A 71,142-nucleotide genomic window follows, 5' to 3' on the forward strand; every position below is an offset into this window, starting at 1 on the left:
ATCTATCATCTAACAAATGCAGCTTTTATAGGTAATTTACTTGCTAGCTATGTATAGTAAGGGGGATTATTTTGTACAAAAATCAGGAAACACGTCATTCTGACATGACAATGCTCAACATGGTTTCTAATGGAAAAGTTGATAATGCCTCAAAACCATTAGAAAGCAAACAAAAAAGTAATTATACGATAAATAATTGTAGACATTCTGTAACAAAATTATTTAGAGATATAGTATGGAGTACTAGTATAGAAAGTAAATGGATAGAAAAAGAGGGGTGGGAGTGTGAGAGCCATTTGCGTGGTTGAAAAGGTAGTGATATAATTTCTAATGAATGGTTAGGTGAAGATGGATTAGTGAGAGAGTTTTGCAGTCAAGTTTATAGATGGAAATATGAATTTAATTTGTTTACAAAACTTATATAATGCTTGTAGTGGTTTTTTTTTTTTTATCACAGTTGTCTGTGTGTATAATGTAGTGTTTTATGGGTGTATTTTTGAATGACCAATATGTAATGGAATTTTAAAGCAATGTCTAAAATTTCACCGTTATAATTCATTTATTTGTTTAGTAATTAATTTCAAAATAAGTTTGGACTTAGGCTAGCATGGATTTTGAGAATTTAAAAGCTACATCATAATAACGCATTTAATGTTCTTAGAAAGTAGTTACATATGGTGCGTAGTTTGGCTAAGACACAGGCAGATAGTCACATTCACACACACACACACATATATATATATACATATTTGTCTTAGATATTAGATATTATAAACCAACATTACTATATCTAGATTTCTCCACTTAAAAGGCAACATGTTGTACTTGATGTTCTTCGTTTTAGCGCTTAAGATTTGAATAAAGAAGAAAGATAACTTAAAACTGCAAGGAACGATATGTTAAAAAAAAATTGTTTGACAATTAAACAATAATAATAATAAGGAAGGATGAGCAAAAAGGGATCTTGGATGGATTAAAATTTACAAACACTGAAGGAATTATATACCACATTAGATTTAGGAGAATGATGATAGAGTGTTGTTTGGGAAGATTACTCTAGTTCTATCAGGCTTTTTTTAAGCCATAAATACTGTACAAATGCATATATATATAGAGAGAGATGGGTGGTTTTGGTTCTTCTTCTTTGATTATTGATATGATTCTTTAAATGATATTTTTCATATAATATTCTTGCATCTCTTGTCAGAGATATCAGTGATGATTTTGTCGGGTCTTTTAAAAGAAGAGCATATTTGGTTTAGATTTGTAAATTTAATATATAAATAAATAGTTTTATTCTATGTATTGGAATAAATGCTAGATCCATCGTTCCTCCTGCCATCAAGAGGGTTTCTTCCGGTCTCGAGGTTGCTTGCCTAGTGGTAGGGCGTCAACACTAGAACCTGATCATAAAAGCATAAGAGGTAATATTAATATATAGCCAGAGGAAAGCATGCATTTGTATGTTTTTTTTAATATTAATTGGTAATGAATAGGATTTTAGAAATAGAGTTAGGTTTACATCACTTTATCCATTTCATCTTTAATGTTTTTCTTTGTGAGTTAGGCCACAAATTAAGTTTTTTTTTCCTTGGCATCAACAATGAAATTAATATTCCCCAACAAACTTGCTAAAAAACAAAAACAAATAATAATCTATGTTACACATATTCCCATAATATAGTATACATTAATTACAGATATATATTAATTTACTATTAAATTTAGTTGAAAGCATCTTAGAGATAAATTTAGGTTTTTTTAAAGCACAAATATCGAAATGTTCCAAAAACAACTGCTAAACAACAAAAACCTATCTAATCTAAAAAAAATAAATAAATAAGATAAACATAAATAGAGATTAAAAAAAACCTAATCTATGTCACACATGTTCCCATAAAATAGTATATGTTAATTACAAATATATATTAATTTACTATTAAATTTAATCAAATGCATCTTAAAGATAAATTTAGGTTTTTTAAAAGCACAAATATTGAAATGTTCTAAAAACAACATGCTAAACAACAAAAATCTATCTAATCTAATAAATAAATAAATAGAGATAAAAAAACCAATAATATACTACAACATTAGTTTCATCATAATAATTATATGCTTTGATTTGGTATTCAACTAATAATTCTATCATCTATTTTTATATTAAAGACATAATAACAAAGCTGCCAAATTTTGTATAATATACTATTGGTAGTGGTGGTGGTGGTGATAGTTGTGATAGTTTAGAACAACACTGGTAAATAAAGCATATTAAATGCTCAGTACATTGTTTTTATTAAAACATATTTACCTGTGGCTTTAAATATATATCCATTCCGGGAATTGCTCTTGCACTCTCCCCTCCGGCCTCATCTTCCCCGGAAAAAAATGACCTTTGCTAAAAAATAAAAAGAGAGTCAATTTCCATCACTTTACCAAAATAAGTAAATAAATAATAATTATTAACAAAAGTATATCACTAACTAAAATACCAAAATTTCATCAAAACATCAAAATTTCATCTAGAAATCCAACTCCAAATAAAACAAAATCTCATAAAAAGAAATTAAAAAAAAAACAAAATAAAAGGTAGAATAATTTTGATGAAGATTACTTACCCAAGACTGCGGATCAACATTCAGAGCTTTCAATCCCTCCACATCCATAATAACACCAGCAACACTAGCATTATTCACCTATACCGACAAAGTGTTCGACCAAATGGCTCAAAAAAAAACCAACAAACAAAAGGACCATAGCTCAGAGATCCGAGCAATTGACTAAGATATCAAGTTTCCCAAATTCTGCTCCTATGAAGTTAGCGAGGGCGGCAACGCTGTGATTATTAGAAGAGAGGACCAAATAACGGAGAGAATAAGGGAGAGGAAGAATATCATCGGTGAGTTGGTTGTGCTTGAGGTCAAGGCGGAGAAGGCGAGGGTCTGCATCCTTTCCATCGACGGCGCTGCCATGAGTGGCATCTTCCCCGGCAAAGCCCTTCCCATCTCAAAGGGAAATTAGGGTTCCAAAAGGAAAATTAGAAAACATGTCTTCATTGACCAAATTAAGGTTGAAAACAAAAAAATTTTGTTAAAAAAAAAACCTAACATTTGTGAAATCCAAAGAGAGGACCGCATAGAGAGAATCTCATAGCAATGTAGCTCTCCGGCCAACCGTTAACACTCTTCTTCTTCTCCTTCTTCCAAAAATCCAAGCTTTGAATGCGCGCGCGTGCACATACACACACACACAACGATCTTTCAATGTTCTCCAACCATGAAAATGAAGCGATGGTGTGGAGGTTCTCTTATCCTTTTCTTTGCTCTTATGCTCACTCTCAGCTGCACCCTCTTCCCTTCCACCATGAAAGCGCCACCTCTTTCCGCCGCTGCTGGGAAATTAGGGTTAAAAAAAACCAAACCCTAGTGACCAAATTTCGGTTGGAGAGGGTTTGAGAGATTATTAAGTCATTTACTATTTTTTTTTTGTACATCAATCCCAAAGGTCCAAATGGTGTTTGGAGAGGTTTTGAGGGACTATTAAGTAAGATTAACATATGTATATATATATATATATATATATCATTATCTATCTATATGTCTTACAAACCACAACTATTCCAATACAAACATTTGTTCACCTACCAAAAATAAACTTTAAAATTTTATATCATTTTATTTATTTATTAAAAATATGGACAAGCAACTTTTTATCATTACATCTCAACCATAAATTAAAAGAAAATTAAAATTTGATTTCTCACGTTGGAGTCAAGTGTCTTAATTATTAATCTATTACTACGGTTGCAAACTTGTAATTTTATTTTATTTTTTACATAAATGTTACTCTTACTAATTTTCTTTATCACATTTCTAATATATAGACAAATGTATTTTGGAGTTTTTCATCATCCCCAATCAGAAAAATGACCATATTGATATGTGACATCACAAAAAACAAACATTCATTAAGACATAGCAACCAATTTCTATTTCATTCTCTTTTTTTGTTTTTCCACTCTTTAATTAGTTCAATAGATTAGGTTTGGGTCCTTATCTTTTTATTTGGATTCACTATTAAAATGAAAGGATTCAAGATCAAGAAACGGCTGCTAAGGTGGTCCATTTTCAACATTAATAAATGAAAATATCATCCTAGTTATATTAATATTTTATATATTTCCTGTTTGTTTGGAGTTATAAGTATTGTAATTTTTTTTTAAAAAAAAATAATAATATAATTTTAATTAATTTATCTTTTCTAAAAATTTTAAAAGTTTTGATAATTATAAAAATGTCTTAGATTCTGAAGTCCTCCATTCCAATTGATGATAAGCTAAGGATGTGAGATATCAAAGAGCAAATGACAAGGACTTCAATGTTGTGGCAAGAAAAGGGATTTATTCTTCTCTTAGCTTTGATTTAATATGCCTAAGAAATACCATTCATAACCCTAATTAATATATTATTCTGCCTAAAATTAAAGTGGATGCTCTTCTTATCTTGAATCGCAAGCTTATATATGCAAGTATTAAGACTATTATTGTTTCATTTCCTTTCTTTTTTGCTTTAATAAGAAGATTTTTAATACCTTTTTGGTTTGACATCATTTATATTTTTTTTGTTCCTAGATAATATTTTCATCCAATATAGAATTCCATTATTTATTTTGATAAGTTCAAGGTAAACCACCTAAATAAAACAAGAAAAATAACAACCATGATAAACAAAATTTAGCAAGTAATTGAATTTTTAGTATTTTTAATTTTTTTTAAAAAATTATTTTTTATTCATATACTTCAAGATTCTTTTAATTAAAAGTTAAAAAATATTGATAATTATTTAACTTGAATTATTTTATATAACTTACAATGAGTCAAAGGGGTTTATTGGCACCGAACCTTTTGTAGAGAGTGTTTGTGTTCTGGCAGAGAGATATATTGAGGTAATAATTCTACGCGTATGCACGTTTTTGACACGTGACCAACTCATATTTTATAATAAAAAAATCATCTATTTAAAAACAAAGGACAAAAGATGGACCAAAAAACTCATTTTGTCACCTTACAAGATTGACACACTTGGGTTCAAATTTCAGCAATATTGTAACATAGCTAGCCACCATATGATCTCCATTGATCCATGCTCAAGCTTCACATGTTCTCCAATGGTGGGGTCCTAAGAACACAACCCAAGTGGTCACTATATGTGACACCTCACAATCGCAACTAGATAAACATGGCTCAACAAAAATATCACACAAATCTAATCATTCAAAGGTACAAATTTCAAGAATGATACATAAATTCACATTCCAATAAACATGTCTTGCATTGAAATTATTCGAAGACAAACCATGCGGAAGCTAATGGACCCAATTCTAGAGCCACCGCCGGTTACGCCATCACACGGTGGCGCACCGGGTGGCGGTGCTGAAGACGGGTTCGATACTAATATGGTCATCATCCTTGCTGCCTTACTTTGCGCACTTATCTGTGCTCTTGGGTTAAATTCGATAGTCCGGTGTGTACTCCGGTGCAGCGGGAGAACAGTAGAGGAGCCGCCGGAGGAGGCAGCCGGGAGGTTGGCGGGGACCGGGTTGAAGAAGAGGATGATTAGAAGGTTGCCGGTTTCGATGTATGGGGCTGGTGGAGGAATACGGTCGACGGAGTGTCCAATATGTCTCGGAGAATTTGCCGACGGTGAGAAAGTGAGGGTGTTGCCTAAGTGTAACCATGGCTTTCATATCCGGTGCATTGACACATGGTTAGTAGCACACTCTTCTTGTCCTACTTGCCGGAATTCACTTCTTGATCGGCCGGAGACGGCCGGAGGTGCGGCAGCGCCACCGCTGGAGGAAGGGGTCATGATGGTTGATGGTGATAGCTAGCTCCGGTTAGTTTGTATTTTCTTTATGTTCAATATTATTGTAGAATTGAACTTGGGAATTAGAACAAGCATTGAATTGAAACTTAAGTTAGATATTTTTTTTTTCTTTGTTTTTTTTTTCAGTATTTTTTTCTTATTCATATTGGAAGTATATACATTAGAAGAGTTTTAGAAGTAGAACAAAACTTAGGAAAATAATATTAATGAACTAACAAAAGCCATGAGGAGACAAACAATATAACTTGTCCTCTTCCAAATGGTTAGATAATTTCATAATTCAATGAGATGTCATTAGTCTTTTTGAACTAACAAAAGCCAAAAGCCAAAAGATAAAGGCCATTTATTCATTTGGTGTCATTTCAACTCTTTGCTTTATTCTCTATATATGTTTCTCTTAAATATATATACAATATAATATAATATCATTTGTTTCTACTTATGAACTTTAGAAGGCATGATAGAAAATTTTGAAGAGCATAAATGGGGCACTAAGAATCAAATGGAGTTTATGGACAAGGAATAGAATCCTTAGCTTCATCTTTATGTTGCAAGATGGCTCTCTCTTTCACTCTTGTGTAAAGTAATGTGGTGAAGCCCCACCATCAACAAGAGAAGCTCATTCAATTGAGTACACTCAAAATATCATCATTATAACAAAGCCTTTCAAGCCAATGCATGCCTTGTTAAGTTGGAACATCTTGTAGGGGAGTGTGGGAACCATATACTTAAATTCCATTAACATTTGTGGGACCTTTCGTGTGAACATTCATTTTTAGCTTGTTTTTTGTTTATGGTGATAAATAATTGATGTTTTGGTGTATTAGTGTTTTATAAATTAATATTAGTTTCATTTATGCCAAAACTTATCTGTTTAATTCAACCGGCGATGTTTGATGACGCATTTTTTTAATGAATGAGTATTGGTTTCATCATGTCAAATTATCAACTTTGATTAAGGAGGTGTTTGTTTGGTAGTATTTAAAACTCCTTGTAGTTGGAATTACAAAATTCCTTGAAGTAAGTTGTTTGGTTAGGTGGATTTAAAAAAGCAACTGGAGTTACAAATCCTCTTTAGTTGGATTTTGGTGGATTTGGAACTACATCCAAATTGGATGTAGTTCCAAATCCAGTATTTGGATTTTCAATTAAAATTATTTTTTAAAAAACTAGAATTTTGTTAGAATATAAACAAATAAAATTATATAATTAATTAATTTGATAAATGATTTTTTTGGTGGTTATATATATTAATTTAATACACATTATATTAATTATTTTAATAAATAATTAATATATGATATTTTATTATGATAAATTAAGTATATATTAATGATATTAATTACTCATAATATTAACTACACTATAATTATATTTTATAAAATATTAAATAAAATATAATTATAGTGTAATTAATATTAAAAATATAGTATATAATTGATATATTATAATATATTAATTATTTTAATAAATAATTAATATATTATATTTTATTATAATAAATTAAGTATATATTAATTATATTAATTATTCATAATATTTGAAATTTGAATTCATATTTACATAAAATAAACTATATATTTTATAATTTATATTAATTATTACATCAAACCAGTTTTCCAAATTTCAAATTTACAAATCCCTCCAACCAAACACAAAATTCTGTGATCCATCATTATAAATACATCAAACCAAACACTGGATTTGACTCTCCTGAATTTTCAAATACAAGGATTTGTAAATACAAATCCACTGCATTTTCAACTACATCCAACCAAACGCCCCATAAAAGTATAACAAGTTTCAAGAGCATTCATTTTTTATTAGGTTTTGTTTCTAGTGATAAATAATTAGCGTTTCGGTATATTATGGTTTTATAAATTAACATTAGCTTTATTTATGTAAAAAAATTATCTGTTTAATTCAACCAATGATGTTAGATGAAGTATTTTTTAATGAGCAGGTAACATTATCGAATTATTTACTAATAAGGAAGTATTGATTTTGTCATATCAAAGTATCTCTTTTGACCAAAATTATAAGGAATTTCAAATTTGATTTTTTAAATCGACAAGTTATATTTAAAAAAAAAAACTTGTCAAAGGTAACTTAGACTAGTGCCACCCGGTCATTTACACATGAGTAACACAAGGGGTCAAATATGCACACGCAAAGGGTGAGGACGGTGGAATACCATATCCTGACACATAACTTATTCACTTTGTCAAATATATATATATATATATATAACCCTTTTATTATTTTATTTTTTGAAAAATAATAAATGAGTTGTGTATGCTACATACATAGGTAAAAATGTAAAACCATATTTTATAACTATAAAAAGTTTAAATACTTTAGTTTAATAAGCACAAATATCATAAGAATAAAAATTAAAAAAAAAAATCCTACATTTTAAGGATTGATATATATTCCTTAAAAAATAAAATAATGCCATTAAAGCTACATCACTAAATCCTCACTTCCTCTATCTCCAATTTTCTTTTCCGCCTCTAATGAGTTAGTTAATTATTATCATTGATGATTTTTCTTATTTTGATTATAATAAATTAAAAGGACCACTTGAAAAATTATTTTTTACAAAAAAATTTAACAGAATTTTTTACATTGCAAGAGTTTTTTTTTTCATTTTTAATAATTAGGTTATTTTTAAAAATATTACATGATATGACCCATCTGCAAAAACACAGCAAACATTAATAATAATAAATAAATAATACGTTAATACAAATCTATTTTAAATTTTCATTAGTAAATCCTCCTCCTATTTTGTTCACATCTATATCTAATTTAAACGTGTGAATTATTATTTAAAAAAATAGTCATTGAAAAATATGAAAGAGAGTTTTTTTTTAATAAAATTCCTTGAATTTGTAAACTATGAACTGAGAATAAAAAATTTCATCTATCACCTTGAAAAAAATACACTTTTTTTTTATCACTATCAACACATATAATGCCTCCATGAAAGTAATAAATAAATAAGTAAAAATAACAAAAGAACATGTAAGAAAGAAAGAAGGATATATAACAGATATTATAATTGAATAATCATAGCCCATTCAATATGAGTTTAAAAATTAAAACATATAAAAAGAGTTTATTAAGCTGTACTCATCTCTAATCCTTCTCCCAATGACTCATTTTCCTATTGAATCCTCTAGAAACAAATGAGAAATGGCTAGATAATTCAAACTCCTATCATGGATCATCACTCTTGTACAGAATAGTATTATCTTCATAGATAAATTTAATTGAAATATTCCTTAGTTTATGCTTCGAAGCTCACAAGTCAAAGCAATGGTTCCGTTGGGCATTGTGGATTGATAATTAGTCAATATTTCATGCAAGCAACCACAATTAAACCATATAAACGAGAGAAGAGGTATAAAAAAATGTTTACCCAATTCGGTTCAACAATAACTTACATCTGAAAGGTCAAGCTCAGATATAAATCCACTAAAAGAGAAGAACAAATATGGGTACAAATCTCTCACCTATCATCACCATGAATTATAAGTAGTCTCTCTCTTGATTGCTTGATGCTCACTCTCTCGCTCACACTCTTGATTCTCTCTCATTGTAACCACCCTAAATCTTCATAGCAAGGGTTTATAGACATCTCCACATCCCGAAAAATAGGGTCTCCTTTTTTTAGAATCCTCGCGATTACTTAAACTTAGATGCCTTCTAAATTTAGTCATTGCAACTCCAATAGCAACTGAGCTTGCAATGTGACTCTCCTGTTGACTTTCACTGAGTTTCAGCTTCTATTGCATTGTAAACTTAAGACGCCTTCAACTCTCCTAGTTGTTTCTAAGTCGAACACCGTTGAATCCTCTCGATCTTGACCTGCCAACAACTAGTCAAACTCTTTATAGTCTTGTTAGCAGTACTCTTTCAAGAGTCGTACCTCACCATTATGTAACTTCTCCATTACCAAAGATAATTTCCAAAAATCTCAAAAATCTTATATAGAACTTGATTTCCAAATCACCCAAGTTTAACCTTCATAATCTTCTAGTTACCAAACTTTATCTTCTATTCATCTAAGTTTGATTCTTCACAATCATTTATTCAATATTTTTTTTTCCAAAGATAGCTCATACTTCCATAGTCTGTAACCCAAAATATTTTTGTCACATCATCCAATGTCATATCATCATGATTGCCACATCACCTCGTGCCACGTTAGCATGAACTCCAACAGGCTCTAATAGGCTATGTGTGTCAAATGACCACACACACTCATCCTATTGCGACACCTCAACCATGCATTGAGAGAGAGTCAAACCATCGACCTCCTACATGGGAGTCAACTGCTTTAACTACTTAGCTATTGTGACAATGACGATAAACAAACTCAAATGTGACTATCTCTATCTCTATACAAATGGATTAATTCAAATTTGATTATTTTTCATAAAATATAAATGTAACCAATCGGAGTTGTTCTAAGTCATAAATACTTGAGTCACTTATCCAAGTGATTTCAAATTTAAAATCGAAGAGGTCTACACACAATACTCCCCCCCCCCCGGAATTATATGAGAGCACGTGATTCATAGAAGAGATGGGATTCTGTGGAACAGGGATACCACGTCAGTTGGTATCTCCATCCAATAGAAATTTTCCACATCAGTTTTTATTTTTGAATTTTTAAAAATCTCATCCAACTCATATATTTTGTTATAACCCCATCCACAATAACCCATGACACATCAGCATAATTAACTAATCTCATCACCATGAGCATGATGAGTGCTCTCCTCTTCCCTAATTCTCACGCCTGCCTCCTCCTCCCATGCGACATTGGCCTCAACACCGCCATCCATCTCCATTCTGCCGGCCTCCATTCCTTCTCCATGAAGCCTCTGATGCCGTCAATGCTTTGCGTTTTTTGGGGAATTTTAATATATTGTTTCTACAGCATAATAGTTTCTACAGGGTTAGGTTTGTTGTATTTATCATAGTTCCTTTATTTTTTCTCATGATGTAAAGGGCTACTTGTATACTAATGGACAAAAAATTATGAGTTGTATTTTGGCTACTAGCTTCTACATACCAATTAGGTCATATTAAAAAAACTTCACATACCGTCATCATGCCAGAAAAATTCATCAACTCAACAAACTCGACATGAAGAGACACACACAACCTGACAAATCTTTAAAAGGAGGTGAATTAATCAAATGATCTTTTATTCATCACTGTTCATAAAGTTTGTAATATGGATACAAATTTGACATACAAGATTTTAATTTTAATTTCATTTGTTTTGAAGTTCCACATGATTAGGCCACAAAACTTGCAACTGACTGTCTCATTGCAAGGTGCAAAGGTCTTACCCTCTTATCATTTCCAACATTCATAAAAGGTACCTTGCAATTCAACATCATCAAAGAAAAAGGGATTAACACAAAATTCAAGATTTAAATGGTTCTTCAATCCTCACTATCTCAATCAATTAGGAGCATAAATTGCTTTGAAATTAACTCTTATAAAGAATCAGTAACATGACTGTAGTTAAAATGACTTTCACATAATCCAAATACCATAATAAGAAGTATAATGCAAACAAGTCCTCTAAGGTAGTGAATCAAACATAAAGATCTACTACAAACCAAATATACCAGATCAAACTCCCATCAACTAAAATGATAACACACAGATATAGAAATAACAAAACGTTGAAAATTGAAACATACATACATCAGAAATAGGAACAACAAAAATTTGAAAATTGAAACATACATACATTAGCACCAGCCCTGGAGAATATTAGGCAAGTAGATGTCCTTGCCATTCATTGCAGCCAATATCAATGAAGTCTAAAACAAACAAAACCAATGAAATTACTTCTTTATGTATAACAAACTTGAAAAAATAATAGAATAAAAAAAAAGTCAAATTTTTAGGTAGATATTAGACTTGTTTATGGAGGCCCAACAAGTTAAAATTTTTAGGTTAGTCTAAAATCATCTAAAGGACCTAAATAACACCAAAGAAAAAAAAAACAAAAACAATATATTAAATTCCCCAAAAAAAACTGAGGAAGAAATATTAAAATAAAAGCAATTGAAAATAAAAATAATATATTAAAATTCTCCAAAAAAAAAAACGCAGAACATTGATGGTGTTGGAGGCTTCACGGAGAAGGAATGGAGGCCGGCGAAATGAAGATGGATGGTGGCGTTGAAGCCTACAAGGCCGGTGTCAATGACCACCACAAAGTGGTGGTTGTGGTTGGGGTTGGGGTTGGGGTTGGGGTGAAAAGGCAGCAAAACATGGGAGGAGACATGCGTGAGGGTTAGGGAAGAGGAGAGTGCTCATCATGCTCATGATGATGAGATTAATTAATTATGCTGATGTGTCATGGGTTATTGTGGATGGGGTTATAATAAAATATATGAGTTAGATGATTTTTTAAAAATTTAAAAATTAAAACTGATGTGGCAAATTTTAATTAGATGGTATACCAGCTGACATGTATCCCTATTTCATAGAATCCCGTCTCTTCATAGAAAACTAGTGGGTTAAGGGCCGATACTGCGATACATACAACAAAAATACTTGTTTTATGTATTAATATTTAATTTGTAAAATCTAAAATTAAATCAATGTCACCCAAAAGATTCCAATCAAAATTATACAAGAGGCAATTCAATAATGTACAAAGGCATGAAACATATGTTGTAAGCCACAAAATTGTTATTTAATTATCTTTTTGTTTTTTTTTTGTTTAATCTCAATATTTGTTTTATTTAATCTTATAAAAAAAAATATTGAAAAAAAAAAGAGAAAATTACTGGTTACCCCTCAAAAATTTCAAAACTTCTCAAACAGCCCATATGAGTTTTGAATACCTCAGACAACCCTTCTTTTATTGTTTCACTTCTTTTTTGCCCCTGCATTATGAAATTCCATTATTGCCCTTAAACCTTTTTGCATACATTTTTTTCATTCTTTTTGCATTCTTTTTTGCATGTACTCATTTCTTAAACATAGAGCTCATTTCTTTAAACAAAAACTTCATTTCTTAAACAGAAAACTCATTTCTTAAACAGAAACCTCATTTTGTTAAACAGAAAACTCATTTTTTAAACAGAAACATTGATATTTAAACAGAAAAACCAATATTTACGTGACAAATTAATCCTGGGTATAAAAACCAATCAGTCTTGGCCACTCGTACATATTTAAATAGAAACAACGATATTTAAGCACTTTTTTAAACGTAAACGCAATATATTAAACAGAAACATTGATAGTTAAACAAAGACAACCAAGCATAAAGACGGCCGTTTTTTATTATATGGAGATAACGATATTTACATTAAAAATTTAATAAGTTTGTGGAAAAGAATTTAGGTTAGCATGATTACATTATAACTACAAACAAATTTATAACTACAAACAAAAGAATTTAGGTTAGCATGAAGAGTAATACATGTACTCATTTCTTAAATAGAGAACTCATTTCTTAAACAGAGAACTCATTTCTTAAACAGAAAGCTTATTTTTTAAAACAGAAACCTCATTTCTTAAACAGAAATCTAACAGAAATCTCATTTCTTAAACAGAAAACTCATTTCTTAAACAAAACCCTCATTTTGTTAAACAGAAAACTCATTTTTTAAACAGAAACATTGATATTTAAACAGAAAAACCAATATTTACGTGACAAATTAATCCTGGGTATAAAAACCAATCAATCTTGGCCACTCGTACATATTTAAATAGAAACAACGATATTTAAGCACTTTTTTAAACGTAAACACAATATATTAAACAGAAACATCAATAGTTAAACAAAGACAACCAAGCATAAAAACAGTCGTTCTTTATTATATGGAGTTAACGATATTTACATTAAAAATTTAATAAGTTTGTGGAAAAAAATTTAGGTTAGCATGATTACATTATAACTACAAACAAAAGAATTTAGGTTAGCATGAAAAGTAATGCATGTACTCATTTCTTAAACATAAAACTTATTTTTTAAACAGAACCTCATATTTTAAATAGAAACCTCATATATTAAACATAACTCTCATGTTTTAAATAGAAACTCATTGCACCCCAAGGGCATTATAGTCAAACCCTGTCACACTTGCCACAACTTCCCACACAATTGACAATTTCGTTCAAAAAAATCCAAATTAACTCTATCAATCACTATTAGATGCTTGGGGGGTTTAAAAAATCATTGTATTCAAAAGGAATGGGTTTTTATGGATATTTAAATTTAAGGGGAGAATATGTGTATATTGCAAATTTTGGGAGTGTTTTTAGCAATTTTAAATAAAAAAAAAAGTTACTTCTTTTATATATATATATATATATATATTGTATGATTGAACTAATGATAGAGTTTGGAAAATTGGAAGTGGAGTTCTTCGTTGCAACGTGAGACACACCACCACCTCCAATTGAAGGCGGGCCCCACATGTGGCAATCAGAGAGATCAGAACCGTTGGTTCATCAGCGCGTGGTGATCGGACGGTTAAAATTCAGTCAAAGCACATCATATCAGCTCCCTCCCGACACTTTGACTCTACTTAACTTCTTGGAAACTAATTTTCCGTCTTTGACCGGGCTGTCACATCATACAAGAAACATATTCCTTGGCATCTCTTTTTTGCCCTCCCATTTTTCCTAATTTACAAAACAGTCCTTGCTTATTTTAAATTATAATAAATAGGTGTATAATTTTTTTTTATTTATATATTAATTTTTATTTTATAGAATAGAGAAAATTTTCTTTTAATCTATCTATTGATTGCATCAAGATCTACTTTTTGTGGTTACGAATTAGTTGTATGATCATGAAAAAGTTAATAAAATATTTTAATGGGTCAAATCCCTTGGAATTAATATTGCTTTGAACTCAAGTTAATTAGAGTAGAACATCCACGGCTCAATTATTTGGGAGTATTAAATTATTTGAAGACTTTTACAACATATTGATTATTTATAAATTAATAAAATAAAAAAGTAAATTAAATCTATTTAAAACTATTTATTTAAAATCCCCAAAATATAATCATTATTTCAAAATCATGAAAGAATATTTTATTCATTATTTTTAAACATTAATATTTTTATTAATAATACTTTTTTGTATTTAAATCAATGGTTCAAATAAAAATCACACATCTAATCATTTGCCAACAATTTTATATTTTATTGACACTATATCTTTTGTGTGTGAGATAAAACCGACGATGACGAACAAAATGAGACATGTGATAAAACAAAAAAAAATCAGACTCATTTATTACATGTGCTTGTTCACATAAAAAATCATATGATTTAATTTTTTTTTCCTAATAAATGTCATACTATATTTTTAATTATATCCAAATATTTATATTGATCTCTAAAAGAATAGAATAAAATTTTAATATCTAATTCAATAATTTTTATGAAAATATTCATTTTTCATCTTTTTATCAACTTCAATCAATTAAATATAATTCATACGATAAACTAATATAAAACTTTTTCAGAAACCAAAGTTCATAGTACGATGATATTGATCTCACTATGAAAAGTATTAGTGTGGAATATTTAAAAAGTTCTTAGTTCAAGTCTCATAGGAGGCAATGCAATGATGGTAATGGATTCTAGTTATTAGTATAAATTTGTAATCCTCACTTCACGTACCTGGTGAAAAACACATGGTTGGAAATTCAATTCCCACTTCATGCGTACTTTCCGACTGAGCTTCTCGTATTTATCAAACAAAATTTTTTTTATCAAAATCATAAGATATTTTAATAAATAGGTCATAACCAATCATTAACTCTGACATATTTCAGGTCATTTTATCACATTTAATTAACTGAATAATAATAATAATAATAATAATAGGTAATAAATTTTGGAAAAAAAAAAAAAGAAAAATAAAGGGTAGAATGGGAATTTAAATGTTGGGAAGGGGTAAAATGGTCAAAAGGACCCAAGAGGGAATATAAAAAAGGTTTGGCCTGCTTCGTAGTTTTCGCAATATCTCTCAGCTTTGACCAGTGTTGCTGGGTCTCCATCCATCATCATCATCTCTCTCTCTCTCTTTTTTCCTTTTTATTAATTTGTTCTTCTGATTTTTCTCATCCTTCCCTTTTACTTCTCTCTCTCTCTCTCTCTCTTGGGTGCCGAGCCGTCCGCTACTCCTCCCTCCCCGCCTCTCTCTGGCTGGAAGAACGCTGAAAGGGTTTCGAAGAGGTTTGGATTCATATTCTTTTCTTTGAGTTGGATTTCTTTTATATTTCGTTTTGAGTGTAGATTTGTGGAGTTTTGTCGGGGTTTAGTGGATTTATGTTGAGAATTGTGTGAAAGTTTGGATTTTGCTTGCGTTGTTTGCGAAAAGGTGGTCTTTTTGTGGACTTTGGGATCGTTTTGGGGTTCTCCTTAAAAAAAAAAAGGATGGTTTTGTTAGGGGTTTCCCCGCTCTTGTGTTTTTTATGAGATGTTATGCGGGAAAAATGTGATTTTTAGAGAAAAAAAAATTTTGGAAGGGGGTTAAGGTTTTGCTTGTTTAATCCATGTGGAGCTTGGTGGGATTTATCTTAGATTATTGCTTGTTATTCGGGATGTACAGAATTTGAGGATGGTGTTTGATTTGTGGAAATTGGCTGTTTCAGATTGGCATGGATTACTGGAGCTTAATCTAAAATATTCTCTTTTTTTCTGTAGATAAATTCATTTTTCCTGAGATTAATTGACATGATTGTTGCTTAGAAAGTATATTTACCTAAGGGTTATATGTGGAATGCCTAGAAATTAGAATTATAGATATGAGCAGTCAATGAAATTGTTTGATTCCTCTGTTATGTCTTTAACTTTTTTTAAATGAAGTTTCTCGTAGAGTTTGATGATAGGAAGAAAAAATTTATCTGAATGTTGGCAAATTTCCACTCTCTCAATAGGGATGCACTAATACACCAATATCATTTTTAGTTCTTCTTTGTGTTGACTAGAGCTATTAAATGTTTGTCTCATTATGTTTGCCTTCTTTGTTTAAGTCATCAAGATATCTATTGTAATTTGTGAATGAAGAGCATTTAGTTGGGAGCAGTTCTCGTAATTCTTCTGTAATTTCTACAAATTGAATGTTCTGTCATCAACATTTTGAATGAATTCATGATAAAACTCATTTTTTTATGTCCTTTTGATCATGTTCCTTACTTGTATTCTGTCTGCAGGGGAAATTCGGCTTTGTAAATATTGTCTCAATGGGCTGCTTCATTGTTTTGAGATGCAAGAAGAAGATATATGAACATTTTGTTGGTAGGAAATCTGTAAATGTGAAGGAGAAGAAGGATACCACTCTTCCTGATTCAAGGCTGCGTGAACCGTCACTTCAGTCTGCCCCGCCAAGCTTCAAATCTAGAGCCAAACCTATTCAGTCAGTGAATAACAGTAGAGCTCGTGCACTGTCAGCTCCTTCAAGTTTACATTTGGCAGACCAAGAAGCTTTTGCAGTGTTGGAAAGTTTGGAACAGGATGATCTTAAGAATAGAGGTGTGATTGCAAACCCTCTGCCTCTACCTCTTCCTTATCCCCACGGTTCTTCTAATTTCAAGAATGCGGGAAGTTTCAATGGTCGTGGCCCTATAGATACTTCTGGCCCATTGCCTCTGCCTCCGTTAGGGAGTGGTGTCCTTCGCAACTTCTCTTTTGATGAAATTTCAGCTGCTTGTCAGCATTTCTCTGTTGATAGATGTGTTTCGGAAAGTATTTCTTCTGCTGTTTACAAGGCTTCTTTTGGAGATGATTCTAGGAAGCTTGAAGCCACTGTGACTCGCCTACTTCCTTCTTCACAGGTAACGTGAACAATTACCGTAGTTACCTATGTTAATACCTTTCACAACTTTCACTTTGTTTAGAAGAAAACAAACCTTCTCAAGTGTTAACATGTCTGCCCACAATGTTATAAACCATTCTTAATTGCTCTTAGTTAGCACATATTAAATTCTAAAAACATCAGACTTAGCGCATTCTATATGGGGGAAATGTATTATGCGGGGAGAGTAGGTTAGACATTATGAAGGTGTGGCTAAATCTAAACAACATTTCTTTACCTTTACTTATAAATATTCTATGTGTCACAATTAATCTCATACCGGCTTTGCTTCTGGCCACGATGCCCTGTATCTTGTTCCCACCTTTTGAAGATTGGTTACTAATGAGCCTTTGTGCTGTAAGTTCTTGTTTAGGATATTGAATAGATCACTCTTCAAAGTGAGAACTGATCAAACATCTTTAATTTATAGGATTACATTTGTATATTATTCACGATTCCATTGTCTATTAATATGTATGTATAAACACTGAGATAATACATGAAAATTCTGATTTTAATTAACTTCTGAAACAACCATGGCTTATAATATTGCAGGGGTTAAAGGATTTTGTGAATGAGGTCAACACAATAGCATCACTGCAACATCCGCAATTGTGCAAGTTGCTTGGTTTCCATGCACGTGAGGGCTCTGAACATAGAATGTTGGTTTATGAGAGGCTCTATCATGGAAGTTTAGATCGTCTTCTTTATGGGAGATTTGAAGGTCCTTTCATTGATTGGTCTACACGGATGAAAGTAGCTCTTTGTGCCGCAAAAGGTCTTGTGTATCTGCATGAAGAAGGACCTTTTCAGGTAATTTCACTCAACATTTCTGATGTTCTTTTATCTCATTGAACTTGAGCAAATAAGTAAACCTTTTCTCGTTGAATTATAATAGTATGGAACATTGGTTTCTTGATATTTTCAATATGGTTTTCTACTATCAACATGAATGTTCTTAAGAAAGTTTGATATACTTGTGATTCTGTTGGAACATATATAGCACTTGTTCTTTCTATATCATGTCTGAATGCAATTTGAATTGCATGGATCTTTTCAATTTAGAGTTTCTTATGCATTAAAAATGTGAAATAGTTTGCATCCCTTTTCATGTAAGTTATAGTTCTGAAACTCTCTTTATTTAGACTTTTTTTTACCTTATCATTGTTTGTAATTTCCAGGCCATGTATAATGAATTCTCAACTGCAAACATACAAGTTGACAAAGATTTCAGTGCAAAGCTCTCAGGATATGGATGTGTCAGCTATAATCCAGACGTTGAGATCTCAAATTCATCTGTGGTAAGATCTCTAAATCAGCATGCTCAAGTAGAAAATGGCATTCATTAAGACCAGATCAGTGACTGATCTAATCAAATTATGAAATTGTCGTGAAAATTACTGATGATAATAGCAATGATTTGGTGAAATGTCAGTGAACATCATGTCTTTCTTTGAACAGGCTACTGGGAATCTATCTGTAGAGACATCCGAGAGAGTAATACTCACGCCCAAGAGTAATGTGTGGAGTTTTGGCATTGTTCTCCTTGAGTTGCTCACTGGCAGAAAGAACTATGACTCCCGCCACCCGAAAGAAGAGCGGAACATTGTCAAATGGAGCAGGCCTTTTCTTGCAGACGATTGCCGGTTAGCACTAATCATTGATTCCCGCATCAAAGCTCGAGTCCCCCAGAAAGCTGCACGAATTGTCACCGACATTGTTCTGAAATGTCTCCAGAAAGACCCTTCAGAAAGGCCAACAATGAGAGCCATTGTCGAATCTCTGAATAGCATTCAAGACATGAAATACCCATGCAGGTTCCCCCTGCAAGAACCATCAGCTGTAGCCGGAAAACCAATGATCAAATCCCCGAGCTTCAACAATATCACCTCTCCGGCACCACCACTGAACTTCTCATCTTCACCTCCATCAAAAATCCCACCATCAATATCATCACCGAGGTCCTCATCGGTGATGCTCCAGCCACTGCAACCTTGTTCATCAAGCAAGAAACTATCTCCGACACCCGCACAGCGATGGCCCGGCGTCGAGGGCTTTTGATTGTTTATACTATTTTTTTTTTTTTTACTTATAATTCTTAATATTCTTTTTGTTTCTTAAATGTGTGATTCAAAAGTGATATAGAATATAAGCAAGCTATGTTTCTTTTGCTCCTGCCAGTGAGCATTTAGGATGAGTATTTTGTGGATAGACATAAAGTTGCAAGTTTTCTTATGAATGTATATCATTTTTCTGTAAGCTAGACAGTTTCAGTTCCAAAGCAAGAGTACACATCCTTCATTTATGTTCAGGAGGAAAGAGATGTGTGATTGGGTTACAATTGAACTCCATACTGATACTATTGATAATCATGTATATTTATTGAGATATTAATCTTACTAAATGTAGATATTTTTATTTATTATTCTTTGCTAATTGAAAAGTCTAAGTTTGGTTGGTGATGTTTAGGTGGTTAAAAATTAAGGATTTCTGTTGGTTTTGACAAGTCAGCAACCATTAATTTCTCCTCCTTAGCAAAGTCCATTTCTAGATTTTGACAATAAAAACATAAAATAACTAGTCCTAAGTAATTAATTATGGTGATGGATTATGATCGTCTTCTGTGAGGTTATATATATACATATATAAGATCTTAAAACCTTAGTCACAATTTTGCCAAAAAAACCATTTTATTTAAGTGATTCTGGTTTAATTGATTAATTGATTCAAGTGGTTTTGATTTAAATGGTCAGCGGGATTAAAATTAAATTTATATTTTTGTTTTAAACAATAATTTTGTCATCACAAATTTTATAGGGCGTTAGGACCATGGAATTTCATGTTCATTTTCCAACGTAAATAATTAAATGCACACTAAAAATCAATGTTAAAAGTAAATTTAAAGTATTAAAAAAACCTTATTATTAAAACATCACTTATTATGTTCTAGTTAAATGTTCCACAAAATAACAAAAACGATGTTTTTCCAATCCATTTAAACATCATGGTAAAAAACCAAATATGTTAGAGCACTAGAATTTTTATTTTATCTTATTTATTTATTATAATTTTTTGCTATGACTAAAAAAAGGATTGAAAGACAAAATAGAACTCAAACAGAAAGAGAAATGCCAGCTTCTAGAGCTGCCTTTTTCAACCAGTTTGGTAAATCAAGGCCCCTAAAATAAAGAGCAAGATCCTTTCTTCTCCGCCCATGAAGAGCCAGATTGTCCGCGATGCCATTTCAATCCCTGTGAATAAACTTCAAATCAGTATTCAGCCAGCACTTAAGTTGGCACGCTCAACCTGCGGACCTCGGACATGACAACCGTCGCGATAACCTGAGGATGGATACCCCACCACTCTACCCTCAGGTCATTATAGTGCTGACAAAAAACCTAAAGTTAACAACATCAAACAACAAGTATAGAGTAGGGGAATTCAAAGATACGTAAGGGAAGTAACAACAACAACAACAACAACAATAGCAATACTTAGGCACAAGAGTTTAAAAAGTATTAAAATACACAATCATGCAGACAGAGTTTTCAACATACTAGTGGATTCAAGACTTTATACAACATGTTCATGACAAAAAAACAAACATACATGAAATAAGAATTGAACGAAGAAGAAAGGCTAGCAAATGCCAAGCACACCGCTTCACTGCAGCACTATTGCATACTAAAGCCTAGGAAGAAGAATGAGGAGTGAGTAACCTAGGTCACTCAGTGAATGGGTTAGCACAACTCTTAAAGAATATACCAAAATAAAATTGATATAAATTTCCAAAATAAGTTTTTACCAACAATACACACATTAGAACAATTCCAAATATATATAACAACATGTATAATACGAGTTTTCAAAATTCATAAAACATAATACACCGTCAAATCAAACTTGTGAGAGATTTTCCTCCTAAGATTGACAGCTGGGATTCGCTCCCTCATCACAGTCTAACATAGCACTACAAAAGATATGCAAGAAAAAAATATAAACTCTTTAAAATACCAAGTCCTCATCGAAACCCCAGAAGCAGTGATCTTTCGTTGTGGCCGCGGCTAAGTTCAGAGCTGTCAAAATACTCATGCCCTTGATGTTAATTCATCGGTCCACCATGTGGTGATCTCGGCTTCCCGATGAATATTCAATCAGAGCTCTACACTCCCACATGAACTGGATCATTAAGTCTGTCGGTCTTCTAGTCACCTCAATAGAATGCCCGTGAAACTCGCCTATGCAGTAGGATGTCACCAACCAAATAATACAAACATGCATCTCACAACGAGGAGTCCATAGACATGACAAAAATATCTGTCATTTCTACAAGGAAATTATGAATGCATAAGCATAACCAAAGTTTTGTAAAGCAAATTAATTCACAACTTACTAAACAAGTATCATCCTGAAAACCTTTCGTTTGAACAACAATATTTTGCAAGTAGGAAGTACCAATAATAAGTTTACTTCAAGACATTCAAAGCCCCAATTCAAGTATTAAAACTAAAGAAAACTTCAATCAAGCAATATTATATATATATATATATATGTGTGTGTGTGTGTGCATGTATCATTCTAATAGAATTATGCATAACAAGCCCACTCACAACTTTGACGATTAAATTTCCCAGACGTGCTAATGATCCTCCGCCAGCTCCTTGTCTCAAGCCAAGACTTCACCGCTTTGCCAAAACACAAACAAAAACATCAACAAGTATATTTAGAAAAATAAATCAAATAATTAAAGCCTAAGTTTGTCTAACAAACTATAAAAGAGTACTCCCAAAAATTGATCTGAAACTGGTCAAGCAAAATGACAATATAAACGATATTGTGTAAAAGGGGAAAATTACATATTGTTATGCTGTACATAGCTATAAATCACATTTTAAATTGTATACCGGTTACGTGTTACATCAACACTATACATGAAAATAAATAAAATTTGTAATCTTCAAAATGATTTAACAAAAATTAATAAAAAAGCATCTTAATGAACAAGGTTAAAGATTTGCAAAACACTTGAAAATGACTTGAGAGAACAACTATCCTCCAAATGGCAAGTGAAACACGAATAATGTACACATCTAACATGAGATTTATACACTGCCTACATGCAAAGAAACAACCAAGAATCATAGGAAACTCAGAAACATGAATCTTTCTCTATCTCATGAACATCCAAAAACAATGGAATATTAATTAGCATCCTCTTCTATATATATATATATATATATGTATAATTAATGATAGAAATATAGATCAATCTTTACAAGCTAGAGACCAAATAAGTTCATAATGGTAGAAGTAGAAGGAAACTCAGTGCTTGCTTTGATTATAGTATTCTCAGCTTCCATCATCTTGTTCTTCTACTACTACTACTGTTATTATTACCATATATATGAACACCATGGTAAGAATATTCCTCCGGGATCACTAGGTTTTCCGGTGATCGGAGAATCATGGAGCTTTGTTAAAGCTCAAAGGGAAGATAAAGGAAGTGAATGGATTGAGAAGAGGGTGGCCATGCATGGCACTGTCTTTAAGACCTCCCTTATGGGCTGCCCTACTGTCGTTGTCACCGGCCGAACCGGTAACAAGTTTGTGTTCTCCGCCGATGATGAGAGTCTTAGTGTTAAACAGCCTCCTTCCATTGCAATGCTCGTCGGAAAGTACAATGTTTTAGAACTCACAGGACCAAGGTAGTTAATGCTCATACATCCTTTATATTATCTATTTTTATGTGTACCATATATATATATATATATATATATATATATTAGAACAATTATGAACAGTGGGACTTTCAAATGTTTAGAGGTCAAGTTTTGCCATATGGATATGATGGTGATGGATCATGGTCGAATAGACTTACAACTCAAAATCCAATATCGCTATAGTATATGAGTTGGATAATCAATTCCCAGTTTATACATATCCTGATTAAATCCACTTGTAACATTTGTCAAAATAAATAAATAAAGAAAAATAATAATGGAGAATAGAGCATATGAATTTCATTTGCAATACTTTTGCATTCTCATTGTACTCTATTATTCTCTTCTATGTTAGAATAAAATTATACAAAATAACGTTTTTACATTTTCATATTTAATCAGTGATCAAAATGGACAAAAATTCAATATTATTTAGAGACCAATTATGATTAACTACTATAGAAGATGTTGCCTTATATATGTTAATTAATTTTCACTTAATTATCTTAAGGATTGTTAATGTTTCAATACAGATACAAGCATGTGAAGAGTGTAGTAATGAGGTTTTTGAAACCAGAAGCAATCCAAGAATACATAGATCCAATGAACAGTATAATGAAGAACACTCTCAACAGCCTGAAAGTAAAGGACAGTGTCCTAATTGTACCACTTATGAAGAGACTCACCTTCAACATCACATGCAGCCTCTTGTTTGGCCTGCATGATGAGCCAACAAACGATGCCTTATTTGAAGACTTCTCACACTTATTCAAAGGCCTCTGGTCGGTCCCTTTGAACCTCCCCGGCACTGCATTCCGACGAGCATTGCATGCGAGATCAAACATTGTCCAGAGAGTAACTCCCATCTTGAAAAGCAGAAGAAAGAAGATCATTGAGGAGGTTGTGAATGCCAATTCTGATATGTTATCTGGTTTGATAACTCGTTTAAGTGATGAGGAGATCATAGATAACTTTGTGGCCTTGATGGTTGCTAGTCATGATACTACTGCAATTCTCTTGACTTTGATGGTTTGGAAGTTGGCTAGAGATCCTCAGATTTATCAAAAAGTCTCTCAAGGTATATATTAACCTATATACATAAATACATACAGGCATATAGTTAATTTTTTTCACATGATATATATCTCATTATTAATCTAATTTATATAAATGTACTTGGTAATCTTTCATCAGAGCAAAGTGCAATCATAAAAGAAAGACAAGAAAAAACAAATGGGAAGCTTACATGGAGTGAAATACAAAAGATGAAGTACACTTGGAGGGTTGCACAAGAGATTATGAGAATGATTCCTCCAGTGTTTGGTAACTTTAGAAAAGCCATGAAAGATATCAACTTTGCAGGTTATGATATTCCCAAAGGTTGGCAGGTATGTATGTAAAAAAAATTAATACATATAGGTCTAATAAAACCAATGTGTGACTATTAATTAAGTTGAATATTTTAAGATTAATATTTTTCACTTGAAGGTATTTTGGGAAGTTACTCAAACTCATATGAACAATGGGATATTCGAAAATGCGACAAGTTTTGATCCTTCTCGATTTGAGAATTCATCAAGAAGTATTCAGACTTTCACTTACATTCCATTTGGAGCAGGATCAAGGATGTGCTTAGGCAATGAGTTTGCAAGAGTTGAAGCTCTGACAGTGATGCATCACTTAGTAACAAACTTTGAATGGTCTCAGCTGATACCTGATGAACCAATAACTAGAAATCCAATGCCTTATCCTTCCAAAGGTCTTCCAATCAAACTCAAAGTTAAAGAAACTTCAGACATGCTCTAGTTTAATTAGTCGAAGCTTTATCTTATTTTAAGGTTTGAAGTTCTTTGCTTTGAACCATGAATGTTTAAGTACCATCTATGTACTGTTGTTTTGTATTTCTGTTTGGTTGAGATAAACTTTTAGTTGTTGGAATTTGCTTTTAAGTGGAAAGTATGTAAATGAATATAATAATATTGAATTATTATGTAATTAATATATATTGAATTTGTGCCAAATAGTTCATACCCAAAAATCTTCTGCTCAGCTGATTTTATAATTAGTTTTCATTATAAATGAATATTTTTTGAGTTATGATTTAGGACAGAGCTCGAGCCGGTAGCCAATTCTGCCAAGCCATACTTGAATATTTCAAAACTTCACTCCGCTGGATTGGCTTGATTACAACTCGGTGCATAGTTTCTATATAATTATAACTTTTATATGAATCTTTATATAATTTTAAATAATGATCATACTAACTCTATATACAGAATTACGGACTTATAGATCATGTGCAAGAAAACAAGCATGACAAGAACTACATAATTAAGTATATATTCATAAATAATTAAGTGCTTTCCCATAAACAATTAATAATCAAACTCGAGTTTCCTCCATAAATGTACGTGCATAGAAAATTATGCAGTAAAGTTGAAGTGCTTGAGCCAATTCCGTTCACATGTTTCCAACTCAATCAAACCAAAAAAATCACAACATAAGCTTTTGGAAAGCGATTATATAACCATATGCACAATCATTAAGGTCATCACTATCATCAATACAATATATATAACATCTTAAATTGATTAAATGGTAAATGCTTGGGACATTTAAAAAATTAATTTTGAGTTCGAATTATATATATATTATAAGTTTATTCTTAATTATCATTATTGATGAGTTTTTTTTTAATTTATTTGGGATCACTTTTTCACGAGCTTGAATTTAAAAATGAAGTTATATTAAGTACATATTATAATTAAAAGAATAGTTCCCTCCTATATATATTTCTCCTACTTTATTTAATTCATATATAGGACTACTATCACAATTTTTTGTTAAATGTCATTTGTTATCACTTGCTTGTTGTATATATATATATATATATATATTGCTAGTTGTATATTTGAATATTTTAAGGGATCTAGCTAGAAATGACAATTAGCCCAGCTAGCATTAATTGACAATGAATTTAATATGGTTCACCTACTAATTAGAGTAATCAACTTGCTGTCAATTCTTTCCTGAATATTATTTCTTCTTGAATTCTTGTCTTTATACTCTTGTACATTAGCATGATAGGAATATCATCTACCCTTAGCTATCTAAATGTGATCCCATTTAGAATTTCACATGTATATTTAATTAATTATGATTAATATCATAATCCATGATCATTATTTTACTGCATCTTTAAATTAATGAATACATTGAATTGACTGAGTGTTTTAGGCTTTGAATCTAATTAATTAATTAACAAATTAGATTATGAAAGCCATCTCTCTCTGTTTCTCTTTCTCTCTTGTAATCTTAAAATGTAAATCTAAGGCAATCAATTAAGATGTAATTATTTTACAATATTCTTAGTGTATTAAGGAAATTCATTAACATGCGCTCATATTGTTTTTAGTATTTTATTGTATATATATCAAAACAAATATTAATTTCATGATCAATAAAATAATGAAATCAAAACCAAAATAATTTTAGTTTTTATTCCCATTAACTTCTAAAAATAAATATAAAAGAATTCAAATATTTAAAATTAATACACGATCTCATGCTCATGCATGTGTTTCAATACTATACTTCTTCACAGAGGAAAAGCATAAGGACTAGAAGGGAAGTCAGATGATCTCTTGACATTATAAGGACTCATGCCAACATTGTGACAAGGTGATCTCAATGGTGTTCCTACAGTTGGGCTTCTTGTCCTAGACATGTAGGACATTGAAGGTGTTCCCGGCATCCCCCCCGGCGTCATCATCGGACTCATTGGCCTCGATGCCATGCCGCTCCTCTCCGGCCTCCTTTCTCGGCCTCTCCTCGGCCCTTTCTCAGCCCATTTGAGCTCTTGCGACCTTACATTGTTAGGGTATTTCCAACAGTAACAGCCCATCTCTCCCGCCTTATGTATATACCTACCATGTATATATATGTACGTAGATTGTGGGTATTCTTAATGTATATCATACATATTATTTGGGCAAAATTAAAGCATAATTTTAATTATAGGATGAGAGATCAATGTATTTATTCAAATCCATATTTACAAAATATTAACCTGTGCATGTGAAACTATTAGTTATTCACTTACTAATACATCTTTTAACATGTACCAGCTGACCTATTTTAATTAGCCATATTATAATAAATTAATTAATTAATTAAATTAAATTCTCATGTTATGTTAAATGCAAATCAAATAAATGTATATATAACAAGTTTATCATGTTAATTATAGTATATATGAGACTTTAAATAATGTGTAAAATAATAAGGAATTAATGCATATGTGTTAATTAAGGAGATGAAAATCATGCCAAAAAGTTTAATTGCGAAAAACGAGTATGAGATATTCAAGTTTCTCTAGTTCGAAACTTGCTAAACACATTAATGGTAACGAATTCTCTAGTTATGTACGTGTTTAGGCTTGCAACACACGCAGCATGTCGCTCGGTGAGGCCGTGCAGGCTAGGCATGCCCCTTTGACGAGTATATTATTTTATGTGATCATGATAACTAAATAATGAAATTAATGATCAATGTGATCAATTTATGATAAAAATATAATTGATCATTTATGTTAGTTATACCTTTCACTGAATCTCCTTCCCAAGCACTCAATACACTTACGTCCTTCATGCATGTCTCCCATTCCTGTTAGAACACACTCTCTACAATACACCCTTCCACATACCTTCACATGAAAAAAAATTATTGCATAGATATTAACTGACTTCATAGCATGAAGAACTAAGTTAGTTATATATATATATATATATATACATATATATATTTGGGGTACTTACCAAGCAACGATGTCGAAAAATATAAATATATGTGTCACACATTGCGCAAATATTCGAATGAGGGATCCCTGGCCGCCTTCTCACACCGAGTTCATCGAAAGGTCTGTGCATCGGGCTATTCTCTACGACAACCATCAATGGCTTCGTCTTGTTTACACTATTTCTAGCCGATATTCTATAATTCATCTCATCTTCAATGTGTTGAAGATGTTCTCTAGTTCCTTCGAAGCCTTTGGAGAAATCTAAACTAGGTGACTTACTTAGTATCTCCTTATCTTCCCTAATGGGAGTCATCGCGTTTTTCCTCTCTGCAACTCCATTTTGTTGAAAGCTCGCAAGGTCTTTAAATGTAAGATCAGCGGAGTCATCTATGATCCCGCTATAAATTTCTTCGAGTTCCTGCCTTCCCTTTTCAGGGTTTAACCTTTCCCCCATTGAGAGAGTGATTAGGGTTTTGCTAATGAGTTTGTTTCAAAAAGAAGAAGAAGAAATTAAGGATAGAGTGATTAGGGTATTGCTAATGACTGTGTGTGCGGGTGTGTGTGTGTGTATAAATACTAATTAGAGGATTGGTAAGATATATGTATTGAGGTCATTGTTGAAATCCATTTACATAAAACTAAGAAAAGTTGGCAAAGTGATGAGTTGAATGGCTGGTGATTTAGTATTGAAAAGCTTGACATTGTCCGGAGCTTTCAAGGGACTCTTTCATGACCGGCCTAAGCTAAAGACAAGCATTTGGCCGGTCACATAAATTAACCATTTGATATATACATCTATATAATTTATAACCAACAACAAAAGAGTAATCATGTGACAAATGTCTTTGAAATGAAGAACTAGTTGTATATGTTCAAAGTTCATGTCTAGTTTGTGCTCCATTGTTGTGTAGACCATGAGAGTTTAAGGTCCTCAAACTTTGGAGCTTAGTAAAGTGCATGTGCATGCATTCCAATGATTTTTTTTTTTAAAAAAAAAATAGTCATAGGATTAAACTTTCACCCTCTGAGTAAGGAAAAAAATAAAATACCAATTTTTCTTATGGAACTTTTCTCTTTTTAATGATTATAATTATTATATAAAAATAGATTTGCATGGCTTGAACATTTCCTTTATTTTCATATATATGTGTGTCTGTGTGTGTGTGCGTGTGTGATTATTTTATATTATTATAAAATAATACATGATGCATTAATTCTATGTATATATTTATTTATATTGCCCTTATAATATTAACAGAATGTTTTGCATAGCAAATTAACTTATGTACAAAATATAATAAATTTAATTAAAAATATTATTGTATAATTTTAAAGCTCATCATAGAAAACCTAAGCTCTGAAAGACTTGCTAAAGGCCTTCAATCTCTTGCCATTATGTTGAAGACCGAACACCTGCCTCAAGAGCTTCTTAAGGGCTCTTGAAAACTTCGGCAACCTTCTCATCGCTGTGACATTCGATGGATTCATCGGCGGAGCTATAGAAATTTCTATCATGGCCAACCTCGACGGGCTTGGTTCCGAGAAGCTTCGCCGGAGCATGGCCTTGTTGAGCTGGTTTTCAATGATCTGCCGTTCATATTCATCGAACAGTGTGATTGGCTGATCACCAAAGCACACATGCAAGCTGTTTCTTGGCTTCTCCATTGGTTTAGGGTTAGGGTTAGGGTTCTTGAAGAAGAGAATGACTTTAATTAGTATCATACATAGGGAATGATCTCTTTACGAAAGAATGAGTTTAAAGGGAGACTTGACTTGTTATGGAGGCAAAGGCAAGCATAAGTTGGCCAGTCATGACATTGAAAATGATAATAGTTCCATATTGGTGGATTAAATAAATATTCGGTAAAAAATAATAATAGTCTCTTATCAGTTAATTAAATAATTAAATGTTTGGTACAAAATAAGAAGTGCATGAAGTGATATGTATGAGATTTTCTTTACATTAGTTTGATGTTCATCATCAATAGTTTGAAGAGTTTGATTAAAATTGGATTAATCAATTAAATTATTCAATGTCGACTTAATATTTATATGAGATTGAATCGATTCTATTTTGTTCACATAAATCATATTATTAAGAATGTGTATGTTTCAATGAAAACTAGACTAATTATTAACTCATTTTACTTAATACAATTGATTACACACTAATTTAAATTTGAATTGAATTACTCTATATATATATATATAATTTGGTTAAAACATTTAGAGATAAATCATATTATTTCTTGAAATACCTTTTTGGTTAACATCCCAGCTATTCACGGAATGTGAGAAGCAATCATCTACTTCCAAAAGAAAATAGAAGAATGTTTTGGAAGTAAAAATTCCCTAGGTATAATAGTACCTTGAGAACCAAGAAAATTCATAATTTGAATTATGTTGTTCAATTCTTTTGTCATATTCAATCAATTCAATTCTTTTTACTAGATTTATTTTTGTTAAATTTTTCTAAAGCGTAATTCATCATATTATTTGTTGATAAGCCTGAAAAAAATAAAATTATTAATTAAAACTAATTATAGAATAACTAGAATTGAAAAGCATGTAATTACCAGAATATATTGTATTTCTGAAGCTAAATACAAGATAAAAAAATTTGGGTCATGTTTTGAAAAAGAATTTTTAAAACTTTTCAAACATTATTTGAATGTAGTAGTATAATACACATTACTTTTAAAAATAGTAACATATATGCTATCAAATATTATAATTAAATTTTAAAAATCTAATGACGCACTTTTTATATGTCTATTGTTTGTCATATCAATTGATATCTCGGCTCCATCTTGACAACCAATTAAATAATAAAAATAATATATTAGATGGAATTAGTAAAATGATTCATTTCATTGGCTGAGGACTAAAATAAATATTTAAATATACTTTAAATACTTATTATGGATTTTAACATAAAACATTGAAATTTTAAAAAATATAATTTACAGTTATATACCTTATTGTTTATTTCAGTTCCATAGAAGTTTACTTGAAAGAAAGTAGTAGAGAAATCATTAGGTTGTATTTGTTTTGTAAAATTTGAAGTTACATTATCTTTTATTTGGTTTGAGATTCTAAAATTCCAAAATAAAACCAATTACTTCCATGGATGTATTTGGAATTACGCCCAAATTGGATGTAAGTCGAAATCCCGGGAGTTGAAAATCCTTAGATGATCTATATATATATATATATGTGTGTGTGTGTGTGTGTGTGTGTGTATACATACGCATACACATATATATACATATACATATATATTTACATAAACATACATAGGTAGTTTTACATATATATATATATATACACGCATACACACACATACACACATATACATATATTCATACATATGTATATATATATGTATATATATACACATATGTACATACACTTATACACATTTGCTTTTCAATTCTAAATTTACAAATCCTTCTAAATAAACATAAAATCTTATAATATAATAATTCTAGTTACATCCAACTAAATACAAGATTTGACTGTATTGTATTTTGAAAATAAAGTATTTCAAGTTTCATTATAACTGAAAAATACTGCATTTAGAATTATATCCAACCAAACTACAACTAAAATAAACTAACTTTTTCCCATTGCATATATTCATTTACTCCATTGCATGAAAGTAAGGGAACTTGCACTTGTCCAATTCAGCAATTCTTTAATTTTTATTTTTATTTTATTTTTTCAGTGTAGGAAGTGCTATATAAACCCACTTCCCTACTTTGAGATTTTTTTCATTTTTTGCAAAATAAACACTGGAATTACTATAACTTATATTAACTCTTCATTTTAGGCTATTTACCCCCGAGTAAAAATTTTTTATCAATCAAAACCGATATTTAGTGATAGTTGTTACATTTTGAGTTAAAAGGTTAAAAAAATTATACAGTACTCCTATTGTCAAAAGAACAATAATTTTTTCTTTGCTGAATGAAAAGTTAAGGCCTCAATTCCCTCTCACAATATTAGACTGCTTCTTACCGAGTAATGCCAGCTTATTAACTATTAAAACCAATATTTAGTGATATTTTTAATATTTTCAATTTAAAAATGAAAAAAAAAATTTATACCACTCCCGTGCATGTGTTAAGAAAATAGTAAACTTTTCCTTTGGCGAACGAAAGATAAAAGGCTCAACTCCCTCTCACAATAATTTTACACTATTTTTCCCAGAGTAAAATCCTCTTATCAATCAAAACTAATATTTAGTGATATTTGTTACATTTTGACTAAAAAAAAAAACATACAATGCTTCTATTGTTAGAAGAACAATAATTTTTCCTTTGCCAAATGAAAGGTTAAGAGCTCAACTCCCTCTAACAATATTAGACTGCTTCTTACCGAGTAATGTCCTGTTAACTATCAAAACCAATATTTAATAGTATTTTTTATGTTTTGAATTAAAAAGTTAAGAAAATTTATATTACTCCCATGTTTGAAGAATAGTAACTTTTTTATTTGACAAATGAAAGGTAAAAGACTCAACTCCCTATCACAATATTAGTTGAGATGAGTGGCTTGTCCATTTAAAAAAAAAATCAAATCATAAATGATACATATTTTAGGGAAAAAAGTTTTAATTTAAACAACTCTAAAAAAAACCATTTTGATTTGCAACTATAAGTTGTCTATTCCATTACATTAAACCTTGATAATATTTAAGTGCTACACTGATATATATATATATATTTAAAGCTGATGTATTACGCAGAACATGATCATGTGAACTTTTATTTTTCATGCTTCCCAACCAAGCAAAGTTGTGATGCATCCCTGTAAAGATTGTCTACCACTTTTTTTCCTCCCTTTTTTTCTTTTTGCCTTGATTTCAAAAAGCATGTGTTGACATTAGATTGATATATAATTTGAGCTATATCTAAAACAATTTTATTTTATTTTGTGTTACCAAAATAAATTTTAATATTAAAATGGAAGACATCTTAATTTTCTCTTATGTGAGAGTTGAACTAGTTTTATATGTTTTAAATATAACAATCTTTGTTTTGAGGATAATAGCAAAAATGTTCTGTTGGTATTATACATTTAGTCCAAAATGTTTTTATTCCATAAAACTGTACACTAATTCTATGATAAGATTTTAATTGATGGAAAAAATAGAAATATATCGCTATTTTAATTTTTATATTTTGAATTATAATTTTATTTCTTAATTGAGATGTCAAAGTTCCGCTTCATATTTCAAACAAAACGCGTCAAATTTACATAAATAAAAGTAAAATCTAAGAAAATAAAGACATTTATTTCAATTTTAGTTATTGGGTCTCCATTTAATTTTTTTTATTTCTAGATTTAAAGTTTGTTGGAGTATTTCAAACTTGAATATAACATATCTTAAAAAACTTTTATAATTAGTTTGTTCATGTTACAATCTGTAACCAAAATTTTATTTGGCTTGACCTAATAAAAAATTTGCAGTAAGACTTATATAATTTTTTAATTATGTGAAAATTTTTAAAAATTTATAGTAATAACTGAACGTATTTATGGAATTTAGATAATCAAACTATAATTATAGAGTAGGCCATAGTTTAGACTGAATCCAAAGCCAATACATATTTTAGGGTTTTATTATGATGAAATAATTTTGACAAACTGAGTTATATTTACATTTCAATATTATAGAATTATTTTCTCCTTCTTTTCTCTCCCTATAGATTTTCCTCCTAATTTTAGGTTTTTCATATAAATTTGAATTTTTTTTTTTTTACTTATTATCATTTGTTATTTCTTTCATATTCGAACACCTACTTTTAATCGAGGGAGCTAAACAAAAACAAAAACAAAAATTATTAATCTACCTAAAAATTTAAATAAATCCTATCAAACATAAAAATGATAACCTTGTATAGGTATATTCAAAAAAGGTTTGGACTTCCATCAAACCATTCCAAAACCCTAAAACCCCCCACCACCATTAGTGGGTCAAAGTTAGTGGAGGAGCAGTGATGCTTGTCTTCTTTTGAGAGTTAAGCATATTTCTCCTTCCTCATTGCTCCAAACCTACATTGTTCCCTAACATATATACATCACTCATAGATGTTGCTTTATATGTATATTTCAAAGTATATACATAGTGTGAGGATGATATCGTTTTGTCTCTAAATAAAGTAGTACTAAGTTTCTATTGTAATGGAGTGATGTCTCAACTCATCATCAAACAAAGCAGCTCTGCAACTCTCTTTTTTCCCCCTCTTTTTCACTTCTTTTCATTCTTCTTTACTTTTACTTTAGATCATGCATCATCCTTTTTTTTTTTTCACTCCTTCAATGGCAACTTCCTTTTTTAAATATATATATATATATATATAATGTCCATGGTGTTTCATAGAAAAAGAGTTTCTCATCATTGGGATGTTAGGGTTAGGGTTAGGGTTGTAAAGACCCCACACTCAAGCAAAATGTTTGTAAAAAGCACATCAGATTTTCAAACCTAGATAAGTAGATTTATTTATTTGTTTATTTATTGCATAAATAAGGATACCCCCTAGCTAATTTTGCATTGTTTCCCTTATAAAATTTTTATTGCATATATAATCTTGAAATAGTATTTTTGTAAAAAAAATAAAAAAATCTTTGTTTTAGACTTTTAATTCATCTACGTTAATTATATTCATCCATTTTCAAAATCCTTCTATTCGATCAGATAAATTACTAATTTTTTGTATAAAGATTTTTTAGCTGCACTCTGTTTCTTAAAAAAAAAAATTTGATATTTTCATTCACTATTTTATTTGATCATATAATTTTGAACTTTTTTAACTGTGAAAGTCCTTTGCTTAAATTGGGCAAAAAAAAAACACAAAAAAAAATAGGGACCTATATGTAATTTAAGTGCTTGACTAAAAGGGTAAATCAGTAAATGTCTCTGTTCAAAATGTAGGGAGCATCTTCAATTTCAGAAAATAATCAGGAACAAAGTGCCAAAGCTACCTTTTGACATGTTCTGTAGCACAATGAGCTAGTGCCATTCTTTATTCCCACAAACATCTACTTTCATTGATGGACTCATGTGACTGCCAGGTCTTTATCATTTCAGTTCCTCCATCTCTTTAGCTCTCAACCATATCTCCATTAATGGCCTCAAGCTCAAGGATTAAACAAAAACACTCACTCTTTCTTTGCTCTGCTCTTCATGTGGTGGAACTGGAATCTCACTTCCAACTGAACCCATGCATGTATTGATAAATGAGCCATTGATATTAATTAAATTAAACAAAAAAACCAAGTTGCATGGCATTGATCTTGTTAAACAACTCACAAAAAGACAGAATTAGTTGGGACACTGTGCTGAAAGGACAGACACTCTCTTCATTTGATCAGAATTAAAGTCAATGAAGTAAAAACTCCAATTTTCAGATTCTGAAGTTTAATCAGAAATTTGAGTTTTACTCCATTGAACAAACAAACATTGAACTAAAGAAAACATTGGAACAATCTCTCTACTTTCTCGATCTCTTGTTTCTTCTTCTCTTCTATTGTCTAAATTTGATTTAGTTCGTCGTCTCCGGGACTGTCTAGAGTTTCCTGAGGGCATCTGATTAGCTCAAGTATGTTCACAACTTCGCTCATGTCGGGCCGGCTTGATGGCACTTGAGAAGTACAGATTAGACCGAGTTTTATCACTGGGACGGCTTCTTCTGGCGGGAATTTCCCGTGAAGCCTCCCATCAACGCATTCCTCGACACAGCCTCCCTCTAATGCACCTCTCACAACATCACATAGCACCACCACATCATCCTCCATGTACTCCACCGGCCTCTTCCCTGTCACAATTTCCAGCACAAGCACTCCAAAACCAAACACATCACACTTCTCTGTGATCTTCACTGTTTTGCAAGCAAATTCCGGTGCCATGTAACCGAGTGCGCTTTGAATTTTGCTGCTCAAGACATATCGATCGAGCATTGGTAACAGCTTCGCTAATCCATAATCTGCAACCTTCGCTTCCCCTGTGCCATCAAGCAGGACATTGCTTGATTTTAGATTGTAATGGATGACATTGTGGCGATGAAGGTACGCAAGACTCCTTGCAATGCCAAGAATTATATCAAACCTTTCTTGCCATGAAAGAGGGTTCATTGGGGAAGTTTCATGGAGGTGTTTGTATAAACTGCCACCAGACACATATTCATAAATCAGCAGCTGCAGAGATGGAGTCCAGTAATAGCCTTCAAGAGTGACAAGATTATCGTGCCTCATCTTCCCAAGTTTCTTAACCTCCCGCTCGAAATCTTCTTGAGATTTTACAAGGCTCGAGACGGTGAGTTTCTTGATTGCCACAGGCCTACCATCACGAAGCATGGTTTTATAGACGGCACCAAATCCACCTCGCCCCAGCTCACAATCTTTGTTGAGGATCGCATGAGCTCCAGAACTGAAGTCAGGATCCTCACCGGAGAACATGACAAGCTTCCCAGAATTGGCATCAGTGCTGGGTGACTGGCTGTAGTAGCCATCAGAAAGAGTAAGAGCAGCAGCAGAGCGCGATGCAGAAGTAGATCGAACTCGAAGGTTAAGGACAGTAATGGTGATAACACCGAGCGCAATCAGCGCAGCAGCTCCTATAGCAATGAGTGCAGAGATGCTTAGGATGATTTTCTTGTGCGCGAGGTTCTCAGGGGACAATGCAGAGTCCGGTGAGGCATTGGAAGACGAGGAATTGGGATTGAGGACAATTGGCTTTGGAAGGACACCAGGGCAAGAGATGTTAACTACAGCACCGCAGAGGCCAGGATTGCCGGACACTGAAGAGGGAGGGATGGTGTTGAAGAAGTTGCCAGCAGGAAGGTCTCCAGAGAAAAGATTGTGTGAGATATTAAAGGACGAAAGACGAGGGAGGTCAGAAAGCTGCTTTGGAAGTGAGCCTGAGAGATTATTGAGTGATAAGTCTATGGTTTGAATATCAGTAAGGTTCAATAATGTTGGTGGTATTGACCCTGTGAGATTGTTATGGGACAAAATCCTGCACAAAAAGTTCATTTTCATTCCATCAGATATATGAATGTTTCTGATCACAATAAGATTAATCTCATATAGCTGTGAAATTTTGTAAAGATTTTAAGACAAGGGCCCAAACAAAGTTTTGACTAGGACAGCAGTGATTAGTGAACAGTTCTTTCAATCAATAGTTTTGGATGCAATGTTGGAAGATCTAAAGAGAAAGTTATAAGCAAACAAAGACATGTAAGGAAGCTCCAAAACTCCAAGAATAAGATCACTATCAAGGAAAAGTACCAAACCAAGTAATCCAATCAAATCAGATGAAGCATGGAAATGTTGACAGATAAAAGAAATGAAATGGAACTTACAAAGATGTGAGGTGAGAGCAATTCCCAATCTGAGAAGGGATCCCTCCAGTGAGAGAATTGCTCTTCAGCCATAGCTCCTTCAGTGAAACAGCTCCAACGATCTCCGGGGGAATGCTTCCGTTAATCTGATTCGCACTTAGATCAAGCACTTCCACCATTTTCAAACCTCCAATGTTTCTGGGGATTGAACCGACTAATGAATTGTGAGAAAGATTCAAGAACTGCAACCCTTGAATGCTTCCTATCTCTGCCGGAATCCAACCAGAAAAAGAATTTGCAGATAAATCCAACACACTCAGATTCTGATAAGAATTCACAGAAACTTGCAAAGGCCCACTCAATTTGTTCCCCGAAACCAGAATCTTCTCCAAATGTTGTTGAAAAATCCATGAAGGAAGACTACCAGTGATCGAATTCCGACTAAAATCCACTGATGACAAACTTCTACAACCCGACATCGATTGTGGCAAGCTCCCAGAGAAAAAATTCCCTGAAAAATTGGCCTCTTTCAACAGCCACAAATTACCAATGGAATCAGGAAATTTGCCGGAGAACCCATTGTTGGACAAATCCAAATGTTGCAAACTTTTTAATTCTCCAATCCAATCTGGAACTTCGCCAGAGAACAAATTGGAGCTCAAGCTCAAAGAAGAACACATAGAAAGGCTCCGCATTGTCTCCGGGAGGCTCCCGGAGAGAGAATTCTCACTGAAATCAATAGATTTAAGCAACGAACACCTTCCTATATCCTCCTGCAATGGCCCTGAAAGCCTATTTCCTCTCAAGCTAATCATTCTCAGATTGAAAAGCCGGTCCATTCCCTTTGGTATCTCTCCAACCAAATCATTGCCGGAGAGATCGAGCGCCCGAAGCTCGTTCGGAGACCAAAGCCCGCCGGGCAATGAACCAGAGAGCTTGTTAAACGAAAGATTCAAAGACACAAGCGTCGAGCAAGAGCCAACGCTCGCCGGAATCACCCCGGAGAACGCATTCCCCGCCAGAGAGAGAGCTCGCAGAGAGCCACATTGCGAGAAGAACTCATCAGGGATAGAGCCAGAGAGGCTATTGTTGCTCAGATCGATGTACTGGAGGCTGGGAAGCTTGGTGAGAGAGGGATTTAGGGTTCCAGAGAAGTTATTGCTGGAAAGGGAGAGCTTCCGAAGGGATTGAAGCTGGAGAAGGCCACGGCCGACCTTGCCGGAGAGGGAGAGGCCAGAAAGGGACACTTCGGTGACGCGCTTGCTCACCGGATCGCACAGGATGCCAAACCAAGGGCAAGGGTCGTCATCATCCTCGTTCCAAGAACCAAGCTTGGAGCCAGGATCAACAACATCGGCCTTAAAAACGATAAGCCCAAGCACATCGTCGTTAATTGGGCCGGCAGATTCCACCATGAATGGCAACAATGCGAGCAAGAAACCAAGAAAAACCGAGAAATCCCTCATCTTGCAAAGATTCAAGAGAGAAAGATGACAACTTTGGTGTGTGAAAACCCTAGAAATAGCACAAAGAGAGCGAGCTTTGCAAGGATTCAAGTTCGGAAGGAAGAGAGACAAGCAAGGGCGCCGACGGTGGAAGCATCGCCGGCGGCAAAGAGGAGCAATGAAGCTGGTGCCATGTAGAGTGAGAAACAGAGAGAAAGATGGGGTTTTTCCTGGCTGGTTTCCGTTGTTTTGATACAAAGAAAGAGAGACCTTTTCCTTTTGTACTACTCCAACACACAGAGAAGAGAGAAACTAGATAGAGAAGTAGTGTTTTTTTCACTGTCTTGGTGTTGGTGGTCTCTTCACTTGTCTCAAAAAAAGAGCCAGCTTTTTTTGTGTTTCAAAACAAAGAGAAACAAGAGAGAGAGAATTTTAGAGAGAGCGAGGATTAATTGGAGGACGTACAGAGTTTGGGCAATCAAATGGTTATGGAATCCAACGTGGATGAAAAATAGAAATAATAATAATAATAATAATAATAATAATAATAATAATAATAATAATAATAATTTGGGGGAATTAATCATGTAATTTTATTTAAATTATAATTTATTAACCGAGAATTATTATTGAGTTTTATTTTAATGGATTCGGGGTTTTAGAGGTGTTGTATTTTTCTGTTTTAAGGTTTATAATAAAGTTATAATAGTTCATAGAAATTATTAATTTATTTTTTAAAAATTTTTTGGCTATGTATGCATAATTTTCATCACTTTATATGACGTTTGTCCATATTAATAAATTTTTAAGTAATTAATACAGTACTATAACTAGATACACTCTCATATTTACTCCCTCCGTTTCTAGATAGTTCCTAAATATATGTGATGTTGCACAAGAATTAAGAATAATATTAAATTATCTAAATTTTAACATAAAAAATAATTAAATTACTAAACTACCTCTTTCTTTTGAAACAATATATTTTTTTTAATACTATCAATATTACTTTATTTATATAACTTAAAAAATTAAATATGAGTAAAATTGAAAAAAATAAATATTGTTTTGATATTGTAAAATGGTAATTATTTTAAAAAAAAAATTTCCTAAAATGATATGTATTTGGAATAAAAGGAGTATCTTTTATTTGGTAATTGAAAGAATTTTTTAATTAAGTTGTGCTTCACGAGTTTATAAAAAAAAACATAATAAATTTTGCTTTGTATAGAGGAGAAAATATATGATTAATGGAAAATAAAAAATTTTGTGTTTTTATTGTTTGATTAAAAAAAAAGTAATTTTAGATTCTCTGATTTTGTTTGTATTCTTGTCGTCAAATTTTAATTTAATTTTAATTCAGTGAACTTTTTTTTTAATAAAATTTATTTATTTTTTTTTTATTTTTTCTGTTTTTTCTTTGAAATTTAAAATGAAAGAATAATTAATTCCATTAAATTTGAGTATGCCCTAGCATTAATGCCCGTCCTTATTTTTTCAACCAAACGAGTTCTAGGGTTCTTAAATGGCAGGTGCACAGCACGTGACAATTAAATATTTGGAGGGCATGTCATTTAATATATACATTTTTTTTGTCTTTATTTTAAATCTTTTATTGGGAAAAAATATATATACAATTTACTAAAAAAAAAAGGCAATTGTATGAAATACATAGATTATGGTCACCGCCAAATAATTAATCATTTTACAAATAAATTAATCATTTTATTATTAAATTTTTCCTTAGGTGATGTGTTAACATGAGGTCATTTATATTATTAGTCAAAGGTCAAATTATATTAAACAAACCAAGTATACAATAATTTTTAAAAATTATTATAACTTAATATAAAAAAAAAATAAAACACGAAATCTTTTTAATTAAACGCTTAAACTTTAAAGAAATTTTATATTTCATCAAATAATATAAATATGTATATAAATTTTATTATAATTAGTTTAAAAGTCACTGTAGGCAAGAAATAAAGATTTTTAACATGTCCTAAGCTGCTACAGGCTTTAAATTAAAAAAATTATTACTTAAAGTATAGCAAATATTAAGATTTTCTTTATATATATATACATAATATAAAACACAAATATATATATATATATATATTATAAGCTTGATTAAATTTATTTTATTAACAATATATTTTTATTTTCGATTTACATAATATATTTATTTTAAAAAATATAAAAATTAACATTTTCTACTAGACAGAAGTATCAGAATTATTTTTATTAGTATGCTAAATAAATAGGAATTAATTAGTTTAATAAAAAATTAATAAATAATAAATATATTTTAAATAAATGAGTAAAATTTAATAATGCATTGTTATAAGATGTAAATCAGTGCTTGTGTATGGATTGATCACGTTATAAAAAATATTTTTTTTCTTTTTTTAATTCGTTTATTTTAGCTAATTGATAAAAAAAATCCGCTGAATTAGTTGGTAATCTAAATTATATAAAAAAATTATAATATTAATTTTTTTAAGATTATATTTTTTTAAACATATGTAGTCGAATGTAATTTATTGAAAGTTGTAAACATAAATTAAATATAAAAAATAAATTTTTAAAAATAATATTTTCTATTTTATAAATAAATAAATAAATAATTCAAATAAATCGAAATGAGTAATTTAAAAATCATATTCTAAGGTACCCCATAAGTATTTTTCCAAATGTGTGCAAATCAATGTCGTCACGAATCTCAAAGCCGTTTTCATCGTGTCCGAATAATAACCAATAAATCAGTGACACGTACAGTAGACTTCTGGTAGACAGGTGCACCTCGTTGGAAGGAAAGCGATGGAATTGATTAACTCTAAAATTTAAATTAATTAACTCATTAATTAATTAATTAAAAATGAATAAATGGGGTATTAAATGTTGGCCGTTGACACCGACCAAACTCGAAAGCACGGCATTCAATGCTGTGTTCCAGTTTTTGGGTAATTTTGGCGGGAGATTCTCTGAGTTTCCCTTTCTTTTGCATTTAAACCCCTCACACTGTTTTAAATGTCTATTTCAAGCCCCCTTGACAAACAAGAAAATTACCCTAAGCCCCTCAGTTTTTTTAATAATAATTTCAGTTTTTTTAATAATTTATAATAATTTTTAAAGAAAAAATTACTTATAAATCTCTGAAAAGTTTCATTCTCCCCGGACAGTCTCGGCTTTCCTAGGCTATTTACATTTAAGTTCTTGTGTTATTTTCGCTAATTTTTTTTTTTGTGCATTACTATAAATACTTTTTAAGATAAAATAAAATGTTTGTTTGAAACACCCGTCAAGTCACATCTTTTTTTAGGTGTATGTACGGGTAAATCCAAAGAAGGTACTCTGACAATTTTTTTGTTTTTCTTATTCTTCTTCTTGTTTTTCTTCTTTTTGATATTATGGAAAATCATGCTATTCTTATTTTTGTTTTTATTCTTTCCAAGAGTTCAAACCTCTTCTATTTTTTTTAGATGTTGGGGAAAGTCCTATTAGTTTAAAAGTCACCGTAGGCAAGAAATAAAGATTTTGTTAAAAAAATATAATATAATTTAATTCATTTCTTTTTCTTTTTTAATATTATCTCATTTTATTATCTTATATCATTCTTATTGGTTTTACTAATTCATTAATTATAAATTCTTTTATCTTTTAAACCTCTGAAAAACAACTGACTTTTTTTTTTTTTCTAATTCCATCCTCCTTGAAAAGTAGTAAAATTACTCTAGAACCATACCATTTTTAAGAAATACTTTATGATGATATTTATACTTTATAACAGACGAATCCATTTTTTTATGGTGCACGATAGGATATCAGTTTTCGAAAATAAATTAAAAATAAAAAAATAATAATAAAAGTAGGGATGGATAACTCCAAGTAGTGGATGAATACTAAGTTTGTCACGTCCCGACCCACGGGCCCGCCACGTGACAACCGCCGCGACGATCCCGAGGAGGGACACACACCACTCAACCCTCGAGTCATCGCAAGGCTCACAAACTCCTGCTAAACAACACCACAATAATAAAGGTACCAAAAGCAAAACTTTCACTCGAAGAGTCAACCGTAAAGTGAAAGATATACAAATCACAGTTACAGAGTTAAGAACACCAGTGGATCCACTGCAATCATACAATGCAATCTGATTAACAGTAAATAAACAACCTGACTTGGAATGCAAACTGCTAACACTTCGCCTCGCTATGACGACCCAAACCACTAAAACCTGAAAGGGATAAGGGGGTGAGTAACCATAGTCACTCAGTGAATGGGTTAGCACAAATCTAACAGAATATCAAAACAAATCGATGAAATTCCAATAAACACATTCTACAATAACATAAATGAACTGGAACGTTCACATTTGCAACTATAATGAAAAATACGGAATAAGAAACCTCGGTATTTATAAACCAAAAACATAAATTCTCACGAGTATAGACAAAACATCAACATGTATAAAAAACAAATGCTTGGATATAAGTTCCCAAAAATGAGTAGAAAAAACCAACTTAAATAAATAAAAATCCTCGATAATCACAAATCCTCAATTCGCATGATACATGTTCGAAAAAGCATTAAGATATCAAACATGCTATGTGAAAGATCACACTTGAATATACCAATTGCAAGAAAAATAGAATTTTTTTTCCTCAAATATTGAAATTTCATCTCGATCAAATAAACAATGGCCTAAAAACACTCTCTCTAACTTTAGCCGCCGTCGCGACTAAGTTGAGAGCCGTCAAAGGTCTTCGCACCCTTGACGTTGGCCCACCGATCCCGTGTGGTGACTCGGGATCCCGATGTATCATCCAATCGGGGCTCTACGCTCCCACCGATCCGGACAAATCAACACCCGAGTCCACAACGCCACCTCTAAAAGGTCGGCCCGTTGGGACCCACTATCGCGATGAGTCGGGGCCTTAGCCCGCCGTCACCATCCAAACCAACATATAGCTGTAGCAATAATACAATCTGAATCACTCATGTCACAGGGTCCTTATCCAGGACAAGCATTCACATATCGGGAATAAACATTATTTCCACAAGTTCAAAGCCAAAGCATAACCATGCATGTAAACTTTCAAAAAAAATATTCCAATCCCGATGCCAATACATTCAAAAACATTTATGTCCAAATGCCAAGAATAACACAATAATATGCGAAACTTTGAAGCATTGCTTTAGACAATAAAACCAGCCAATATTAAATGCATTATAATATCCACAATCTAGAAGAACATGCCATTCGAAATAAAAAAACCCTTTTTGTTTTCATAACCATAAATATCAAAAAGCATGCTTATACAAGTGAAAGGTTTTACAAACCATTTCTAAAAAGTTGATGCCAACGAGTGTAGAAAAAGAAACATTAAGTTTTGAAATACAATAAAAGGCATCAAAACAAGCATAGCTTTTTGTTCTAGTTAAACCTCAAGTTACTTAGGATCATTCTAGCTTTCTCTTTCTTCACTCACTAAGTTTTTCCTCCAAATACAAGATTAATCCCCAAGGTCTAGTCTATCACAACCTCTAAATACTTTTACAAGTCATGAAAAATATGTTCATCTCATCACATATATTTACACCTACCAATATACATTGATTAAATCCTACTTTACACATCATTAGGTATTTACTTTCACAAGCCTTTACTATTCGAGCCTCTCTTATACTCAACAATGTCTTAGATCCTTATCATAGTGCCACTACCTCAACATTAATATTTACTTCATCTATAATAATTTCATTGTCAAAAATACTCACAAGTTGACTATCTCCTCTAAGGATGTATTAAATCAAACTATTATTAAAAAAATTCACAGGAATATTCAGTCTTTGCAATTCAACACTTGTCACATATATAGCTCAAGCTATTCATCATCAACCTTCTAAATAAATTCCATTTAGAATAATAATCATAATCATTGGCATCCACCCGATATATATATATATATACATATGTATATCCCGATATGATCAAACTACAATTAAGCACCCTACACTATGCTCACAAGAACAAACCTCATCAATTTGTGAGAATCCTACAACATAAGTGTAATTATGTCACCCATGGTTCTCGGATATTACAAAAGAATATATTAGCATAAATCTCATCGACTAGCCAAAAATCATATATAAGGTTCCACAAGTTATTCCAATTCCAATATACTAGTGTAGTCATATACCTTAGCATTCAAGACTTCATCGAGTTCCATGTACCCCTGTTTATCACATCATGCCTCAAAACTTGAAATTATGCATCATTAGGGAGATTAAATCATCCATTGAACATACATAATCAATTTTACTTATAACCCATAAGCTCCATGAACTTGTTGTAATAATCAGCAATTTCCATTCATCCACCAAGCATGTATATCCTCAAGTTCAATCTCAACTAACGCAAGTACAACATTAACAAGCTTTCTCATGATTTTTCAGAGAGTAAACCACAAGTCATTTTAAATAAACCATAGTCTCTAGTGGTCATCTACACTTTCTTTTTCTCCTATAGCCGATGATTTGAAAAACATGATAAAAGCCATGGAAATCATTTCGAGAAAAAAACAAATAAAAATATTTTTCGATACTCAATTAGAATTGTGCACTCAACATAACCCACTCACGGAACATGTTGCCTCGCGTGGAGACGCCATGACACCGATTAGCGGTTTCCTTCCCTTGGAGGATGCTTCGCCACCTAGATACAAGCGGGGAATCCAAATTCTAATGAACATAATAATGATAATCACAAGAAAAATGTATAAAAAAATACAATTATACATGTCTAATACAAAAACATTAGGGTTTTTAGGGCAAAAACATCGTCATTTTTGGATCCAAACGATCTCAGAATGGAGTAAAACTAGTTCCAATGAGTTCAGGGTATGAAGAGCTTCAATGTGAACCAAAGAAATACCGAGAAAAAGACTCAAAAATTTTTCGAGTGCTACGAGTAACTCGAATTGCTACAGATGAAACCCGAACCTTATACTATGGTTTTCTCCCAATTTACAACTCTAAATCAAAAAAAATTTTTCTTCTACAACATTCTCATACATGCATTATAAATCATTGGCTTCAATTTAAGCCTATGAATCATCATATCCATGAAGAAATCAAAGTTTTTTTATACAATTCTAAAAAAACAAAGAAATACGGAAGAAATACAAAAACAAAAAAACATTGAATCTTAGGCTTACCGGATTCGGGAGTGAGAGAGGAATAAGTTTGGTATTTAAGTTTGCCGGAAATTCTCGCGGAAATTTTTTTCTTCTAGGGTTAAGGATCGGCCGAACAAAGAAGCAAGGAGAAGGAAAAATGAAGAAGAAGGTTCCAGGTGGTTTGTTTCACTCATTCATTTTCATTTTTAATAGGAAATGATCTAATTGCCCTCCTAATAGAAAATAATAGAGAATGGATCCAAATGACGGAATTGCCCCCGGATTTTGGCAGGATTTTCGCACATATCCTACTATGCAATCCAGTAAAAATCTACTAATGCAAAATGACTATTTTACCCTAATGTATTCACAAAAATAAGAGAAGATCGTAGGTCCAAATTTGGACCGGGTACAACAAAGTTACCATTGATGAGCCCATTTACGGCCCACAATATGGCCCAAGAAGCATAAATTTTGGCCGAAATATTCTTTTAGGTGGACTGAATGTTAAACTATGCTTGAAGGATTTTTATAGAAAGAAATTGCTTTTTTCATTTTGTTTGGATTTTATTATTTTTTGTGCTAGTAGCATTTGTAAAAAAAAATTTATTATTTACTTTTTTTAGACATGCATGAAATATATGATAGAAATACATTTGATGGAGATATCTACAAATGTACGCTGAAAACAAAAAGTAAAAGAGAGGCATAGTCCTTGAATTCATTTTTATTGACCGTTATTGACCGATAGGGGTGAACCTAGATTCAAAGTCTACACACGTCCCCAGAATACTTAGCTTCATATATGACCAATGTTTTTTTTCCCTTAATTTAATTTAATTTTAAGAAAATGTTTGATAGTAATCCTTACCTCATACATGGCTCAAAGCCCTCCAATATTATGTTTATTTATTTCTTTATTTAAGTTTTAAAAATAAAATAAATAAAGAGATCAATATAAAAAAAATGGTTTCCTAGAGTTTTCTTCCAATTCAAAAAGCACCCTATGGAAACAAGAAGAAAACTACAAAAAGAAAATACTTGCATGACTTAAAAAAAATAAAAAAGTTGCATGTGAAAGATATTGTTCTAAATCAAAATGAAACAATATAATAAATAATTAATAAAATAAAATCGAGTAAAAAATTATATTAATTTTTTTAGTTATTATAATTTATCCCGATGTTTATTTTAAATGTTTATAGTTATAATTTACAAATTATATCAATACTCTTTTGGTCTATTACCACTAAAAATTTTATATAAGATTTATTTTGAAAAAAAAATTTATAATTGAACTTCAAAATCTACATAAATTGAGAGCATACGTGTATTAATGTATTAATTTCAAACTTGTAGATGTTCATGACTTCTCTTAAATATGGGTGTTTATCGTCTATATATTCATAAATTCATTAAAAATAATACAACTTAAACTTATTGATTTATGTATTTTTAAAAGTTTTTATTTTTATTTTTGAAAAAGACGGTCCTTAAAAACAAAGATGGGAAAAAAACACTCTTGTACCACTCCCACTTTGTAGTTTGTACTATGCCTTGAGCATGGAGTAAGGCATAGCATAAATACTTTGCTTTTTCTTAGTGGCAAAGCCCAACCATCTTGATTTTCAAATGTCTTCATCACCACCATATAATTAAATAAATAAATTAAAAAAAAAATATATATATATATATATATATACAGAGCTATTGCAATATTTTGAAAAACATTGAGATCAAGATGCACATCACAAGGCATGAATTACTGATCACCACACAAAATCAACGGCTGATAACGAAAATATATCAACGCTGTCCAGTACCAAACAGCAAACATCTTTCGTGTATTGTAAACGTGGTATCCAGATAGAAGCATTGCAAGATAAGCATTGCAAGAAACCCGAGAGCTAATAGCCCTGAAAAACCACCAACAAAAACCCTCACAAGAGCTCTCGAAGCTCACGCCATTCTCTTCGCCGTTGTCCGCCATGGCCGTGGCTCTCCAGAGCTTTGTCTCGCTTCGAAACCCTAACCCTAGTTCTTATGGAGCTATGACCCCGCGTCCTCTCTCTCGTTCTCCTCTTCTCCAATTCGCACCGCTTCCCGTTCGCTTCAGACCTGGTTCTATCCTGTCATCCTCTTCGAAGCGAGATAACAAGATTTGTATCCTTTCATCGCCCCGCCTGATCTCCAGGGTTTACTGCGTGTCTGCTCCTCATGAGGAATCGGTGAACCCTGCTTTGTGATTTCTTGATGTTTCAATGTTGGGGTTGTGATGTAGAAATTTGCGATTTTTAATTCTGCTTTAGTTTTGAAATTTGATATTTGCGAAACTAATGATTGATTTGATGTTATGGTCCTTTGGAGTTGCGGCATTGCTCTGGAAAATTAATAACATTGTGTGAATGATATGAAGATTAAATTTTAGGTTTATGGAATTTTTTTTTATTAGTCTTGTTCTTTTGATTTGCAATATCTTGGTTTTGTGGGAAGTGGGAACAAGGAGGATTGTCTTTGTTGTTTGGATTGTATTTGTATTACTGTATTAGTGTTTGTCCACTCTATGAACTATCTTGATTTTCTGAGAAAATGTCCTTTCTTTCACTCTAGAATGTTCATTGCTATGCTTTTGCTAAAACTTTTTCTTCAGGAAGAAAGATTAGTTAGGATGTATCAATGAGTACAGTGAATCTTGGGATAAATTTTCTCTTAATCTTACTTTTGTAAGACACTTGAAAAATGATAATAAATATTGCTGTTAATTCTTTCATTTTATTTAAGTATAGTGGAATATGATTTTATTCAGAAATGTTATAGTTTTAGTTGCCAATCAATGTTTTTGATTGCCTTCTTATGCTAATCCGTGCATGTATTTGTTCACCAGAAGCATTCCGATATTGGTCCAGAAGAGAAAAGGTTTGAAAGAGAATCTAATGAGCCAGAAGAAGATTGGCAGAAGATTCTCAAAACTTTCAAAGAAGAAGCCATAAAAAGGAAAAACACCTCGCTGGATGCGTATGCGAAGTATTCCAAAGTAGCGATGGCAATATTAAAAGAAACTTCTGTAGTTCTGAAAATTCAAGCAGACCAGGCTAAAAATGATTTGATGGAAATAGTTCATGAAATCAATGAAGAAGGACAAGGATATCTTTCTTCTTCTCCTGATTCAGTAAAAGAAATTGTGGAAGCATTCTCATCTCCCAATGATTTAAAAGAAATTTCTAAGCTGCAAGATTTTCATGTTGGCATTCCATATGGTAAATATTGACGATGCATTTGACCCGTTAACCTTTTTGAGAAGAAATGCCATCCATTTTATAAAGTTTGTCTTGGATTATTAGGTGGTTCAGTTTACAGAAGTTATATTGGAAATCATCTACCTGTCAACTTTTGGATTTATTGTAATTTTTACACATTTGACAACTTTATGCAGGTTTTTTGCTTGCAATTGGTGGTTTTCTTTGGTTCATGTTGACTGGTAGTATCTCAGCCATTCGTTTTGGCGTTATCCTTGGTGTGGCACTTTTCGCTTTGAGCTTGCAAAGTTTAAGATTATCGAAAAGTGGGCAGTCCTCTGCTTTGCTTTTGAAGTCACAAGCTGGTTAGTTCACATATACATTGCATTCTAGACTTCTTGCATTCTCTATTACTACTGCTCGAGTCTAGGGCAGGGCATGCTACATGTAACATCTGCATGCTGCATGTACTTTGTAAAACACTATGGCCGAATGAGATTTTGGTCTAAAAAAGAAACAATAACCTGAATGGTTGTAGCTGGCTTGGTACCCCTCTACTTGTGGAAAATAAACTAAACATATTGGATTTATAGTACATCAGAAGAGCAGTACCGATTGGTTTCCTAACGGTTTTAATTGTATGATTTAAGGAAATCATGTATGTCATATAATTCAGGAGCAATATCTGGAATAAAAGTATTTCGCTATTAAAAGTTATAGTGTATAACACTTGTTTGATAGATTCTTTCAATGAAATCATAGATTTTTTTTTTTTGAAAATTATACTAATAAATGGGATTCCTCTTATGAAGATTTTGTAATAGCTGTCTGCTGAAGTATATAGTTTAGGAGGATAGTTATCATCTAAAATATGGAGAGGAAAACCTGGCAATTGCTCTTTAAACATCATAGAGGCATGGCTCTAGGCTTTATACCCGATGATCAAGCCATGGTGTGGTTTGGCTTTTGATGTAGGGCTGATAACATGGGCAATCACATCTAACATTTCTAGACAATCATGCCTAGACTCTAAGCAACCATACTTGAAGAAAAGGGCAATCACACATCTAAAAATAGCATAAAGCTAAAGAAAATTGTATTATTCATTAACTTGCCAACTTAATTTTTAGAAATGATCTATGTCTCTTACAGAGATCAGGGACCTTGTACAAGTAAAGTTTAAAACAAATAAACTCATCTTGACGCTGATAAATTTAACTCATAATATGATTCAAAACAAATCCACTAGGTCTAATCGTCCAAAGGCTGAAACTATCAAACTACTCTAACACAAATTCATGAAGCTCAACTTTAAAACAGCTGCTAAAGTTACACTATATCAAATAATGTTGTACTATAATCTGCACCAGCATTTCCTGTGTTCATCCTTTCCATGGTGTTTTAGAGATTTGGTCATTGAATAACTCCTTCAGTAAGTTCTCAAAATAAAGTTTTTGATTATGAACCATAACTGAGCTTGGATTTGTAGTGTTACAAAGCCATTTGTTGTTGATTTTGGATCAGCTTCTTTTGACTAGATGCTTTTTTTGTGCAGCAATTGTAGCGATTATCTTCATGAGGGAGTGGCGATTGTATTTTCAGGTAAAATACAGCTTTAGTACAGTGACAATGAGTAAAGAAATTTTCAATTGTAAGTGAAGCTAACATTTCTCTGTTCTATTGTCCATCTTTTATTATGCAGAAGAGCTCGTTTCCAGGTCTAGTGATGACACTTGTCAGGTTAAATACTACTTTTATATCTTTTGCTTTCCATTTTTGCACTGCTTATTCATTTCTTTATGCTTAATTAATGAATTAAGTCGCTCCAATATTTTAGACTATCAGATATTGCAATTTCGTACCAACTTCTGGTAGCTGACCAGTTTATGTTCACTTCACTGTCGATAATGTTTCTTTTATCTTCCCCTCAAAATATTTTCTTTGCTTGATTGGTTGACAATAGTGTGATCCAAATCAAACCATAAAAGTTTTATTCTTCGTCAACAATCATATTGTCTGTGATCACGTTCAGTTGACCTATCTCTCTATGTAATTGGTGGGTTTGTTGAATTTATTCAGATTAAGATTCTCCAGTATTTGTTTTGTAGCAAATTTCAAATAAAGTCACAAAAGTGAATGCGAAATTGAAATCCTAGGGAGGGAAGCTGTATTTGTGGTTTTGGTTGATTGAGTTTGAACAGATGGATCTCTACCGAAAAAAGTTCAATTTATGGAATGCCAATTTGAATGCATGAGTTTTAGGTTAGCATAATTGAATGTGAGAAAATTTTATTGATAAAATATAATTAGGAGTTAACTTTTCTTAGCTTGATTAATTATTAGAATAATATTAACATGAAGAACAACATATAGAATTAATCATGGATGGATAATGTGGAGAGGAGTGACCAGAGTTTTTATTTAGAAATTCTGTCAGACTTACTAATGCTTTAGTATTGGATTATGAAAAAACAATTCATCTATGGGCAATTTTCTCTGAGATAAAATAGTTTTGATGGATGAGTATCAATTGCCAATAAAAGAAAAATGAGGTTAAAAATGAAGTAAATAATTGATTTAATCAAAATGAGAGTTGTTAGGATGATTTAGCTGTGCAAGTTGAGAATATAAATCCACCACTTTGGATTGGATAAGGTTACTCAAGATGGTGCAGCTGCAAGAATGGAAAAGCGATCAAATGTGAGATGGATGGAACTGATAAGAATTGATACGAAGGCATGCAAGAGGTGATGAATTGGAATGGGTGGAAGAGAAGGAATAATGTATTCTTGTATAAATAGTTTCACTCACACAAAGTGGTTCTGTTTGCTCATGGAATCAATATGTTTGGCCCTCCTTTTTGACAAACTTTTGTTTAAAATGTATTTGATTTTCAAATTTTCATTTTCTTCCTTCAATATATAATTTTATGCTTTATTGCTAAGGAATGTGGGGGCACTCACCTTTTTATATATTTATTTGTTTATTTTTAACTTCTAGTATTTGAATTAGCTCAGCAGCAGAGACTTAGGCGTATAATACTTTTCGTAGTCAATTTTGTTGTTGATGAATGTACAAATCTTTTACTGAGTGAGACTGTCTATCCAGCCCCATGTGTGTGCCTTGTTTTCTCTTCTTTGATCGAATTTCATCAGATGTGGGGCACTCACTGTTTATTTATTTATTTATTGTATTTTTAATTCTAGCATTTGAGTTAGCGATGCGGAGACCTAGGCAGGCATTTCTTTCACAACCAATTTTGTTGTTGATGAATCTACAAGTCTCTTACTGAGTGAGACTATCTATATCCATCCCTATATATGTGCTTTGTTTTCTATTCTTTGATCGAATTTCTTGGAAAGAAAAGAGAGGCATGGCATTTATGTTCGGTGTTGAAATATACTTAGTATTTTAGTATATTATTGGTGTTTTGATATACCAAAAGAGTACATATGGAGAATTATTGTTAGTCAGAAATAATTTATGTGCTTCCAATATTTATTTTGAAAGAGTTTTACATTATTAGGAGTAATAGTCTATAAGCAGGAGTCAACTATTATATTGTGTGTGGAGGATTATTGTAATAACTTGGTTTATTTAATCAATTGTTTTTTTTTTTTTTTTTAATCTTGCCCATGTCTCCATTATGCCATGATTGTCACTTTTTTTTATTTTTTGTTCACACAAGTCAATTCCATGAAAGGAAACAGAGGATGGCATGTTTGTCTAACTTAAGCTGCATTAACCTATGAAACTAATTAACTATTTTAAGTTTGTTTGGACATCTTCGAGTCAGACAAAACTGTGACATTGAAAGCCCAGCTAGATTTAAAGAAATTCTGAAACCTAGATCCAATCAATCTTGGTTCTCACTTTCTCTTGACAGATGTTTCTCTGTCTATTGTTTACCAAACTGTGCAAAATTTAACTAATATTGTTTATGAATGCAGCGGAGCAGTGGTAGCCTTCTACATTTATAAGATTTTAACAATTGACAAAGGTGATGGTACAAAACTTGCAGAATCCGAGTAATAAGTGATAATAATGAGGTTAGTTTACAAAGGAACTCCATATGTTACTCTGAATAAACAAATGTACTTTGTTATCTGTCTCTCATTCCTTGAAGGTTGTCAAACTTCACAAAGATTGCAGTACTTTCTGACCTATTTATCAATACAGGAAACAGCAGAACCTCTTTATTTTTTAGGGAAGCCAAGAATTGCCATCAGAAGAGGGCGCCTGTTGCAGACATCTGGTAATAGCAGTTGATTTTCAATAAAAGTGTTAAAACAGGGAGAAGCGGCAAATGTTTTTCTTCCTTAATCTATTCTCCCACTTGCTTGTATTTTCTTTCATTTATGTTCTGAAAATGATATATATATATATATATATAGACAGTACAATCTTCAGAAATGAAGTTATCTGGGTCCAGATTTATAACAAAAGTACCATCCATTGTCATCTACTCTTTGTAAGAAAAACAGTGGGCATTATCTTTAGAATGTTTCCATGCCTGCAATTGCAGTCAATTTTATTTGTCAATGCTGCTTGATTTGATTTCCAATCCAAAATCAAGAGCATTTGGGTTTGAGCATGTACTATATATTCTTATGCCTCTACGAAAATGACCGATATTTCTATGTTTTTCAGCAGGTGAAAAAGTGATGGTTTGCACCATGTCACATAATGAAAATATTGAAATTACATATTAATGGAATGATTTGATCTTCAATGGAAGGAAAAAAAAAAAGCATCAGAACAGTAATGATATTAACTTAAATTATTCAGCTGTGCCTGAGCCAATCTGAGGGTTTCTCTTTATTTTACTTTTAGTTGATTTTATAAGGTATATTTATTAGGTTTACACATCCTCAGTAAATTCCAAATTCTCAACACCATTTACAGATCCCAAAAGAAAATTATTTTGGCAAGCATGTTAAAATAAATAAAATTCAAAAAAGGGAGAGAAAGATCCAAATCCTAAACACCATTTTAGATACTGTTCATACTGAGTTCGGAATTTACATAACTATGTATATGCAAAGAGATCATCTCATCGAAACAGCGAAGCGAAAGCAATGATCCCATGAACTGAAACAGCAGCAGCAGCAGCAAATGCCGCGAATCAGATGTTAGCAAAGGGGCCATGGGTGGCAGTTTCGGGTTGATTATCTAAAGGCATGTATTGAGCCATGATGGCGCGAATCTCCGAATCCATGTAAGTCTGAAAGGAATAATAATCAAATTATGCGAGAATGCAAGAAAATTATCAAGACTAAAAAAATTGCAGGTCAAGTTAATCTTTGCAATCTTATGAAGGGAGCTTACCCGAATACGGTGCTTGTACACTACATATCCTCCGACTCCAGCTATAGCGAGGCCAAGGAATATAACCCACAGAAAACCCCAGCTATACTTCGTCGAAGACTTCTTACCTGAATGACACATAAATGTTATAAGTTTCTGCTTGTGCTTTCATAACAAATCAATTAATGATTTTTCTTTTGATTTTTAAGTAATGGCATGTTCGACAATGGATCCAGCCTAGACAATCAAGAAATCAAATAAAATGCATGAGGATACTTACTTATGCATAAATCATGCTCTTTCATGTACAAGAGATCACCACTGCAACTGCAATCGTAACTTCCCCATGTGTTTTTGCAATTGCACTCCGGGCACTGGCAGGCTGATTTATCTTTGCATTCATCGATATCTACAAATAGCATATCATGAGAATATTGGATCGGTTTCGGGCATCAAAAGGCTTTTCTTTTCAATAAAAAGAATTAAGTATCAGAATGATTGTGTGTGAATACCTTCACATGTCTTGACACCATCACCTTTGAAGCCGGCCGGGCATTTGCATCCATCCGATTCCGCATTCTACATGATCCAAATGAAAATTACTAGATCAGAACAATGCGAGATTCTGGGAGAATTGGGGAAAAATTAAGTTTCTAGCCATCACTTACACAAGCTGAATGTGTAATCCCATTTTGTGTATCATGCCAACATCCTCCATTGTTAATTTCACATCGTCCTTGACCAGAAGCTGTTGATGGAAGAACACAAATATTTTTAATAATTGCTCTTGCTTTTTTTGCTGCTTTAACACTTACTAGCAACTTCCAACTCGCATTTTGCTCTTGTTATTACAAGCCAACTTATTGAAGGAAGAAAAAAATACTACGGCAAAGACATGAAATAAATGCAGTTTCATAAAGAGAAACACGTGAATGCTTAGAACATGGATAAATTAGGTGATTTCAGGATTTAATTAAACATAAGTAATGCTATTTGTAAAAGACAGGTTTCCCAAATAGACTTCCCAACCAGGTTGTCATCCATGTGGTAACCTTGAGATGCATTGTTGTGCATCTTGAGAAAAAAAAGTAATGGCTATCATACAATTGGGAGATCTATTTGGGAGAGGATTCTGTAGATAAACTTACTGAACCAAACAGAATGTGAAGATTTGACCTAATATTCTTAGGAGCCATTATCAATTCTAGAAAATGTGGTTTAAGAAACTACATCTGTCAAAAAAAGAGTAGGCTTTCATTGTTGCTTTTGGCAATAAAATACATGTCAATGCTTTGTCAATCAAATTTCCTACAGAAATTAGTGTGGTGAGTTTCAAATGCTAATTGATGTAATAATATGACAAATGCTTATAATTTAAAAAAGGTCCACGTTCAATGTGTGTCAAGTTTTAGTAAGAGTCAAAGCTACCAGAGTTTCTTGATTCCTCCAATTTTATGCGATCTGCTTGCACAAAATTAGTTTATTTGTCTGATCTTTAATCCTCGGATCAACATAAAAAAGCCAAGTGGCAACTAGTTGTCATGGAATAAACCTCATTCCAGATGAGAGCATGGATGAGATTGAGGGCAAACAGTGATCAATGAGCAGAGATATCAATGGAAGTTATACGTTTAAACCTATATTAAAAAGGCATACAGAAGAATGAAAATAAAAACGCCCAACAATTCGAGCTATAATAGACTTAGCAATACCTTCACAATGGTTATACCCATCACCGACAAATTTCACACCTCGTACAACAGGACACTCACACACTCTTCCACGGAAAGTATCCTGGAATAAGATAGATAAGGCCATGGAATCCAATTTGGTATTACATCACACTCAGACTTTCTGAATATGTATTCACAGTTAGTAATACATGAAAACTATACCTTGCAAGCAGTAACATTAGCAGCCAAATCTTGCCAGCATCCACCATTGTTTTCCAGACATTCATTGGTTTCTATATCTACAAAGAAAAATACAAAATTTTGATTTTAGACATGTTTACCTAAGTTAGAAGATTATAATGTGGTCATGAAAAACTAATAATAGTAGAAGATCCTTTAAGCAATTTCACCAACCATCAGTTAAACAAACAGCTGGCTCCGTGGTCTCCTTAAAGCCTGCACAGATTGCTTTAAGCACCGCTGCCTTGTCTAGCTTACCTGTGATCATATATGATAGACAATGTTGAGATTTTGATTTGCACATACTGGCAGTGTTTTAGGCAAGGAACAAACCTCGGTATTGCCTATTGTTGATAACGAGAGTTGGCAAGATGGTAACATCTCCACGAGAATCTTTGCCAATCTAAGAACATGATAAGCAACATTTACAAGCAAACAATGCTTTAAATAAGTAATAACTGAGAAAAATCAAGATATAATATTACGTTATGATTCATGATGTTACCTGTGCATCCTGTTCAGCTTTAAGCACGGGGTTTGCCTTATCTGCATCAGGATCTCCAACACAATCATTCACCTTCCTGATATCAACACCTGAGAAGAATCAACCAAACATTATACCAGAACACTCCTTTATAAATTTGTTCAACTGCAACAGAAACTGATCCTGACAAAAAGAATACGTGCGAAGAGTTACAGGCCAATTTACCCAATGACCGGATAACTTCTTCAGCACATTCCTTGGTGTACTTGTTGTCCTTCATAGGGCATCTGATTGAAAAATCAGAAACATAATCCCACCATAGCCAAGGCTTTCCACTTTCATTAGCAACCTTGAACACGCAGACCTGACGCAAGTTCTGGACAACAACATCTTTCCCATCATATCCTTTGCTGAAATCCTGCTCAGGATCAGGTGCACAGTACCTCCCATGGTTGATGCACTGTGATTTGCACTGCTTGCTCAGAACAAAAGATTCAGGGCAATACCAAGTAATATAATGTGGGGTGAACTGTGTATAGCCCTTTTGCTCAAGGATTTGTGCTGGACCTTTAAAGTTCCTCACAAATTCTATTTGAGCATCACACTTAGGCCCACATTCATCATTGCTGTTTGTCCAGAATTCATACTCCACACGTTCATCAGGATGGGGCAATGATTCCCTCCAATCCAGGTTGACATTAACCATTTCACCATTTGTAAGAGCTTCCTTGAGTTTATCGCCAAAGGCTTTGCTGATGAGTGCCGAAGGAATGGTAATATTCTGTACATGATCTTCTCCACCTTCTTCAGGTGAGTCCATTGTTATTAAAGGTTCCAACTTGTCATCTGCAACAAGAATTGCAGCAGCTCCAGCATTTTGTGCATTCCATGCCTTTGTTGTGAAATAGCAATCTGTTCATCATGAGCAAATCATAAGCGAAAATCATTTCATCTTTACAAAGGTTGTGTCTATATACAGAGAACAGAATCATTGGAAAGCGAGAAGATTACATAACTTAATATGATACAGCATGGCTTTTGAAAAGGTAAGTTTAGTATAAAAAAGCCAGTAATTTACTTGTGCATCCAAAAATAGAATCACATTTATTGCCAGTTTGTGGCCGCTTACTAAACGACAAATCCAAAAGAAATCAAAAGGTCCAGGAATTAGAAAAAACCAGACATCACAACCTTCAAAAAGTATACATTGCAGTATATTACTACTACCTTTTAACTCTATGCGGAATATGTACAGTTATACCATCCATAGCTCTAGACTTATAAAAAAAACTTTAGCAAGACATTGCTTGTTAGGTGCCTCGGTACAATCAACAAATTCCACATGGTGTTTCATGCATAAATAGGAAGAGAGGAAGATAAAAATTTTAACTATTTCGAAGATCCATCAAGCGAAAATAAGGTGCACATCAATATGAAAGCGAATGCTCTTACTGTCACCAACATTCAAATACTTTGGTTAGACACAAAAAGCTCAATAAAGACTCCTCAACAACTCATGCAATGTGAAAATTTGATTAATTAATTCTATTGTTTCAGAAACAATGTGATAAAATCTCACAGCTCATACAATATAGAAGGAAGGCAAAAAGATCACAGAACTACTCAAAAGATAAAATGGTAAGATTGGTACTGAAAACCTAAAAATTTGCTTGGGGATCCAAAAAGAGATTTGCATATTGATGATTTGTGTTCTCTTACTGAGTTACAAATCCAAAGAAAAACATAAGTCCGGGTATCAGGAAAACCTAGACAACGCATACTAATGTGTTTTAACTTTATGCAAAACATGTACAGAATATCTTGTCAATACCTCTCAGCTAATAAAAAACACATTACCAAGACATTGCTTGTTAGATGCATCGGCACAAGCGACAACTTCCACGCATTATCAAGACATTTTATGCTGAACATGTACAGCATACACCGTCAAAAGCAGTCGACTTATGGAAAACACATTATCAAGACATTGCTTATTAGATGCATCGGCACAAGCGACAACTTCCACATGTTGTTTCATGCAACGATCGGACAAGAGCAAGACAAAAGGAATTTTAACTATTTCAAAGTTCCATCAAGCGAAAGCGAAATGCACATCAATATGAAAGTGAACACTCAAACATCAATAGCTCCCCAATACTTTTGTTAACACATGAACAACACAACGAAGACCTCTCAACAACACATGCACTTGATTGATAAATTCTTTTCTTTTCAAAATCAATTCTCTAAAATCTCACAGCTCAAACAAGTAAATAACTGAAAAGGACTTCTTACCATCAAAGGCGGCAATCCAATAAAAAAAATCTCATATCTTTTACAAAAGCAATGATCTAACAAATAAGGACTACATCATCGAAGCAAGGTCAAACAAGTTAAGCGTCTAAAAAGGGAATCCAGAAAAGAGATGAAAACAGTACCTCCTCTATCCACAAGGAGAAAAATTGGAAGCCCTCCAGGTTTAGTCTTGAAGGAGATATCAAACTCATCAAAGCTTTTACAAGCCTTTCGATTTGCCTTAGGGTAAGTCACAATCCCAACCATAGTCCCACCATACTGAGGAACCCCAAAGTTCCCAATCGCACACTCATAAACATCCTTCAACGAATCCGGCGATGTCACCTTCAAGCTGTTCTTCTCCACCACAAACCTCCCCAAACAACCACCCCAGAGAAAAACAACACACAACGAGAGCAACCAAACCTTTCCTCCTCCCATCCTAGCCCCAAACCAAGATCACCAGCAAAACCTAATCTTTCACCACCAAAAACTCAATCAGGGGAGGTCAAAAGCCTACTTTTTTCGATCAAAAACAAACAAAAACATCAAATTCAGCGAAAAATACACTCAAAGATGAGATTTTGAGAGTAGAACCTGGATCGGGGCGGGCAGTAGGGATCGAAAAATTGGATCTTTTTGCTTCGAGACGAAGGCGAAGGGATCAAAGAATGGCTTGATTGACGTGCGAGAGAACTAATAAGAGCGACGTGTTCGGATTCGCAGCGTCTTTTATTTGGAATTCTCGGGGTTTTATTAATACCTTTTCAGAAGACTCTTTTAGTCGGTAATACATGTTTAGATTCAATCTCAACCGTCCATTATCACACAGTGCCTTGATCAACGGCATATGATTTCTATGCATATATATATATATTTATATATGTATATGATTTTCTTTTGTTGATTTCTTGGGTATGTCCGGAAATATATAGTTGTTTATTTATATATTATATAAATAATATTTTTATAATCTTTAGGGTTTTTTTTTTGTTTTTTTATAGGGTTGAAACATCTTTATCTTCGATACTTTCAACATTATAATTATATTTATAAATATTTTTAAACTTTAAAAATTTGGTTATATATATATATATATATACACACACAATTATAATGTTAAAGATAAAATAAGCAATTACATATCTTTTCTAAAGTGTGATATTCAAATAGACGTATTCTTTTTTCTTATTTTAGAATACTAAATTTCTATTATTGGAGCTAAAACTTCATAGACTTTGAATAAATGGATATTTTTAAATAAATTATTTATTTAAATCTATAGAGATATAAAATTAATTGTGAAATACTAGGTCCAAGATAACATAATTTTTTTTCCTTTTCATCATTTGTATATTTTACAAATATGGTAGAAGTACACTATAAGAAAAAGGTGATTAAGTATAACACAACTTCATAATTTTTTTTGTATCCATGATGCAAAAACTTTATCAAGGTAAAATACAACTAAAAGTTCAACCTAGTTTTTGGTTAAAATAAAAAGGAGCCATGCTATATTTAAGATTTACCGAATAAGTTTTCTGAATGATGTGGATGCTAACTTGCCATTCAGGTCATTATCCACCTCAATCTTTTTTAATATAAAATTCAAATTTAAACTTTAAAAGTCTCTAAATTCTTAAAATTTTTAAAAGTATAAAAATACATCTAAAATCCTAAAATCTTAAATCCAAATATTATAGAATACTATACCAATAAAATCTAATAACTTAAATTCTAAATAATAAATATGAAACCCTAAGGATTCATTTGGATCACCGAATGGTAATGGGATTATGGGAATGAGAATGAAAAAGTTATTTGGTTGGAAAAAATAAATATTGGGAATGAGAAAAGTGGGATAGAGAATTGTATGTAAATAACTTTAATGCCCTTAATATAAAAAATGATATCTTATATATAAAATAACTACATATAAATAAATATTTATATCTTATAATTTTTATAACTAATTATTTAGAATAAATAATTTCTTTTTATCACTATCCACTTTAATTATTAGAATTAATTATTTTACATAATTATTATTGTTCAAATTATTTTATATGAATAGTTAAAATTAATACTCCATTTTAACCAAGTTTATTTTCACAACTATTGCTCATATGGAATTATTAATATAATTAAATATTTTATATGTAATAGATAGGATGATAAAGCAACAAGGGCAAAAATGACAAACTTCATCTCAATCCAAGCATTACCCCCAATTTGCAAGGTAATAACAAGAACTTCTTTAAGACCATCACATGTCCTTCTCCTTGGGATTCTGACCATGGTTGGAGGTACCCAAACATGGGTTTGGATAGGTAGGGGTAATGTTTTCCATACCTAAAGCTTCATTACCCCCATCCAAACGTACCGTAAAATCCTAAACCCAAAACTCTAAATCCTAAGCCATGAACCCTAAATAGTAAATTATAAACCCCATATGATTTACCATTTATAATTTAAGGTTTAGGGAGGGAATTTTTTTTTTTTTGTTTATCATTTATTATTAAGGGTTTAAATTTAAGATTTAGATAATAAAGAGATTTTTATTTTTTTAAAAAAAAAGAGAGAGAATGACATTGATGGATGCCAACTTGGCATCCATGTCATTCAAGAAACCTATTTAGTAAATCTATTATGTACAAATATTATTACTCAATGAAAAATAACTATATTATTATTAATATTATTATTATTATTATTATTATTATTATTATTATTATTATTATTTGATAATGTGGACAAACCATCCCACCCTTTTTGTCACACCCACCCCTTCTACTGAGGTAAATGTGGCACCCATCAGTTAAAATTCCCTTTTAACTGGAAACTGACACCCTGTTTTAAACAAAATCAGACCTACAAATCACAATTTACAACTTTACACCAACTACAGGTTCAAATACATAAATATCATGAATACAATAACTCAAATTTGCGGGTACAACCGCTACAAGATCACAACACCAATGACAAGAAATAAAGAAAGGGGGGGACCCACTGCAGTAGTCGGGCCTTAGCCCGTCACCATCAAAACCATCAAGTAAATACAGCAATAATACCATCGATATAAATCATATCACAGGATCCTTTTCCAGGACAAGTATTCACATCACGGAAATAAACATTATTTTCCACAAAGCCAATGCCAAAAGTATAACCATGCATAATACCAGTAAAGATCCATGATACCATTCCTATACCAAGAATGAAAACCAATTCTACTAACAATGCCGATAAAACATCTTTAATATGCTCACATGGTTTCGCAAATCACTCCAAATCAAAGCATATACCCATCAAAAATAAATACAAGAATTGAATAATTAAATCACATATACATGTATTTTTCACTATTCACAACATCGTATAATTATACAAAACCGATGTATCAATACGGGCTATCATGGCACATCGTAGGGAAAAATAAATATAAGTATATTTCGACCTTATACGCAATTAAACATGATAAAAATGAAATACTTAAACATTTATTTCCAAAAATACTAGCCATTAAACAATTATTTCAAAAATAATAATAATTAATCAATTATTTAAAAATAATAGCCACTACCAACTCACCCTGGTGTCCTTGGGTTCCTTCCTAGGCCCGGAACTCTCTCCTAAGCTCGAATAACACCTAATGTAATAATATAATAAAAAAATAAATACCACATTTAAAACAAAAAAAGAAAATACAAGAACAATAATAGACTATCTATTGCCCACTCACTCCAATCGGTTCAAACCCCGACCAGATAACCAAATTGGTCTCCAATTACAATTAAGCTCAATTCAATTTGGAGCTGAACCATTCTCGAACCAACCTCAATTCCATTGAACCAAACTCAAATTCACTGAACCAGCCTTGAACCAACTCAATTCTTATACAAAATATATTGAACCAACTTGGTTCAGCCCAAAACCCTTAGCCCAACATCCAAACCAAACCCAAATCAACTTCAACTAATTCAATTCAACCAAACCATTCAAGTCCAACCACACTCAACTTGATTTAATCAAACCCTGACCAGATCAATTCAATCAAACCCAACCAATTCAATTCTCATCCAAACCCAATTCCAATTCAATTAAATGAACTTGGTTAAACCAAATCAAACTCAACTCAATCAATTCAATTCAATTCAACTCAACCAAATCAATTATAACTTGGTTTGATCCAACCAAATCAACTTGGCTAACTCAACCAATTCCAATCTAACCATCATCATTAACATCTTAATCATCATAATCATCAACTTAATTAACTAAACTAAAACCCTAATCTCGGTGCTACAGAATTGCTACATAGAAAACCGAAAAATCTCATCCTTTATTCAAGTCTAGATTCATCACAAATACAATGATTTTTTTCAACACAAATCGAAGAACAATCATCTATAACCATTAAACATGTTTTTCCCTACTCAAATCCATCATTATCTTCATCAAATCCATCAAATACACATATATACATGCATACATACACTCATTCATCAAAAAAATACACCAAGAAAAGCTCTTACCAACTAAAAACCATCCCTCCCATGAGCCTCCCTCCGCGATCTCCCATCCCCCACCTCAAATCTCCCATTTTTTTCTCCTCATTTCTTCATTTTTTTATTTTATTTTTTTCTTCCTAGGGTTCATCTGTAGCACAAAAGATGGAGAAGAAGATGTAACAATTTCTCAAACCCTAGATTTTTTTCCTCTAAATTACATTTTCAGCCGAAATTCACTTTCAATCCCTCCAAATATATTTTCTTACAAAAACAGTCCCTGAAAAAAACTCACCAATGATCCCTGAATTATGAAATAGTATTCTCAAAAGGTCCTTTCAAATTACCCAACGGTCCCCTAGGGTTATAACACAACATTTTTTTAAAAAGATCCCTTCCATCTTACTTTTTCAGTCCCTCGGTTTCCATAAACATTTCATGTCCATCCTTTTCATTTATTTTTTTAACCCAAAATTTTTTTTAAAAACTTTTACATTTAAGTCCTTGTTCTTTCCGCTTGGGTTTCTCACCAAAAAATTACTCCTGACAAAAAAATATTATCTGAATCGTAGTAATACCCTGAATATATTTTTCCAGTAATTATCCAAAGGTTCAGGGTATTACACTTTTACTATCATCTTTTTTTTTTTTGGGATCACTTGTCAATTATTTTTTGCATTGGAAGATAATTGAACCTTACCTCCTTTATGGGAGTCAAGTGTCTTATCGTTATGCTATTCATGGGAGTCAAGTGTTTTATCATTCGGCTATTGTGGCAGTGACAATGGGATTATTTTGAACATAATTTATCTCAATAAATAATGAAAAATGACCAAATTAATTTTAAAATTTTGTATTGAATATGAACGAAGGTTAAAAAGAAAAAAAAGAAGTGGATTTAACTTTATTAAGAAATCTATGGATAGAAAGGACTATATCAAAAATTACCTCCACACATTAACAAAACTATGTCTAATTTATAAAACAAATTTTCCGCACCAAAATCTTAAAACATCCTACAAAACTCTAATTTATCCAAAGCATGACTTATAAATAAAGGATAAGTTTGAATTAATTTCTAATTAGTTTGGATATTTGTCAATCATTGGATAGGCTATGACACAAAAATACAAGGACAAAGACAAAAATTTGAATATTTTCCTTAACAGTACTGTTTCTATACTTGTCCAAATGTTGTTCATCAATATTATTTACAAGCCTAGGTGTAAGTGTGGATTCCGGTGGGAGGATGATTTTTTTATTGAAATGCCAAAGTATGGCATGAAGGGATGGATGTGAGGCTTTTGAGCACATAAATTTTGATTAAATTCCAAATATCAATAAAAATACAGTTATATGTTAAATCTTCTAAAACCAATTTAGTTGCCATATTAGATTTACAAAATATTAAATATTTAGTATTTTTGTCAAATAAAATGAACCCATCTTATATAATAATAATAAAGAATTTTTTACTCTAATTCAACTCATTTATGTGGTTTATCTATTTTTTTTTTTTAAGAAAAAAATTCAACTCATCTATCAGTCAAACATATCTCCAACTAGCTTACAAATAGTTTTACTCATTTGACAACTCTAATCTATAATTTACTCTTGATCTATTTAAATAATAATTCAAATCAAACTTAATCTTTTAGAAAATTCAAACACTTATTAAAGAACATAATGCAAAAAAATTATTTCATAGGAAAAGGAAGAAGTAAAAGAGAAGCATAAAGAATCAATAAAAGAGTAAGATCTCAATCATGTGGCACATGTGCTAAGCGTGCCATTTTCTAATGCCCACTTGGTGTCCTTGCCATCCCTGGCCGCACCACTTATATCACCACTCATGATCTAAACCTACCTAGTGAAAACCCCATGTTACCCTCCTACTCATTGCTAGGGTTCAAGGAAATAGTAATAGTCAGAAAAAAAATAATGAAACTAAACAAACATTTTCTACTAATATTTCATTTTCTTCCTTAATCAAAGGTTGAGTTCTTAAGTTATTAATAATTATATGAATTTATTTGTTTTGATCCTTTTATAAAATATGGCCTCCTTAATCTATAAATCTCTCCTAAGTTATAATTTATTCAAAACATTCAACTATCTCCGATTGTATCTTAAAACATGTTAGTACTTCAAAGCTTTATTTTTTTAAATATATTATTTCTTAAATTTTCATTTTTATTGTTGTCTCTCTTTTTTTGAACACTTGGTTATGTCACAGTAATAACTCTCATTGTATTTACTAGTAAAACGCTGGAAGAAACAAATAATAATAATAATAATAATAATAATAATAATAAATGTTTAAAAATAAAAATTTATAAGGTATATATTGATACAAATATTTAAAATATTTATATATTTAGAATATTTACCGATTCTTTTGAAATTTACCAACAACTTAACAGATTTTTTTCTTCTTCTAAATCAAAGTGAATCTATATTAGAGCACAAGTTAAAAATAAAGTTTGATAGACAAAATAATCCAATTTATTATTTTTACTTATTTTTCTAAAAAAAAATAATAGCCCAAACGTTAACTACCCCTAAGTTGTAATAAACAAAACCAAACCGAACAAACAACCAATACATTTTAATCAATTAACACGGGATCTTTTCTGTAAGATATTTGTTTTAGATAAAACTCAAGATCATGTACTTGTTGAATTTGTTACGTACTTATACATATCTTTAACTTCTTTTAAATGGGAAGCGATTGTCATCTACATTAAAAAACCGAACCAAGTCAAAGTGGTCTAGAAATATAGAAGTATGTAAAAAATTGAAGAAAGAAGGGGTAAAATGGTGAAGAAGCAGAGAACTAGAGGCCAAGCATGAGATTCTGGACCCACGTAGGAAATTTAAAAAAAAATTAAAAATTAAAAAAAATAAAAATCACAAAAATAGAGGAACAAAGAAAGATACGTTAGAGATTGAGCTTATTAGCTCTGATACTCTTTTGAGGATTCTTGCCAGGCCTTCCAAATTGTTTTGAGATCACGCAAAATCTGTTCAATGGATTTGATCATCATATCTTTCCAAGCTTTTCTCTTCAATAATATTCTCTTCTCTCTTTCTTATCTCTATATATCACTTTCTTTCTTATCTTCACTGCCTCTTTCTCCTCACCATTCTCCCCTTTTTTTCTTATTTGAATTTATGAGATTCAATGTCTTCTTCTTCTACATCTTCTTGTGAAAAAAGTTGTGATTTTGGGAATGGTGGAGGTGGTGGTAATGGAAGTGAGGGTGACACCCCTCATGTTCTTGCTGTGGATGATAGTGTTATTGAGAGGAAACTTATTGAGAGGTTGCTCAAGAGCTCTGAGTACAAAGGTTCTTCCTTTCCTTTCCTTATCTTTCCTTCCTTTTTATGTTGATTTTTTTTATTTGAATTTCTTTGTTGGTTTTCTTATTGCAACTTGGAACAATGAATTTATAAATTTTTATTGATTTAGTAGTTGCTTTTGATGATTTGGGTTGAGGTTCTTCTTGTTGGCTAATTAATTTCTTGTTAAAATAATGAATGTAGAAACTAGCTTTTCATCTGCACATTGATTGATTGTTTGGTAGTTGTTTTTGATTGATGGTTTATAAAGGTTTTATGGTTTTTATATTGATTTCTAAAATGGTTTCTAGTTTTAAAAGTGATGTAAAAACTAGTTTAATTTGGACACAAAGGTACAGCCTTTTTTTTTTTTTTTTATCTTTTGTTTTCCAAACCAGCTTTGCATACAAAGGTTTGTTTCCTTCATACATTGATTTTGTGGTGGTTTTGATGATTAAGATTGATGGCTTCAAATTGGTTTTGCATAAAAAAGATATATTGATTTTATAATTAAATAGATGATCAAGGTTGATAGTTTCTAATTGCAACAAAGAATGCAGAAACTAGAAACTGGATAGTGTTTCAAACAAATTAAGGTTCTTTCTTTCTTCTTTTTCTTTAATGTATTGATTTTATAGTTAATTATAATGATTAATGTTAATGGATTATATAATGGCTTTTAATTGATCAATGAATTTAGAAACTAAAACTTAATGGTCTTCTTTTTAGAGAAAATTGTCATGATTTTAAGGTCAATTGTTTCTATAACATTTTGTATTTCAGTGACTACTGCTGAGAATGGTTTAAGGGCTTTGGAGTACTTAGGATTATTGGAAGATGCAAAAGAGAACAACTTAAAAAACAATGTAAAATTTTCTCTTTATCTCTAACTCTTCAGAATTCATTTACTGAAAAATTTCTGCAATGCAGGACTTGAAGGTAAATTTAGTGATCACAGACTACTGCATGCCGGGAATGACCGGGTACGAATTACTCAAGAAGATCAAGGTAATAATTCAACATTTTGATTCCACAACTAAACAAAACTCATTCACAAAATGTAAATTTACTCTGAAAATAAAAAAACATGCAGGAATCTTCAAATTTCAAAGAAATTCCAGTTGTGATCATGTCTTCAGAGAAAAACCCGACCCGGGTCGAAAAGTAATTCTCATATGCATATGTTCAATTGATTAATTTCTGAATGTTGTTCAATACTAATTAAATTTGATCAGGTGCTTAGAAGAAGGAGCTCTAGAATTCATGTTCAAACCGATTCAGCTATCGGATGTGAAGAGATTGAGATGCCATATGATGAAATTAGACGAGCAATGTAGCGGCGGCGGGGTTTGTGTTGGATGATCAAGAAGAACAAATGGTAAAAAAAAAGAAGAAAAAAAAAATTCGAATTATGATTATTAAGAAAATGTCAATTGTTGCTTCTTTCTTGATCTTTCTTGATCTTTCTTTTGTTGCAGTTAAGTGAAAAATAATTTACTGGTCTTTCATGAACCTTTTTTTTAATTGATTTAAATGTTTTGTTTGGATCATTTACTAATAAGTGAGTTATTTCTAATTGTTTTTAAGGTGATTTGTGACTTATGTTTAATTCATGAATTATTCATGGCCAAGTCAATGCAGACAATTTCTCATAGTAAAATTTGACTTATTTATTTATTTATTTGGACATTATTGAATCTTGTTTGCAAATCTTTCTAAATCTATATGGAGATTTGGTGGATAATTTTTTGATCCTCATGAATAATTTTCTGATTTTCCTAGATAATTCTTGATTCTTGAAAATAATTTCCTAATTTTCTAATGGCCAAATATCAACATGAATGTCTCAAATTGCTGGTAAGATATTTATTGTAGAATTATTTTATTAACCATCTATTTTATTCTCTAAGCTTGGATCATACAAGGGTAAAATTGTCAAAAAAAAAAAAAAATTCATTTTGTCTAGTAAAATCTAGAAAAAGTAATAAAATCATAATTTTATCTAAGTAATTTAAATTCCATATCCATTAATTTAGAAAATATAGATTTAAATATATAAACATGAGTCAATTGGGTCCACATAATATGTTGGATTTGTATCGACAAAATTGGAACTTCATGGACTAGTGAGTATTTATTCTAATTAAACTTGACAATCCATACATTTGTTCATGTATAAATAATTTATATGATCATGCATATTATTTTGACTAAATTTATCATAATTATCAACCACTTTAAATTATTCTTAGAAATCAATTGAAAGCATAATTTTAGCAAAACTTCATGATTTCCATTCTCACCAATGCACTCCTTCAGCAATGAGAAGTCCAAAGTATTTGAAACATATTAGAAAAAATTTCATCCAAAGCATCATATTAGGAACCAAATTTCAGTGCTTGACAATTTCTTTGATGGTTTTGCATTTCTTGATTTGCTCATGAACTTTCCAATCTTTGTAGACAATCATATCACTTGTGTTTAGAAACACATTTTCAAAATTAAAACAATGAACATCAAATTGAATAACTATTATATCATCACTCTCATGAACTCGGTTTCGTGATAGTTACGACGAAACCGATATGTGACCAATTCTCACCGATTGGATTACCTCAATTTAGTGATTTATAAAACAAAAGGTAACAATTTTTTAATTTAATTACCAATCTATACTTATATTATAATATAAATAAAAAATAAAATTTATAGACCCATGGTTAAGATTGAGCCATGTCTTGGTTCTGTAGTAGTTACCACGGAACTGAGTCCACTTTTTCAATTTCAAAAGCAAAGTGTAAATAGTGGCTTGTTTTCTTTGAAAAAAAAAGGTTTCAATTTCAGGATTGTTTTACAATGGAATCAACAATATTTTCTCTGATTTGTCTTCTGCATCAGTAAATTGAGATTTGATCTAGATCAACCATGACATATTTAAATAACATTCTGAATATCAAAAGTTCCTAAAAACAATGAGCAAAAGAACACCATTGTAAAATTCAGCTAGATGATTACTGAAAATATACTCTTTCCCACATTAGATGAGAATGGGAAATAATTTAAACTGATCAAGCAATAACCATTCCTCAATCAATAATTAAAATTCAGGCATAAATCATTCTGCTAGATGATTTCTGAAAACACACTCTTCTTATCTTTGATGAGAATAAGAAAACACTTGATTCATAGAGCAATTAATGGCCATTCCTCAAACCTATATCTGATTTTCAGCCATACTTGACTGTCTAAACAATTAAAATTACTAAAATGCAGATATTAAAATAAGCTTTTCAAATCAAGTTCTCTGGATTTACTTAAATGAAGCAAAATAAAGACATGACTGAAGTTTGATATTTCAGCAGAACACAAACCACAAATATATGAACAAGTTTCAAATCAAACACAACTACTAAACTACTGAAAAAATTTACTGAAAAGCAATCAAACCATGCTAAATAACAAATCCAAACACACCTGAAGTTCAAGATAAGAGCAGATAAACATCAGAGTAACAAAATTTTATGATTTAAAGAGCTTGTGAATGACCAAACTTATCAACAATGGTGGTGATGGTGATGGTGGTGATGGCCAGAATGATCCAAGCCAAGGCACATCAACAAAGGATAGAAGACATCAAGGACACATCTTCCCAATCCCCCAAGAATAGAGCAAACTAAGAAACAAGGACAACAGCAACAAGCCAGCAATGGATCAACACCAGAGCCATGGTGATCCCCATGATGATGGTGATGTTGGTGGTGGTGATGCCCCATCTTTCTAAACCCTAAACAACAAATTAGAACCAAAGA

At 31.9% G+C, this 71,142-nt stretch overlaps 8 protein-coding genes and 1 long non-coding RNA gene across 11 annotated transcripts in view; 5 read left to right on the forward strand and 4 right to left on the reverse strand.

The window, feature by feature from the left end:
• Positions 1-5,274: 5,274 nt before the first annotated feature.
• LOC120269207 (RING-H2 finger protein ATL74-like) lies at positions 5,275-5,984 on the forward strand. Its single transcript, XM_039276547.1, has one exon. The coding sequence runs from the start codon at positions 5,323-5,325 to the stop codon at positions 5,887-5,889; it is 567 nt and encodes a 188-aa protein (XP_039132481.1). The 5' UTR covers positions 5,275-5,322; the 3' UTR covers positions 5,890-5,984.
• Positions 5,985-15,990: 10,006 nt separating this feature from the next.
• Positions 15,991-20,013, forward strand: LOC120269266 (probable serine/threonine-protein kinase PBL1). The gene is made up of 5 exons (XM_039276598.1): positions 15,991-16,133; positions 17,114-17,734; positions 18,310-18,567; positions 18,936-19,055; positions 19,216-20,013. The coding sequence occupies exons 2-5, from the start codon at positions 17,144-17,146 to the stop codon at positions 19,813-19,815; spliced, it is 1,569 nt and encodes a 522-aa protein (XP_039132532.1). The 5' UTR covers positions 15,991-16,133; positions 17,114-17,143; the 3' UTR covers positions 19,816-20,013.
• Positions 20,014-23,055: 3,042 nt separating this feature from the next.
• LOC120269095 (taxane 13-alpha-hydroxylase-like) lies at positions 23,056-25,289 on the forward strand. Its single transcript, XM_039276381.1, has 4 exons — positions 23,056-23,459; positions 24,008-24,552; positions 24,669-24,862; positions 24,963-25,289. Exons 1-4 carry the CDS (start codon positions 23,056-23,058, stop codon positions 25,278-25,280), a joined length of 1,461 nt encoding a protein of 486 aa, XP_039132315.1. The 3' UTR covers positions 25,281-25,289.
• A 1,694-nt stretch (positions 25,290-26,983) lies between these two features.
• Positions 26,984-28,822, reverse strand: LOC120269415. Its single transcript, XM_039276750.1, has 3 exons — positions 28,292-28,822; positions 28,076-28,179; positions 26,984-27,400 (listed from the first exon to the last, which is right to left on the reverse strand). The coding sequence occupies exons 1-3, from the start codon at positions 28,724-28,726 to the stop codon at positions 27,073-27,075; spliced, it is 867 nt and encodes a 288-aa protein (XP_039132684.1). The 5' UTR covers positions 28,727-28,822; the 3' UTR covers positions 26,984-27,072.
• Positions 28,823-35,620: 6,798 nt separating this feature from the next.
• Positions 35,621-39,431, reverse strand: LOC120269112 (probable LRR receptor-like serine/threonine-protein kinase IRK). The gene is made up of 2 exons (XM_039276396.1): positions 37,641-39,431; positions 35,621-37,294 (listed from the first exon to the last, which is right to left on the reverse strand). The coding sequence occupies exons 1-2, from the start codon at positions 39,083-39,085 to the stop codon at positions 35,812-35,814; spliced, it is 2,928 nt and encodes a 975-aa protein (XP_039132330.1). The 5' UTR covers positions 39,086-39,431; the 3' UTR covers positions 35,621-35,811.
• Positions 39,432-48,190: 8,759 nt separating this feature from the next.
• Positions 48,191-54,023, forward strand: LOC120268278 (protein FATTY ACID EXPORT 3, chloroplastic). Its single transcript, XM_039275724.1, has 7 exons — positions 48,191-48,473; positions 49,130-49,502; positions 49,679-49,846; positions 51,037-51,083; positions 51,184-51,221; positions 53,432-53,530; positions 53,661-54,023. The coding sequence occupies exons 1-6, from the start codon at positions 48,234-48,236 to the stop codon at positions 53,511-53,513; spliced, it is 948 nt and encodes a 315-aa protein (XP_039131658.1). The 5' UTR covers positions 48,191-48,233; the 3' UTR covers positions 53,514-53,530; positions 53,661-54,023.
• A 362-nt stretch (positions 54,024-54,385) lies between these two features.
• On the reverse strand, positions 54,386-60,232 carry LOC120268277 (vacuolar-sorting receptor 1-like). Of its 2 annotated transcripts, none has more exons than XM_039275722.1 (13): positions 60,078-60,232; positions 59,624-59,952; positions 57,411-58,097; positions 57,207-57,295; positions 57,035-57,104; positions 56,876-56,959; positions 56,684-56,760; positions 56,501-56,582; positions 55,457-55,536; positions 55,301-55,367; positions 55,069-55,197; positions 54,810-54,916; positions 54,386-54,705 (listed from the first exon to the last, which is right to left on the reverse strand). In XM_039275722.1, exons 2-13 carry the CDS (start codon positions 59,919-59,921, stop codon positions 54,607-54,609), a joined length of 1,869 nt encoding a protein of 622 aa, XP_039131656.1. In that variant the 5' UTR covers positions 59,922-59,952; positions 60,078-60,232; the 3' UTR covers positions 54,386-54,606. The 2 variants fall into 2 exon arrangements, with proteins under 2 accessions (XP_039131656.1, XP_039131657.1); XM_039275723.1 differs by having other exon boundaries at positions 59,624-59,957.
• Positions 60,233-67,106: 6,874 nt separating this feature from the next.
• Positions 67,107-68,962, forward strand: LOC120269188 (two-component response regulator ARR17-like). 2 transcript variants are annotated; one of them, XM_039276520.1, is made up of 5 exons: positions 67,107-67,341; positions 68,117-68,199; positions 68,264-68,341; positions 68,427-68,497; positions 68,577-68,962. In XM_039276520.1, exons 1-5 carry the CDS (start codon positions 67,176-67,178, stop codon positions 68,668-68,670), a joined length of 492 nt encoding a protein of 163 aa, XP_039132454.1. In that variant the 5' UTR covers positions 67,107-67,175; the 3' UTR covers positions 68,671-68,962. The 2 variants fall into 2 exon arrangements, with proteins under 2 accessions (XP_039132454.1, XP_039132453.1); XM_039276519.1 differs by having other exon boundaries at positions 68,569-68,956.
• A 1,645-nt stretch (positions 68,963-70,607) lies between these two features.
• LOC120269256 overlaps positions 70,608-71,142 on the reverse strand; it is an 808-nt gene continuing 273 nt past the window's right edge. Inside the window, exon 2 of the long non-coding RNA XR_005539115.1 lies at positions 70,608-71,117. This is a non-coding gene — a long non-coding RNA (uncharacterized LOC120269256). The remainder of the gene's footprint in view (positions 71,118-71,142) is intronic.

This window comes from Dioscorea cayenensis, chromosome 9 (assembly GCF_009730915.1).
Source record: "Dioscorea cayenensis subsp. rotundata cultivar TDr96_F1 chromosome 9, TDr96_F1_v2_PseudoChromosome.rev07_lg8_w22 25.fasta, whole genome shotgun sequence".
NCBI lineage: Eukaryota > Viridiplantae > Streptophyta > Magnoliopsida > Dioscoreales > Dioscoreaceae > Dioscorea > Dioscorea cayenensis.

Bases quoted from the DNA above. Each gene is read 5' to 3' on its own strand.
- LOC120269188 (XM_039276519.1), top strand. From the start codon at position 67,176: ATGTCTTCTTCTTCTACATCTTCTTGTGAAAAAAGTTGTGATTTTGGG. The intron at 67,342-68,116 runs GTTCTTCCTTTC...TTTGTATTTCAG, and splicing joins CAAGAGCTCTGAGTACAAAG to TGACTACTGCTGAGAATGGT. The intron at 68,342-68,426 runs GTAATAATTCAA...AAAAACATGCAG, and splicing joins AATTACTCAAGAAGATCAAG to GAATCTTCAAATTTCAAAGA.
- LOC120269266 (XM_039276598.1), top strand. From the start codon at position 17,144: ATGGGCTGCTTCATTGTTTTGAGATGCAAGAAGAAGATATATGAACAT. The intron at 18,568-18,935 runs GTAATTTCACTC...TGTAATTTCCAG, and splicing joins ATGAAGAAGGACCTTTTCAG to GCCATGTATAATGAATTCTC. The intron at 19,056-19,215 runs GTAAGATCTCTA...TTCTTTGAACAG, and splicing joins AGATCTCAAATTCATCTGTG to GCTACTGGGAATCTATCTGT.
- LOC120269207 (XM_039276547.1), top strand. From the start codon at position 5,323: ATGTCTTGCATTGAAATTATTCGAAGACAAACCATGCGGAAGCTAATG.
- LOC120268277 (XM_039275722.1), bottom strand. From the start codon at position 59,921: ATGGGAGGAGGAAAGGTTTGGTTGCTCTCGTTGTGTGTTGTTTTTCTC. The intron at 57,296-57,410 runs GTAAATTGGCCT...GATTCTTCTCAG, and splicing joins AGAAGTTATCCGGTCATTGG to GTGTTGATATCAGGAAGGTG. The intron at 55,198-55,300 runs GTATTCACACAC...TGCTATTTGTAG, and splicing joins TGGTGTCAAGACATGTGAAG to ATATCGATGAATGCAAAGAT.
- LOC120269112 (XM_039276396.1), bottom strand. From the start codon at position 39,085: ATGAGGGATTTCTCGGTTTTTCTTGGTTTCTTGCTCGCATTGTTGCCA. The intron at 37,295-37,640 runs GTAAGTTCCATT...CTTTTTGTGCAG, and splicing joins TGCTCTCACCTCACATCTTT to GATTTTGTCCCATAACAATC.
- LOC120269095 (XM_039276381.1), top strand. From the start codon at position 23,056: ATGGTAGAAGTAGAAGGAAACTCAGTGCTTGCTTTGATTATAGTATTC. The intron at 23,460-24,007 runs GTAGTTAATGCT...GTTTCAATACAG, and splicing joins TTAGAACTCACAGGACCAAG to ATACAAGCATGTGAAGAGTG. The intron at 24,553-24,668 runs GTATATATTAAC...ATCTTTCATCAG, and splicing joins TTATCAAAAAGTCTCTCAAG to AGCAAAGTGCAATCATAAAA.
- LOC120269415 (XM_039276750.1), bottom strand. From the start codon at position 28,726: ATGGGGGAAAGGTTAAACCCTGAAAAGGGAAGGCAGGAACTCGAAGAA. The intron at 28,180-28,291 runs GTAAGTACCCCA...TTTCATGTGAAG, and splicing joins TTTTTCGACATCGTTGCTTG to GTATGTGGAAGGGTGTATTG. The intron at 27,401-28,075 runs GTATAACTAACA...TATACATGGTAG, and splicing joins GGAAGGAGATTCAGTGAAAG to GTATATACATAAGGCGGGAG.
- LOC120268278 (XM_039275724.1), top strand. From the start codon at position 48,234: ATGGCCGTGGCTCTCCAGAGCTTTGTCTCGCTTCGAAACCCTAACCCT. The intron at 48,474-49,129 runs GTGAACCCTGCT...TTTGTTCACCAG, and splicing joins CTGCTCCTCATGAGGAATCG to AAGCATTCCGATATTGGTCC. The intron at 49,847-51,036 runs GTTAGTTCACAT...TTTTTTGTGCAG, and splicing joins GCTTTTGAAGTCACAAGCTG to CAATTGTAGCGATTATCTTC.